The 62,135-nt window shown below is 50.8% G+C and overlaps 1 protein-coding gene across 1 annotated transcript; it reads right to left on the reverse strand.

The window, feature by feature from the left end:
• Positions 1 to 31,868: 31,868 nt before the first annotated feature.
• On the reverse strand, positions 31,869 to 60,684 carry MTHFS (methenyltetrahydrofolate synthetase). Its single transcript, XM_054169216.1, has 3 exons — positions 60,541 to 60,684; positions 55,264 to 55,528; positions 31,869 to 32,242 (listed from the first exon to the last, which is right to left on the reverse strand). The coding sequence occupies exons 1-3, from the start codon at positions 60,682 to 60,684 to the stop codon at positions 32,019 to 32,021; spliced, it is 633 nt and encodes a 210-aa protein (XP_054025191.1). The 3' UTR covers positions 31,869 to 32,018.
• Between the last annotated feature and the right edge of the window lie 1,451 nt (positions 60,685 to 62,135).

Genomic DNA, 62,135 nt, shown 5'->3' on the forward strand with positions numbered 1-62,135 from the left:
AGCTTTATGCTCTGGCAGTTAATGCTTGGGCTCCCAGGCATCTGCATTTCCTGCACTGTCCTCATCTTCAAGCCTCAAACTGTTTCCAGAATTCAGAGGCAATGGATTGGGGTTGGTCTCTTCTCCCAGGCAACCAGCACCAGAACAAGAAGACACAGGTTCAAGTTGCACCAGGGGAGGTTTAGGCTGGATGTCAGGAAGAGGTTCTTCCCAGAAAGAGAGATTGGCCTTTGGAATGTGCTGCCCAGGGGGGTGGTGGAGTCACCATCCCTGGAGGTGTTTAGAAAGAGACTGGATGGGGAGCTTGGTGCCATGGTTTAGTTGATTAGATGGTGTTGGGTGATAGGTTGGACTGGATGATCTCAAAGGACTTTTCCAACCTGGTTAATTCTATCCTATCCTATCCTATCCTATCCTATCCTATCCTATCCTATCCTATCCTATCCTATCCTATCCTATCCTATCCTATCCTATCCTATCCTATCCCAGCCTATTCTATTCTATTCTATTCTATTCTATTCTATTCTATTCTATTCTATTCTATTCTATTCTATTCTATTCTACTCTACTCTATTCTATTCTATTCTATTCTATTCTCTGCTATTCTATTCTATTCTATTCTACTACAGCACAGGAGGTTCTACCTCAGCATGAGGAGGAACTTCCTCACTGTGAGGGTCACAGAGCACTGGAGCAGGCTGCCCAGGGAGGTTGTGGAGCCTCCTTCTCTGGAGACTTTCAAGCCTCATCTGGATGTGCTCCTGTGCGACCTGTGCTGGATTCTATGCTCCTGCTCTGGCAGGGGGGGTTGGACTTGATGATCTCTGGAGGTCCCTTCCAACCCCTAATATCCTGTGAATCCTGTGAAATGTCTCCTCAGCTCCAGCTCGTGTCAGGGCCCAGGGCTGAGCTGGAGCCAAGCTCTGCACTGGAAGCTTTCACTGATCCATGTTTATGGCGCAGCCGTCACATAAATACAGCACCAAGTTCTCCTTATGGCCGTCGGGGGACTTGGTAGCCAGTCTAACAGCCCTGTTATTTTGATGTTAAATAGAGCAGTAAGAGGAGAGCAGAAACAAAGACTCAAGACCCAAAGAAAACAAGGTGCCCCCACCATCAAGAGGAACTCTGAGCCTGATTCCTTCCCTCCACGCACCGGCGCGACACCAGCCGCCCCTCACCCCTCCCATCAGCAAGGGCCAAGAGCCAAAATCAATAGCAGGAAGGGAAGGATCAATGCAACCAGAAATGGCAAGTTTGGGTTTAAAAGATTTTGGCAGAAGGGCTTTGAAAAATGATGCCATCTGTGGTATTTCTCTCCATCGACAGCACGGGCTGTGGATAATGCCAGCCCCACATCGATAACAGCTGCTGCTGCTGCTGCTGCTGCTGTCTGAGCAGCTCAATCAATCCTGCCCAGCAGGCCCCGGGGTACCAAAGTAAGCTCACAAACCCTGCCTGCCAGCTGCAGCCCACCCACCCTCGCCCTGAGTCTGGCAGCCCTCACCCACAGTGCCTGACGAGGGCACTGCTCAAGGTGCAGGGCACCAAGGTGCTGGGCAGAACGGGTCAGGGTCTGGGGGGGTCCTGCAATGATGCTGAGAGACATCAGTTACCTTTTTTTTGCAGCTTGTCAGTCTTGAACACACCCAGCAGCTTCCTGCTGGCTCCTGTGCCATGGCAAACCCCGAGTGCCATTGTGAGGATGGTCACCTAGAGACCCTGGCACATCGTAGAATCACAGAATTGTCAGGGTTGGAAGGGAGCTCAAGGCTCAGCCAGTTCCAACCCCCCTGCCATGGGCAGGGACACCTCACACTGCAGCAGGTTGCTCACAGCCACATCCAGCCTGGCTGCAAAACCCTCCAGGCAGGAGGCTTCCACCACCTCCCTAGGCAACCTGTGCCAGGCTCTCACCACCCTCATGGGGAAGAACTTCTTCCTCACATCCAATCTGAATCTACCCACTTTTAGTTTTGCTCCCCCCCCTCCCCAGTCCTATCACTCCCTGACACCCTCAAAAGTCCCTCCCCAGCTTTCCTGTAGCCCCCTTCAGATACTGGAAGGCCACCATAAGGTCTCCTTGGAGCCTTCTCTCCTCCAGACTGAACAGCCCCAACTCCCCCAGTCTGTCCTGGGTGCAGGCTGAGCTGTCACTGTGCTCTGGGGATGCAGATGGAGCTGGGCAGGTGCATTTGGGTTTGTCTCTGAAACATCTGCAGACCTGGACAGAGGGATTTCCCTTTGCCATCCATCTTTAGCCAGCTTGTGAGCATTTATTGCCTTTTCTCCCCATGCAGACAAAGCAAAACTCTCCCTTTGGAGTTGTAGGCTTCCAGCAGTTGTTTTAATTAGAAGGTTCTCTCTAGACAAGGACATTTCCTTCATGCTTCTCCTGAACAGAATGGAAAACTCAGAGCAAAAAAAGAATTACTGACAGTTATCCATGGCAACAAATGGAGCCCAAAACAAAGAGAAACCTACCTGACCCAGAGCACAAGGGCCTGACCACTGCTGCTCAGCAGCAGCAGCAGCAATGGACCCATGCAGCAAGCAGCCCAAGGTTCAGCAGCTCATTGCCTGTCTCTGGTAGCAGCATCTCTGCAGTACAGGCAATGAATGACCTTAACAGTTGTGTCACAGGGGTTTGGAGCACAGCCCTGGGAGGAGAGGCTGAGGGAGCTGGGGCTGCTTAGCCTGCAGAAGAGGAGGCTCAGGGGAGACCTTAGTGCTGTCCACAACTCCCTGAAGGGAGGTTGTAGTCAGGTGGGGGTTGATCCCTTCTCCCAGGCAACCAGCACCAGAACAAGAGGACACAGTCTCAAGCTGTGCCAGGGAAGGTTTAGGCTGGATATTAGGAAGAAGTTCTTCCCAGAAAGAGAGATTGGCCTTTGGAATGTGCTGCCCAGGGAGGTGGTGGAGTCACCATCACTGGAGGTGTTTAGGAAGAGACTGGATGAGGCACTGGGTGCCATGGTTTAGTTGATTAGATGGTGCCTGATAGGTGCTGGGTGATAGGTTAGACTTGATGATCTCAAAGGTCTTTTCCAACCTGGTTAATTATATTCTTTTCTATTCTATTCTATTCTATTCTATTCTATTCTATTCTATTCTATTCTATTCTATCCTATCCTATCCTATCCTATCCTATCCTATCCTATCCTATCCTATTCCATTCCATTCCATTCCATTCCATTCCGTTCTAAACATCATTTTGGGGCTTGTAGGAGTTTGGGAAAGGGAGCAACAATATAAAGGGGGGAAGGAGAATGATGTGAACTCAGTTAAATAAAGTTTCATTTGTCAGAGAAGTGTTGAGGCAAAAAAAAGCTGATGCATTCCAGGCTGTTGTGGAGGGTATTACAGAAGCAATCTATTTTTGTTCTGCTATTATGCCGTGGAGAATTCATCTCCCTGCAACAGTGGAAGCGATAAAGGTGTGGGGGGGGGAGTAGGGAGGGTGGGGAAGAATTGTCCCTTTTGCTGTAAATCAACTCCAGCACTTTAGGGTGGCTTGTATTTGATTTCCTTGCAGCTGGGGAGGCAAACCTGCATCTCCCCAAAGGAAGCCCATGGTGGGAGCCAAGGTGCTCTTGAAGACGGAGTGCAAAACTCGACGACCTGGGACAAGAGAAGGAGTGGCAAAAACAATCAGCCTGAGCTGGCATCAGAACTGCAAAGTAAATCAAAGGCTGGAGGTTGGAGAAGTTCAAAAGGCTTTCAGAGAGATAAAAATCTCTTGTCACTGAGCTGCTTAGTTGGAGTCTTGGGTGCTTTTTTTCCCCCTTTTTTCTCTTTTTTTTCTGACATACAAAGAAATATTTCCCGGGAGCTGCTACAAATTCAGTGTCATTGTTTGGAGCAAGAGAAGGTCAGAATTGGAGAGGAGGACTGAACCTCCTGACACTGGAGGGTACAAAGCCTCTGATGACAGCCAAGATGAGAGCATCTGATGGATCCTGTGTCAGAGGCGCAGCTGTGTGCTCTGAGATGCATCTCCTTGTGCTTATGCCTCGTAAGAACTTCTTGAGACAATACAAAGCAAACCAAGTGGTTTACATCCAGCCCATCTGGGCAGTTATAGCCAAATCCAACCTGGAATGGAATGGAATGGAATGGAATGGAATGGAATGGAATGGAATGGAATGGAATGGAATGGAATGCCCACCTCCCTGGGCAGCCTGTTCCAGTGCTCTGTGACCCTCACAGTGAAGAAGTTCCTCCTCGTGCTGAGGTAGAACCTCCTGTGCTGTAGTAGAATAGAATAGAATAGAATGGAATGGAATGGAATGGAATGGAATGGAATGGAATGGAATGGAATGGACAGGACCAGGTTGGAAAAGACCTTCGAGATCATCGAGTCGAACCTATCAGCACCAGAACAAGAGGACACAGTCTCAAGCTGTGCCAGGGGAAGTTTGGGCAGGTGGTGAGGAGAAAGTTCTTCCCAGAGAGAGTTGTTAGCCTTTGGGATGTGCTGCCCAGAGAGGTGATGGAGTCGCCGACCCTGGAGATGTTCAGGATGGGATTGGATGTGGCACTTGGTGCCATGGTTTAGTAATCATGAGGTGTTGGGTAACAGGTTGGACTTGATGATCTCTGAGGTCTTTTCCCACCTTATTGATTCTATGATACTATGATCACCCAACACCATCTAATCAACTAAACCATGGCACCCAGTGCCTCTTTCAGTTTCTTCCTAAACACTTCCAGTGATGCTAACTCCACCACCTTCCTGGGCAGCACATCCCAATGGCCAATCTCTCTTGCTGGGAAGAACTTCTTCCTCACCTCCAGTCTAAACCTCCCCTGGCACAGCTTGAGACTGTGTCCTCTTGTTCTGGTGCTGGTTGCCTGAGAGAAGAGACCAACCCCCACCTAGCTACAACCTCCCTTCAGGGAGTTGGGGAGAGCAAGAAGGTCTCTCCTGAGCCTCCCCTTCTTCAGGCTAAGCAACCCCAGCTCCCTCAGCCTCTCCTCCCAGGGCTGTGCTCCAAACCCCTCCCCAGCCTTGTTGCCCAACTCCTGCTCCACCATTTCCATGTGTTTGCTTACAAACATTCTGTGGGCTGAGAGGAGGCATCTCTGAGCATTTGAATCTAACTGCAGACAGGTGGGTGAGGTAGGGTCAGCATTCTGTCAATGCCAAAGTTAATGGCAATAAAGCTCCAGACACCACAGTGCTATGGAACTGGATGAGGCTTTTTGACTGCTGTCATGACAATTGATAGTTCTATTCAGTCACTTGAAATTTTATTGATTCTTGGTTTTGGGGTTGTTGTTTTTTTCCCAAGCACTCCACCTTAAACTTGTTTTTCATTTGGAGGAATCAATACTATGGATCCTTTGACACCAGGCATGCAGCATTCTGCCACACTTTGGATTTCATGATGGAAGGAGATGGGATTTTTAGGTTTGGGGTTTTCCCTCAGCTCCCTTCCTCCAGCATGCAAACAAAACTGAAGAATCTCAGTGACTCAGACAAGTCCAAGCTTGGGGGAAACTTCCTGCCTTGAGTCTCTGCACTGCTGTCTGCTGTGGAGATCTCTCCTCCTGGAGCCCTGCTTGCTGGTGGAAGGCAGAGTTCTGAATGTGAGTTGAGCTTCATCCAGCAGCCCTGGCAAGTGGAATTGTTTTGGTTTGGGTTTGGTTTTTTTCCCCTCCTTCTCTCTGTTTTGCTCTCTTGTATTTTTGTTCTCAATTCTGCTTTCCTGGGCACAGGTAGAAAATCTTATTCTGCAATTTCATCACCAGAATGAACACAGCTCAGGTTTTACATGGGCTGGAGCTCCAGGTGCCACTGCTGATGTGCTCTGGTCAGTGTACACAAGGACTTATAATCATCTGAGGTGTTACCAGGGAGAGGTTTCCTCAGAGTTGCCTGGTGAGATGGGTGAGACTGGGGGTGGGTGGGGAGCATGGCCCCCTGGGAACACCACTTTGTTGACTGTGGGGACCAATCTACACCCCCCCCCCCCCCCCCCTCCAAAACCACACTTTGAAGCCCACACTCAGCAGCCCTGGGCTGGCCTTTTAACACCCACACAGCCACTGAGGGCAGGATCCAGAAGATGAGCTCAGATGGCCTGGCAGCAGCAGTGTCTGGATAAGATGTGAGCAGCAGCAGAAGGTGCTGCCCTTCATCACCAGCCATCAGTGGTTCTGCTGATCCCCTACACTCTTCCCTTCTGACAGAGGAGGGACAACCATCCAGTTCCTGACTTTCAGCTCATGGCTCTGCTGATCCCCTACACTCTTCCCTTCTGACAGAGAAGGGACAACCATCCAGTTCCTCATGTTCAGCTCATGTCTCCACACTGTGCTTTGCCTAGTAAATGTGTGCTTTTCAAAGCCTGATTTGTGCTTGAGTGGTGCTCACTGCCTTCTGCTGTCAGGAAAGCTCTAAGGAACAGCAAGAGCAAGGTCAAAGCCCTTCTCAATCTGAAGATGACTCTTCTGGTCAGCTGAGGTCCTCAGAATCATAGAATCATAGAATAGAATCAACAAGGTTGGAAAAGACTTCAAAGATCACCGAGTCCAACCTGTCACCCAACACCTCATGACTACCAAACCATGGCACCAAGTGCCACGTCCAATACCCTCTTGAACACCTCCAGGGATGGTGACTCCACCACCTCCCTGGGCAGCACCTTCCAATGGCAAACAACTCTCTCTGTGAAGAACTTTCTCCTCACCTCCAGTCTAAACTTCCCCTGGCACAGCTTGAGACTGTGTCCTCTTGTTCTGGTGCTGGTTGCCTGGGAGAAGAGACCAACCCCCTCCTGGCTACAACCTCCCTTCAGGTAGTTGCAGAGAGCAATAAGGTCTCCCCTGAGCCTCCTCTTCTCCAGGCACTGTGCACCTCCTGCACTGTGGACTCAACCACCTTGCAGACAGCTAAATAATTCAGCAGTGGCTGTTGTGAATCCCTGGCTTTTGACGAGCACAGGAATCTGTCACAAGAACAGCCACTCTCACCTTTTTCAATCATTCAGGCTGGGTACACACAGCTGTAGTGAATGATCTGAAGTTTTAAGTGGGAAATGGAGTATTTGTCCCTCTTTTTCAGGGGGAGGAAAAAAAAAAAAAAGCTAAAAAAGCAAGAAGAGAGGCAAGGGAGTGATAAGAATGTAAAAGCACAGCAAGAGGGGTGAGTGGACTACATCTTTCCTGTAAGTATCTCCCTGACCCAAAGGATTTGTGACTACAGCTCTGTAATTCTGAGGGAAATGAATTCAATTCCAAGGGAAGCAGGAGAGGAGAAGAGCAGCCTGCTGTCAGGATCACACAGGTGCAACAGGTATCAAAAGCCACGAGCCAGCATCCACAGCTTATTGCAACCCAGAATGCTATTAGCAGTCCTGGCACAGCAGAGAACGGGAGGGGAGATAAAGAAAGCAAAGAAATGAGGATTGATGTTCTCTTCCTGTATCTGTTATCTTCCAGAGAGCAGCAGCAGAATACAAATCACCCCTCCCCACGTGCAGGAGGCTGGGATCCCTCGAGGCTCTTGTTTTATGGATGAAATAAATTCAGCCATCGGGGAATGAAAGGCTCTGGAAGTATAAAGAAAACTCAGTGCTTGCTTTGTTGTTTTTTTTGCTTCCCCTCTTTCCTCCAGTCAAGAGCTCTCAGAACAGGGAGAGGGATGAAGGGAAACACCAGTGGTGGCTCGGCTAAGCATGGCCACAATTTTCCCCTTACCAGAAGCAAAGCTCCAATAGGTTTCTTCCACTCCTTCCCGGAGATGACAGTGGCACAGAAGGCTGGAAAAAACATTGACATCACAGAATGACAGAAACATTCAGGTTGGAAAAGACCCTCAGGATCACCAAGTCCAACTGACAACCCTGCTCTACAAAGTTCACCCCTAAACCATATCCCCAAGCACCGCATCCAAACCACCTTTAAACACATCCTCCCTGGGCAGCCTGTTCCAATGCCTGAAATGAGCTGGCTAGGGAAAAACTACATGGGAAAAGTGGTGAAACCTCATATTGTTCAGGTTTCAGCAGAGACTCACAGTCTGTTTCTTTCCACTTGGCAGTTCTCTACCTGAAACCCATGTGTTGATATGCACTGTGGACCACATCAGCAGCCTGCATCTTCCTGAGAACACAGAAACAAAGCCAGCAGCAGGCTGGAGAAGCAATCCCAGCTCACCACCAACCACCTCCTGCTCTGTGCTGGTGGCATTGCAAAGTTATTCAGAATCATAGAATCACAGAATTGTCAGGGTTGGAAGGCACCTCAAGGATCAGCCAGTTCCAACCCCCCTGCCATGGGCAGGGACACCTCACACTACAGCAGGTTGCTCACAGCCACATCCAGCCTGGCTTAAAAACCTCCAGGCATGAGGCTTTCACCACCACCCTGGACAACCTGTGCCAGGCTCTCACCACCCTCATGGGGAACAACTTCTTCCTAACATCCAATCTGAATCTACCCATTTCTGGTTTTGTTCCATTCCACCTAGTCCTATCATTCCCTAACACCCTAAAAAGTCCCTCCCCAGCTTTCTTGTAGCCCCCTTCAGATACTGGAAGGCTTTAAAAACCTCCAGGAATGAGACTTTCACCACCTCCCTGGGCAACCTGTGCCAGTCTCTCACCACCCTCATGGAGCACACCCACATGGAGCTCCCACACTGGAGCACACCTTGGACAGCAAGAGAGATTTCACAGCTCTCTAGACTCAGCACAGTAGCAGGAGCTGAAACTGGACTGAGAAGCTACCTCAGAGACACCCTTTGTCATACCTCCTGTAGATGAACACATTTAATGGACAACTTTTCAGGCCCCCTTGCTAGAAGATACAGATTTACAAGCTGGAGTCAGGAAATTGATGCCTGTAATAACATCACTCATCAGCCCCGTGCCGTTCCATTTCCATCACAGCAGATATTCCACAGCAATTGGGACCCTTGGAGTTTCCAAATACAGTGTGCCCAGAAGGTGATTTCTCTGTGAAATCAAATCTCTCTCTAAACCAAAGGGCTCTTCTCAGATTGGTGATGAAATTCTTAATTATGCAGCATCAAGCACGGCAGCAGTGGGGAGAAGCAAATTCACTCCCAAATTATGCACATACATCAAGGCCAGCCTCTGTTTCCCAGACAAATGCCCAATCAATCCCATCTATTTTGCCATCTCCAGCAGGCTCTGCACCAGGCTATTTTATAGCCACACATTTTAATGTCTTTCCTCAACAGTCACTCAGCTCAGAGATTATCCAGGCTCGGGGGAGGGAGCTGAACTAACCCAAATAAAGTAAAGCAGAGTCAGAGAAAACTGGTGGAAAACACAGAAGCATCACAGAATGGCTCAGGTTGGAAGGGACCTCAGAGATCATCTCCTCCAACCTCTCCACCATGGGCAGGGACACCTCTCAACTAGGCTCAAGGCCTCATTCAACCTGGCCTTCAACAACCCCAGGCAGGAGGCAGCCACAGCCTTCCTGGGCAGCCTATTCCAGAGTCTCACCACCCTCCTACTGAAGAGCTTCTTCCTCAGCTCTAGTCTAACCCTGCTCTCCCTCAGCTTCAAACCATTCCCCCTTGTCCTGTCTCTAGACACCCTCATGAGAAGTCCCTCTGCAGCCTTCCTGGAGCATCCCTTCAGGTATTGGAGTCTTCTTTTCTCCAGGCTGAGCAACCCCAGCTCCCTCAGCCTGTCCTCATAGCAGAGGTGCTCCAGCCCTTGGATCATCTTTGTGACCCTCTTCTGGACTCACTCCACCAGCTCTGTGTCCTCCTTATGCTGGGGACACCAGAACTGGATGCAGGATTTGACACAAATAAGGACAAGTCCTTTGTAAAGCAGGAGGCAAGGGGCTCCTTGAGGTCTTATCTTCTCCAGGCTGAACACCCCCAGCTCCCTCAGCCTGTCCTCATAGCAGAGGTGCTTCAGCCCTTGGATCATCTTTGTGGCCTCCTCTGGACTCACTCCACTGACTCTGTGTCCTTCTTATGCTGGGGACACCAGAACTGGAGGCAGCATTGGAGGTGAGGGTCTCAGCAGAGCAAACACAACTATTGTATTGATATATCAAGCCTGGATATATCACCACTGGAGTGATGATGTAGAAAAAGGTCAATGATGGGAATGCAAGTGTTTTATTTTTGGTGTATCACAGGCCATTTGCAGCTGGATAATCCTCCCCACACATAATTAAAAGTTGTTGGTGTCAGTTTTGTGAGTTAGGAGATCCAGGGGAAAAGGAAAGTTGATTTTGTTTCAGCCTCTGCTAGGACTTTGCTGCTTGGTCCAGGTGATGGATTAAGACAGAGCTGAGCTGCAATTTGCAGCCCTGTCCCCTGGGCAGCCTTTCTGGAGACAGGAGAGCAGCATTGAACAAGCCTAATCCTGCTCACGTGGCACAAGGTAACCTGCTTGCAAAGAACAGGGGCAGGGCCACAGACAAGGGTTTGAATGAAGCCACTCGGTGAGAGAAGGATTTATTGCTCAGTTCAAGTGAAAGCTGCAGGCAGTGCCCAGCTGTGTGAGGAGGACAGACCAAAGGCAGCAGAATTGGATTGAAGTGACCATCACAGAGCTCTTCCTGTGCTGTGCTGGGCACACAGAGGAGGAGCAGAGAATGGTTAGAAGAAATTCTCTACATTCAATAACCAACCTTTTTTTCCCCCCTGTACATTCAATGATCAGCCTTACAGAGATTTGATTTCCTGTTACCTCCTTCTGAGTTAAATTAGAGGCAGCACACAGGGGGAAGATTGGGCTCCCTCATTCCTTCATGCCTCCAAACCCAGCTGGAATGCTGGGTGGGGGGAGGCTCCTATTTCTTCCCTCCCCCCCTTTTACTTAAAGGAAAATGTGCTTAATAGTAGTTTTAAGGTTGAGAACCAATGAGTATTTAAAGAGGAAACCTATTCCTCCTGGGTCACTATGAAAAGCTGTTTCATTACTGCCTGCAAGCAGCTTGTCACCCACTCCTTACTACACCACTGGACCTAATTGAATCTTTTTGCATCTATTTTTAATGAGCAGCTCATTTGTTTAATGTGATGGCAACATAACCAGGAGTTTGTTCTCTGCTTGGGACATATTGGTTCTAATGTGATGATATTTAATTACTCTCTCTCTCTCTCTCTCAAAGAATCACAAAACCCCCAAGCTGCCCAGTTCAAAACTGCAGTGAATTATTCCCTGTTGGCTGGACTGAAGAGCCTGCAGCCCCTTCACCTGGGTGGTGGCCCTGAGGGGACTGAGTCTTTCATCTCAGGTTGCTTTGTCAGCATCAAGCACTGGATGCCTGCATGGAAACCAGCCCAATCACAACACCTACGAAGGAGGCTTTCCAGGAAGGGAATTAAAAGCTTCCTATTATCCCTACAACAGCTCAGTGCAGCAAGAGTGAGCCACAGGGATGAGGCCATAAACAGGCTGTTGGGACAGCAGCACACAGCAGCAGTGCACAGCTGTCTGCACCCTTGGGACAGCAGCACACAGCAGCAGTGCACAGCTGTCTGCACCCTTGGGACAGCAGCACACAGCAGCAGTGCACAGCTGTCTGCACCCTTGGGACAGCAGCACACAGCAGCAGTGCACAGCTGTCTGCACCCTTGGGACAGCAGCACACAGCAGCAGTGCACAGCTGTCGGCACTGCTGGGACAGCAGCACACAGCAGCAGTGCACAGCTGTCGGCACTGCTGGGACAGCAGCAGCAATGCACATCTGTCTGCGGCACACTGTTGGGACAGCAGCAGCACACAGCAGCAGTGCACATCTGTTTGCACACCAACAGCATCAGCTATCTTCCTGGCAGCTCTGTCATCCCACTTCTGCCTCCTCCAGTGCCCAGGGATGGCTTTAAGACGTCACCAACTCTTGCCAAGGGCTGCCTGCGCCAGTTCCTATGCCCCGGGCCCGTGACTCGAGGCGCTGTCCCTGGCACATGTCACCACTCAGCACGGTCCCCTCTGCTCTGGCAGCTGGGTTTTTGCCAACACAATTACTTTTCCCTCCATCAATAGCAGCTGCAGCCAATCCATCCTGCTTGCCACACTGTGCTTGCACCAAACCTACAGAGCACATGAGGAGAAGGCAGAGAGCATGAGGAGAAGGCAGAGAGCATGAGTGGGACACTACCTTGGGCTGGCAGTGAACTATCCCCCACTCAGCTGCCTGAATAACCCCCAGTGAAGAGAAGATCAGACAAAGGAACAATAAAACTGACTGTTCCATCTTGTCCTCAGTGGATGAGAAAGTAATAAAAACCTCATGAAAGATAAATGGTGGAGTTAGCTGAAAATGGATTTAATGAAAGCAAAAGAGGCTGAGTGCTGACTGCAGGCTGCTGCTCTGTGTTTTCTGGAGTTGAGTCCCCATCACCAAGCTGTGTCTCATTAGCCATCAGAAGTTAACACAGGGTTACAGGTTCAGTCAGAATCCAGGCAGCTCTTGCTGCTTTGAAGGAGCACAATGCTGCACTGCCCAAGATTAGCAAGGGTGTCCTTGGCTGGAGCCTTGCATCTTAAAAAGTGCTTTCAAACCCAAGTTTTTCTTGCAGGGTGGGGGGGAAGGGGAATAATTCAAACCACTGCTCCCTTTATTTTTCATTCCACTGAACTTGGTCTCATGTAAGATGATACCAAACTTGCAACAAAAGGAATACAGGTTTACAAAAGGATTTAGCTACCAAACAAGTGGCTTTTGTGAAGATGAAAGATGCTCCAAAATTAGCTGAGGGTTGGGTTTTGGTCTCCTTTTTCCTTTTTAATGCAGTGCATTTTTGTCTTTCAGCTGCTTGAAGCTTCTAGAATGAGCAACCTACTTCTTCTTGTCAATATTCCCCCCCCCCCCAATTAATCCACAAGAATAATCATATTGGGTTTACTTGGGAAAAGTGGGACCAGCCTCGGTGTCAGAGTCAGGCTGGAGGCAGCTACAGTGGGGCTCAGGGTTAGGTACTGTGACAAAGCCCTCTTGTTACACAGTGAGAACCACCAGGCAGCACCCCCAGCCTTGGCTAAATGTGATGTCATAGAATCCTAGAGCGGCTCAAGTTGGAAGGGACCTTGCACATCATCTACTCCAACCTCTCCACCATGGGCAGGGACACCTCTCCACCAGACTCAGCTGCTCAAGGCCTCATCCAGCCTGGCCTTCAACACCCCCAGGTAGGAAGCAGCCACAGCCTTCCTGGGCAGCTTATTCCAGAGTCTCACCACCCTCCTACTGAAGAACTTCTTCCTCAGCTCTAGTCCAGCCCTGCTTGGCCTCATCTTCAAACCATTCCCCCTTGTCCTGTCTCTAGACACCCTCATGAGAAGTCCCTCTGCAGCCTTCCTGGAGGAGTACCTTCAGGTATTGCAAGGCAGCTCTGAGGTCCCCCAAAGTCTTGTCTTCTCCAGGCTGAGCCACCCCAGCTCCCTCAGCCTGTCCTCACAGCAGAGGTGCTCCAGCCCTTGGATCATCTTTGTGACCCTCTTCTGGACTCACTCCACCAGCTCTGTGTCCTCCTTATGCTGGGGACACCAGAACTGGATGCAGGATTTGGCACAAATGAGGACAAGTCCTTTGTAAAGCAGGAGGCACCATCCAAGCGCAGCCTCGGGCTGCCAACACCACCTTGCTGGTGACTCAGCACCGAAACTGAGCCTCTCCCAGCCCTGACCAGATAGCTCAGACTCCTGTGACTCATTCCCAAACAACAGCAAGGCTGCCAAAGTGCAAGGGGATGTTGTGACAAAGATACACGCAGCAGTGTTCAGGGTGACACTGACACCCCCACTCCCTATAGGAAAGGGCAGCAGTTTCTGCTTGCCACTCCTGACCCGGGCTGAAAGCAGTCCTGGCACTGAGCAGGTCTCTGTCTCTGCAGGGTGTGGGCTAGACAGGGCTGCTGCAACGGTCAGCCAGGGGCTAATTAGCTGTAATGAGTTAATGAGGAATAGTAATTGCCTAATGACCTAATAAGTAATTAAAAGTGCTGGAACCCCTGTCAGCTACCTGGCTGCAATGGGAGGCTATGGACACAGATCTCTGTACACTGGCAGCAACGTCCTTGGTCTTTTTGGCTGTACAAATAAGCAAACAGATAACTTGCACACACTTTCCCTCAGAAATGAATGGAATTTTCCACACGTGGTCAAGGAGCAGCCCTGTCCCCAGGGTTTACTCCCATGCACGTCCCCAGGACTCCTTCATAGTACAGGCTCCTGCTCCAGTCTGCTCGCAGCTCCAAATCTCCTCTGCCAGGCTCTGCTGCCACAAAGCAGCTGCTAGTGCTAAGTGACTTTCTGCTCCAGTGGGCTCCTCATGAGCAACACGGATCTTTCTTTCCTTAGCAACTGAGAACGCAGGGTCTGCCTTCAGCCGGCCGAGCAACGGCACCGACAGCGGGGGCCCGGCGGCAGCAGCTCCAGGCTGCTGCAGGGAGCAGGAACAGTCAATCACCTCCACAAAGTGACTGTCTTCGAGTAAATCCTCAGGCGCTGTGGAGTGAAACCATCCTGTTCCCAGCTGCTCTGGAGTCAAAGTGGCAAATGATTCCTTGAGGAAACTCAGCTGGCCTCCAGCTTCCCGAGGGAAGGTGCTGCTTGGTAACTCCATCAGAGAATCACAGAATTGCTAGGGTTGCAAGGGACCTCAAGGCTCAGCCAGTTCCAACCCCCCTGCCATGGGCAGGGACACCTCACACTACAGCAGGTTGCTCACAGCCACATCCAGCCTGACTGCAAACACCTCCAGGGATGAGGCTTCCACCACCTCCCTGGGCAACCTGTGGCACTCTCTCACCACCCTCATGGGGAAGAACTTCTTCCTAACACCCAATCTGAATCTACCCATTTCTAGTTTTTGTTCCATCCCCCCCAGTCCTATCACTCCCTGACACCCTAAAAAGTCCCTCCCCAGCTTTCTTGTAGTCCCCTTCAGATACTGGAAGGCCACCATAAGGTCTCCTCAGAGCCTTCTCTTCTCCAGACTGAACAGCCCCAGCTCCCTCAGTCTGTCCTCATAGCAGAGCAGCTCCAACCCTCTGCTCATCCCCGTGGCCCTGCTCTGGGCACATTCCAGCACCTCCAGAACTGGACACAGTGCTCCAGGTGGGGTCTCACCAGAGCAGAGTAGAAGGGGAGAATCACCTCCCTTGACCTGCTGGCTGTGCTTCTCTTGATGCAGCCCAGGATGTGAATGGCTTTCTGGGCTGCAAGTACTCACTGGTGGCTCCTGTTGAACTTCTCATCCACCAGCACCCCCAAGTCCAAAAGCACAGCCCAAAGCAGGGGATGCAGCCCTGGCCCAGCCGGTGCTCTGAGAGGTGCATTCCCCCAGTGCCTGCCGCCTGTCCCACGCTCTGACACATCAGCACTTACAAACCACACACTGCTTTTGCTGGGCATATCTTGCTGTGGTGGCTTCACCTCCCAGCCAAGAGCTCAGTCTCATTGCAAAGCTGAAGCAGAGAAGGTCCCAGAAAACAGCTCCAGCAATGCATCCCATGCAGGGAAGGTGACCCTTGTCCTGTGACAGTCATGCAGTGCTGTGAAGGGCTACAGCCACATCCCAGCTGATCAACAGCTGTGGACAACTTGGTCACAAGCCTCCTACAGCCTTGTGATGGTTTTCTTGACATGTTTAACCCTAAAAATACAGAGGGAGGAAGCAGGAGACTTGCAAGGCAGCCAGTTGGGTTCCCTCTTCTCCATCTCCTACCAGCACTGCGGATTTTGCTCCCTGGTGCATGAGGAGCAAAGGCAAATGGCAGGCAAATAAACACAGGAGCTTTTCAGGCCCTGATGAGTAGGGCACAGCTCTCCCCAGAGAACAATCTCCCAGAAATCGACACATAACATGGGAAGACAAAGGAGAATGAAAAGGCCTCTCAGATTTAATAGCCTCCATGAATCACACTGCCTTCCCCCTGCATGGACTGTCACTCTTCCCATTAAGGAGGCACTGTCACCACTAATCCAACTGAAGATTTATAGACATGGAGATTTACAGACTTACTGTTCTCATCTGCCACCTTCTTTTCTCTTCCCTCTCCCTCCCCCCACATGTATCTCTGTAGGCCCCCAAAAGGTGGGCTTCTATCCCAAACCTGCATCCCAAACTGTAGACCCATGATGGGAAGGCAGGTTTTGGAATTGGAGGCCAAAATTAAAACTAATAATGCTGATAAGGGCAGCAAAGGTGGAGAGAGGAGGTAACAATGACATGGACCTGATGGAGCAGGTCCAGAGGAGGGCCACAAAAATGCTCTGGGGGTTGGAGCACTTCTGCTATGAGGACAGGCTGAGGGAGCTGGGGGTGTTCAGCCTGGAGAAGTGAAGGCTCCAGGGAGACTTAACAGTGGCCTTCCAGTACCTGAAGGGGGCTACAAGAAGGCTGCAGAGGGACAGTTTGCAAAGGCCTGCAGCGATAAGACAAAGGGCAATGGCTTCAAACTAGAGCAGAGTAGATTTAGATTGGATGTTAGGAAGAAATTCTGCACCAAGGGGGTGCTGGAACACTGCAACAGGTTGCCCAGGGAGGTTGTTGAGGCCCCATCCCTGGAGGTATTCAAGGTGAGGCTCAGCAGGGCTCTGGACAACCTGATCTGGTTGAGGATGTCCCTGCTGAGTGCAGAGGGGCTCGGGCTGGGTGACCTTTGGAGGTCCCTCCCAATCCTCCGTGAGGGTCCTTTCCAACCCTCACTCTGTGATGGACAGAAGATGAGCAGGAGGAAACAAGAGAGGCATAATCCAGGGTTTCATTTACTTCTCACAAATTATCATTCTTTAAAAAAGAGGAAATACTTAGGTTACTTTTCCTCTTTGCTTATTTTTTACTCAAGAGTGGGGAAAAAAAACCAACCAACAACCCAGCTCTTGCATCCTCCAGTGCATATCCACAGATCCAACTTTTGCAGCCAGGAAGGCCACTTTCCCAGGCTCACAATAAGGAATACACTCAGGTGGGAGAATATTGGCATTGCCAAGGCTCTGCAAACAGCTAGAGGAGTTTTAGTATAAATGAGCCTCAAGCTACCTGCTTTGCATATCTTGATCTGCTCCCAGTGCAGCTGCACAGTTTGTTCTGATAGGAATTGAATACCCATATGTGGATTAACACCTCCAGCACAAAAGGATTTGAATGTGTTTGTGCTGCTTCAGGCCAGGCTGTTTGCCTCTGCAGCTTGACACTGGGTAGAACTGCAGGTTCTGACGTGACTCAGAGAGCAAAGTGCTGTTCAGAAGCTTCCAATCCATTCTGACTCTGGGATGTGTGAGTACAGCAAACATCTACTTATCCTCACTCCATGTATCACACTGGCAGCAGGTAGAGGTTCAGGCAACCCTACAAAAGCAGCAATGGACAGAATTCCTTAGGTGCTGGCCTTTGCTATCTCTCTTCCTGCCAAGTGCTTCCTGGTGTATTTGTATGGCTGTAAGGAGAGGCAGGGCACATCTGGGTTTTGTCACTGTGTTGAAGAAAGCTGCTGTATTTGGTGAGCTACCAAAGAAAATCATGGAATCAGAGAATGGCTCAGGTTGGAAGGGACCTCAGAGATCATCTGCTCCAACCTCCCCACCATGGGCACCTCTCAGCTAGACTCAGCTGCTCAAGGACTCATCCAACCTGGCCTTCAACACCCCCAGGCAGGAGGCAGCCACAGCCTCCCTGGGCAGCCTATTCCAGAGTCTCACCACCCTCCTGCTGAAGAACTTCTTCCTCAGCTCCAGTCTAACCCTGCTCTCCCTCAGCTTCAAACCATTCCCCCTTGTCCTGTCTCTAGACATCCTCATGAAAAGTCCCTCTGCAGCCTTCCTGGAGGATCCCTTCAGCTATTGGAAAGCAGCTCCAAGGTCCCCCTGGAGTATTCTCCAGACTGAACAATGCCAGCTCCCTCAGCCTGTCCTCACAGCAGAGGTGTTCCAGCCCTTGGATCGTCTTCATGGCCTCTTGGACTCACTCCAACAGCTCTGTGTCCTTCTTGTGATGGTGACAGCAGAACTGGAGGCAGGATTTGAGGTTGGGTCTCAGCAGAGCAGAGCCAAGGGGCAGAATCCCCTCTCTTGCCCTGCTGGCCACACTCCTCTGGCTGCAGCCCAGCACACAGCTGCCTGCTGGGCTCTGTTACAAATGGTTGTGGTGTAAATCAGTGGAAGCCTGCAGACACTATCCATGTCTGTTAAAAACAAGGCTCTCTTCCCACATGCAGATTTGCTTAAAGAATAGTGAACTGAATGTGTGATGCATTCCAATGAGCTTCCTCTCAATCACAGCTCTAACCCTGGGCTCTGGTCATACTGGAAGCTGTGTCTGTGCTGATCCTTTACAACATGCTCATGTGATGGCTGTCAAAGCAATTGTCAGCACAAATTTCACTTCCTATATGCATTTCCCAGCTCCAGACAAGGAGAACCTTCAGCAGTGGATGAATTTTGCTGTGCTCATGGGGAAAGGCAGAGCAGTGCTAGGACTCCTTTTAAATCTAACCTACTTGAGCTCTTCAGCACGTAGGGTTATGACCCATGAATTCAAGAGCTGGCTTCCTGAGCTCTCATGTGTTACACAGGAAGGAAACCACCAAGCCAGAGCTGTTAGAGGCTCCTCCTTGAGCAAACAGTTTCCTAAACAAGTGCCCTGGGCTCACTGCCTTTGATAATCCCTCGGCTGACTGTCATTAACATGTGTGTATTTTTCTCCCAGCAGCTTTGTTCTCTTGTAAAGCAGTTTCTCTACCGAGTCTGTTATGCACAGCAGCCTTTGCATGGCACAACAGCTGTTTGAGAAAGGAAATCCAACAGGGCAGAGCTGTCCATGCTGGGATTTTAGTGTGCTTACCCTGCTCTTGTCCTGACTTTAAGGTGAAGAAATGAACAGAGGTCATTTACTGCAGCAACAGCACTGCAGAGACCTTGCAAAGCAGTAGGGTGCTCAGCTACAGCCCAATTCTTCCTCCCTGGGAAGGGCATTACTGCACTTGGAGCACCTAGGGCTTGTTTCTGTTGTCCCATGGTGGAGAAAATGGGAAAACAGCACAGGGCTTCCTCAGCCTTTCAGAACCCTGCCCTGGAAGAGGGGCTGCCTGCAGTAGCCTCCTCCTCTATCTGAAGACAGCTGTTTGAAAGTGAATGAGCTGGCAGTTAGGACATCTTGCCAAACTCCTGGATCTTGCAGATCCATAAGGAAAGGAGATATTTTACCTGGAAGCACAGAAGTAGCTACTCCAAAGACTCTTTCCAGGCCTGCATGACCTGCTACAATCAGAGGAGCTTCTCATTGTCCACCCCCTTGTGCCAGTATGGCAGCTGGACACTGCTGGTGTTCACCACTGAACAGTTGCCACTTATTGAATCACAGAATGTCAGGGGTTGGAAAGGACCTCTGGAGACTGTTGAGTCCAGACTCCCTGCCAGAGCAGGATCACTTAGGGGAGGCCACATCTTCCTGTCCAGCTGGGTTTGGAAGTCTCCAGAGAAGGAGATTCCACAACCTCTCTGGCCAGTCTGCTCCAGGGCTCCAGCACCCTCACAGCAAAGAAGCTTTTACATCATGTTGAGGTGGAACTTCCTTGTGTTCCAGTGTGTAGTTGTTGTACCCTGTCCTATCAGTGGGCACCACTGAAAAGAGCCTGGTCCCTTCTTGATATTTACAAACAGACAAACACTGACAAGATCCCCTCTCATCCTTCTCCCCAGGCTCAACAGCCCCAGGTCTCTCAGCCTTTCCTCATCAGACAGATGTTCCAGTCCCTTCAGCATCACAGTATCACAGTATCACAGTATCACAGTATAACTAAGGTTGGAAGAGACCCCAAGGATCATCAAGTCCAACCTGTCCCAACAGACCTCATGACTAGACCATGGCACCAAGTGCCACGTCCAATCTCCCCTTGAACACCTCCAGGGACGGCGACTCCACCACCTTCCTGGGCAGCACATTCCAGTGACGAATGACTCGCTCAGTGAAGAACTTTTTCCTCACCTCGAGTCTAAACCTCCCCTGGCACAGCTTGAGACTGTGTCCTCTTGTTCTGGTGCTGGTTGCCTGGGAGAAGAGACCAACCCCTTCCTGTCTACAACCACCCTTCAGGTAGTTGTAGAAGGCAATGAGGTCACCTCTGATCCTTCTCTTCTCCAGGCTAAGCAACCCCAGCTCCCTCAGCCTCTCCTCACAGGGCTGTGCTCAAGGCCTCTCCCCAGCCTTGTTGCCCTTCTCTGGACACGTTCAAGTGTCTCGATGTCCTTCTTGAACTGAGGGGCCCAGAACTGGACACATCCTCACAGCCCTCTGTGTCACTTGGATCACAGCAGCAGAAAACCCTGGGGCAGTGGCAAACAGCTTCTCTCCTTCCCCAACTCCCTTGCTCCAAATGCCCCAAATCTCTGGTCAGGGCTGGAGACCCAGGAGGGAGGGAGGCACAGGGGAGGCAGCAGCCTCCATGGCCAGGCAAGGGGTGAGCAGTTGTTTAAGACAGCCACAAAGCAAGCAGGAGCCTGGTAGTGCCACTGCACAGCCTCCTGGCAGCAGCTGCCGTGCTGACAGGGAGCAACACAGCATCAGATAGGGGCAGAGCCTAAACAGCATATTTTTTTGACACACACACACACACACACACAGAGCCCCCCTGCTTTGGGCAGTGATTGAGATATCAGAGGAGGGCCTTGACAGTTTAATATTGAAACAATTTGCTTGGTGTTTAGACCAACACGTTAATGATCTGCGTGTCACAACAGTCATCAAGTGGGGTGGAAATCTGCTTGCAATTAGCCACTTCTCCTGTCACAGCCTACAGCAGATCAGGCCCATGGCTTCTAATTTTAGCCACATGTTTGCTTTAAAATCTAATTCACATTCTGTCTTCCCCCCCAGAATCCTCAAATCCCTGCGTTCCCCGTGGCGCTCTCTATACAGTCTTCCAGCTGACAGGAGATGAGCTTCTGACAGCCCCAAGAGCAGATGTGGTCCTTTCCCTCCTCCCCAGCCATTTCAGCTCCTCATTCCCCATTGCAGTTTCCCTCCCTGTCCCAAGGGAAAACCATTTCATTTCCGGGAGCCGAGCAAGACACCCACTGTACCCCTCGTGACTTCTGCCCACGCACCACAGAGTACCCCACAAACGCTGGAGGAGGACACTGTTAGTCCAAAACTTCAGGGAAAACAGAAACAAAGCCATGAAACAAGACCAAGTGCAGGGTCCTGCATCTGGGTCAAGGCAATCCCAGGCACAAATCCAGGCTGGGCAGGGACTGGCTGGAAAGCAGCCCTGAGGAGAGAGACTTGGGGGTGCTGGGGGAGGAGAAGCTCATCAGGAGCTCTCAGTGTGCACTTGCAGCCCGGAAAGCCAATGAGATCCTGGGCTGCATCAAGAGAAGTGTGGCCAGCAGGGCAAGGGAGGGGATTCTCCCCCTCTGCTCAGCTCTGCTGAGACCCCACCTGGAGTACTGCCTCCAGTTCTGCAGCCCCTATTCCAAGAGGGATCTGGAGGTGCTGGAAGGTGTCCAGAGAAGGGCCACGAGGATGAGCAGAGGGCTGCAGCACCTCTCCTGTGATGACAGACTGACAAAGTTGGGGCTGTTCAGTCTGGAGAAGAGAAGGCTCCGAGGTGACCTTGTTGTGGCCTTCCAGGATCTGAAGGGGGCTACAAGAAGGCTGGGGAGGGACTGCTCAGGATCTCAGGCAGTGATAGGACTAGGGAGAATGGAATGAAGCTGGAGGTGGGGAGATTCAGGCTGGAGGTGAGGAGGAAGTTCTTCACCATGAGAGCAGTGAAGCCCTGGAATGGGTTGTCCAGGGAGGTGGTTGAGGCCCCATCCCTGGAGGTGTTTAAGCCCAGGCTGGATGAGGCTCTGGCCAGCCTGATCTAGTGTGGGGTGTCCCTGCCCATGGCAGGGGGGTTGGAACTAGATGATCCCTGTGGTCCCTTCCAACCCTGACTGATACTATGCTACCATGAAATGACACATCCAGGCTGTGCCTGACCTGTTCAATGGTGAAAAATCAGCCTGGGTGCTCCTGCTGCTCTGTGGCACTACCTCAGAACCTTGCACTAAACCACCCTGCTCCTGCCCCTTTAATCTCCCTCTGCATTGTGCTGGTGCTAACCCAAGCCAGGTGCCTGCTGTGCTGGAGGCTGTGCTTGCAGTGCCAAGAGCACTGTCCTAAAGAGCCTGAAACCTCACTTTAACCGCGGTACAAACGGTGTAAAACAAAATGTTCACAGCACTCTCCAGCGGGCTGGGGAATGTCTTCAGGAGTTTGTATTACACTGAAAAATGGAGCAGGGCTCTTTTTCCTCCCTTCAAATAAAATGCAAGAAAGGAAGGAAGGAGAAAAAAAGGCAAAACGATCCCCTCAGCACCACCAGCAGCTTTTACCAGCAGCAACCTGCATCGTTGTTTTTTTACAACAGCAGAGAGGTTTTTGACTGATTTCCCCCTGCACATCAACCCTCAGCTCTGCTGTGCTGGAGACCTGAGTAACAACAGCCACAGCCACAGGCTGCCTGCACCTCTTCAACACCTTTATTAATGATGCACAGCCCAGCCCCTGCTGCTCGCTGGTGCTTAGCACCAGATTTATGGCTAACTTCCAGGCTCGCTCCCACTCCTCTGAATCCGTTGCAGCGGCAGAGTTCCTACCTCAGCCTCTGGTGTTGGGGTCGCAGCAGCGCCCGGGAGCATTACAGCAGATGATGTCTACCGAGTCCTGCCAGTTCAGCCGGCCAAAAGGCTCAGGGAATCCAGGCTCTCCCAGCTAACAAGCTGTGAAGTTGCTTCTTGAGCCTCTGCAAAGTGCTTACCAGGGTCGTAAAAGAGTAGCTTGCATCTGGCCACCGACTCTTGCAAGGTGTCCCCAGGAGGGCGGCTGCAAAAGTGCTCAGGTCTGAGCTAAGCCCTTTCACCTCCCACCCAGGCATGGAAATGCAGCTCCTGGATCTGCTTTCCCCTTTTCCCACCGTGATTTGATTGTCTCTGTACCTCCCCAGATTCCCACCTCAGCTCCTGCTTCCTAATAAATGTACCTGCTCTTCTCTTGCTGTGGTTTTTCTTCTTGCCCCCAGACTGGATTAACAGGCTGGTGGGCTCCAACAGTGACCTTCCCAGGGGGCTGCAGACCTCCCCCACACCAGAAATGAGGCAGAACCTCAAAGACCGAAGAGCTAAGCCTGTCCCCTGCAGCTGCCAGTGCCTCTGCACGGTCTGATCCTAGTACAGCCCTTAAAGAGGTGAAATAGAGCTGTTTCCTTCTCTCTTGGCAGCCCTGCCTGACACACCACCACGGACACAGAGCTGCACAAGCCTCAGGGGCCTCCCAGAGAAGGGATTCCCACCACCCTCTGAAGGCTGGAGGCAGTGAGCTGCCCTCAGAGGACAGCCCTGCTGAAGCAAAGCCCTGGCAGCTGGCAAGAGCCTTGCTCTTCACTGTCAGTGCACCTGAAGCATGGGTCCACAGCTGGCTGGCACGACTTGAAGACCATTTGCTCTATAAGATGAGATTTCTGGAGTGATTCCTCCAACCAGCTTGGGCAGGGATGCCCTCTGCCTCCCCTACCTTCGTTATGCCACATGCTACTTCACACCAGCCAAAGTAGATACATGAGACCACCTCAACCCTGCCTTGTCCCACCTGGGTCAGTCTCAGGCAGTCCTGGGCTCGGCTCTGCCCTACCTTGGGATGCAGGATGGCAGTAACAGAAGAGCAGCCAGGGACAATCCTGATGCAAGGCATTTACTCCCAACAGCAGTGAAGGCCTTGCACAGTTCATCTGGGGTTACATTTTCCAGCTGAGTAGAGAATAAATCATAGAATCATAGAATGGTTTGGGTTGGAAGCACCTCCAAAGGTCATCCAGTCCAACCCCCTGCACTGAGCAGGGATATCCTCCACCAGAGCAGGTTGCTCAGAACCTTGTCCAGCCTGACCTTGAATACATCCAAGGATGGGGCCTCAGCTACTCCCCTGGGCAACCTGTTGCAGTGTTCCAGCACCCTCATGGTGCAGAACTTGTTCCTAGCATCCAGTCTAAATCTGCTCTGCTCTCATTTCAAACCACTGCTCCTTGTCCTATCACTGCAGGCCTTTGCAAACTGTCCCTCTGCAGCCTTCTTGTAGCCCCCCTTGGGTACTTGAAGGCCTGAAATGTCATAGACCTTTTAAAGCAGCCTAATAGCAAGCACCCCATGAAGCTAAACTACTCAATGGTCACTCAGCCTTCCCAGCCATCTGTTTTAGCCTTTCTAAAGGAATTTCTTCACTAGTCATTTTTGTTAGGCAATTGCACAAGGTCCTCACAAAAGGGCTACAGAAAAGCATTCAGCTTCATTGGAGCTTTGCAGTCCTTTTCCACGAGGGTCATTATGGACTCACCACCCCTAATAATGAAATGTCAATACTTCTGCTGAGGATATTCAAACTTTACAGTTCTGCCCTTTCAGGCACAACCCTTCCCTGGTGTTCCACTCCACTCTTCTTCTGTGGTTCTCCCCCACCAGCAAGCCACACTTGCAGAAATGAAGGGATGTCTCCTCTTTCCTCCCCCAGAATTCCTGCCTGTGCTCCACTAAACCACAAAACACAATCTGCTGATCAAGGCAATTCTAAAGCTGTCAACATACTTTGTCCCCTAACTGTATAACCAAATAATCTCAAGAAGTCTTCCCTTGGAGCTGCTAAGCCATTTAATGTCTTACTCTGCTGACAGACAAGCTGGCATTTGCTCCAAGCACTGATCCAGTCGTTTTCAGAGAGAGCAGAAAACTAAGCAGCAGATTTACACTCTAGCAAAATAAAATCAGAGGTCTCATCTGCCTGATGCATGACTACAGCAGCTTTCATCTGCTGATTGTCAGCTGGTTTGCCTGAAGGTGGAGAAGGGATTGTTTAGGATGTGACAAGGGTACCCTCAGGCTCTGATCAAACACTGTGTTGCAGGCTGTACAGAAAACCAGAGAATGGCTCAGGTTGGAAGGGACCTCAGAGATCATCTCCTCCAACCTCCCCACCATGGGCAGGGACACCTCTCCACTAGACTCAGCTGCTCAAGGACTCATCCAACCTGGCCTTCAACACCTCCAGGCAGGAGGCAGCCACAACCTCCCTGGGCAGCCTATTCCAGAGTCTCACCACCCTCCTACTGAAGAACTTCTTCCTCAGCTCCAGTCTGACCCTGCTCTCCCTCAGCTTCAAACCATTCCCCCTTGTCCTGTCTCTAGACACCCTCAGGAAAAGTCCCTCTGCAGCCTTCCTGGAGGATCCCTTCAGCTATTGGAAGGCAGCTCCAAGGTGCCTCTGGAGCCTTCTCTTCTCCGGGCTGAACAACCCCAGCTCCCTCAGCCTGTCCTCATAGCAGAGGTGCTCCAGCCCTAGGATCATCTTTGTGGCCCTCCTCTGGACTCCCTCCACCAGCCCTGTGTCCTTCTTATGCTGGGGACACCAGAACTGGAGGCAGGATTGGAGGTGGGATCTCAGCAGAGGAGAGCAAAGGGGCAGAATCATACCACACAGCTTGGGGTCCTGGGCAAACTTGCTGAGGGTGCACAGGGAGCCAGTGCCCATGTTGCTGACAAAGATGCAGGGGATAGAGACACTGCTGACTCTGGGGCAGTTTCAATCTAAGCCAGACAGGTAGGTGCAGTAAAAGTTAAAGGAGACACAAGGAAAAGAGAAGTGCTGGATGCATGCATGTGGGCTAACAACCATGGATGCTCCAGCAGCCGTGCCTGGCTGGCTGCTCAGCTCGGCCGCTGGCTGGCTCTGTGGTAAGGAAGCAGCAGCAGACCTGAGGGGTTCAGAAAGGCAGAAATGCAAGGATAAGCCCAGCTGCAAGGCCACTCCATCCAGACATCCTGGCATCATCAGACAGGCAGCTAGAGCATCGCTGGCTGCCTCAGCCCTTAGCAAAGAGATAGTAGATAATGCCTCCCCCTCGGCCAAGCCATGAGTCACTGGCTGAGAGGAGAGCTCTGCTCTCTTGAGTGCCATTTTCACATCTGATCAGAGATCAGCTGGCTGGCTACAAAGAGCAGCTCCAGGGCACAAATGCTGAAGTGGTGTTTCATGCAGGGGGGCAAGGAAGTCAGGTTTCACCCATGCATTTCAAACTGCATGGGTGCCTGCCTCTTATCACCGAGGGCCACACTCATCCCCACTTTCCAGCTGAGGCTTAGCCAGGCTGGTTTGAGCTGAAATGACATATGTGGGTGTGAGAGTGATGGAAAATTCACACCATCCCAGTGTCCCCTTATTCTACCTCTTCATCACCTCTGATCTTTTATCTCCCTCTGCTAGGACTTCACCTGTACCCTATGAAAACACTCCCAGATGTCAGCTCCTCAGGCTGCAAAGCAAATGGCCCTCAGGACACGAGGCACTGGCAGATCTGGACTACATCCAGAGTCTTCTGAGACTGCTGGGAACACTGGGCCAAAGCAGTGACTGCATTTCCTATGCATGGTGCTTTCCATGGGAGTTTTGAACCATGAATAATGCCAGCTTCCAAAGGCTTGTCCTACATTTCAACCTTGGCATTTTTAACCCCTGAATAATGCCAGCTTCCAAAGGCTTGTCCTACATTTCAACCTTGGCATTTTTAACCCCTGAATAATCACAGAATCAGAGAATTACTGAGGCTGGAAAAGACCTCTGAGATCATCCAGTCCAGCCTATGACCTAGCACCACCACATCAGCTAAACCATGCCACCAAGTGCCACATCCAGTCTTTTCTTAAAGACCTTCAGTGATGGAGACTCCATCACCTCCCTGGGCAGCCCATCCCAGTGCCTAATCAGCCTTTCTGTGAGGAAGTGCTTCCTAACATCCAACCTAAACCTCCCCTGGCACAGCTTCATGCCATGCCTGGGAGAAGAGCCTGACCCCCACCTGACTACAGCTTCCTTTTAGGTCGTTGGTCTGTGGTGAGAGGTTGGACTCGATGATCTTTGAGGTCTCTTCCAACCTGAGTGATCCTGTGATACTGAGAGTGATAAGGTCCCCTCTAAGTCTCCTCTTCTCCAGGCTGAACACCCCCAGCCCCCTCAGCCTCTCCTCACAGGACATGATGCCAGCCTCCCAAGATTTGTCCTGGGTTTGAACCTTGCTCAGAGTCTTCCCCTCGCTTAGCCGTGAACATGATTTTAACAAAGCCATTTCCACCTCTCAGTTAATTTGTTTCTGAGCCCTTTCTCTCTCAGAGTGTGTAATTAAACTGAAGGAGCCTGGAAAAGCCCCTTACAGTAAATAATTCACAAGTTCCTCCCTGGGGACATTTCTTAATTATAACTCCACTGGTCAGATCTCACTGAATGCTCCCAGATAGCATTCCCTGCCGAGCTCCTGCAAGACAATTAACTCCTCCCTTCGGTAAAGGGTACTGGGGTTGGTTTTTTTTCCCCCCTTAGCCTCTCCATTCCCTGTGCAGGGGAGGGAGGTTTGTTTACAAACAAAGCGAGAGGCTGCCGGATGCTTTGTCAGGAGAGCAGCCAGAGGGGCAGCCACGGCGGCAGGCAGGGGCACAGCCGCTCGGGGAGGGAGGATTCTGGGCTGCAGCACTTTCTGTAACCCCTGCTCTGACAATTCAGCGTGGAGAGAGCCACCAGACAGCTCCCACTTCTCTCGTCCTTGGCAGCCTGCCTTGCTCCCCAAGTGCCATTTCATGCACGGCAAAAGTGAGTAATTCTGAAGCAGCACCAAGCCTGTGCTGCAGAGGCTCTGCTGGGAGCCGCTCAGCTGACAGGGATCCCGGGCTGGGGGGCAAAAAGCAAAGCCCTAACTGACAGCAGCAGGCTTGGGGGTGTCAAATGGCAGCTGTCATATTTATTTAGCTCTCTCATTCTCAGGACAATAGACAGAAAGATGGTTTTACTGTCCCCACCAGTTGCATGCAGAATGGCAGGGTCCTGCAGCTCCCCCAGCCTGGCCAACCAGCCTGCGATGATCATGGAATGGAACGGAATGGAACGGAACGGAACAGAATAGAATAGAATAGAATAGAATAGAATAGAATAGAATTAACCAGGTTGGAAGAAACCTTTGAGATCATCAAGTCCAACCTATCACCCAGCACCATCTAATCAACTAAACCATGGTACCAAGCTCCCCATCCAGGCTCTTCCTAAACACCTCCAGTGATGGTGACTCCACCACCTCCCTGGGCAGCACATCCCAATGGCCAATCTCTCTTTCTGGAAAGAACTTCTTCCTAACATCCAGCCTAAACCTCCCCTGGCACAGCTTGAGACTGTGTCCTCTTGTTCTGGTGCTGGTTGCCTGGGAGAAGAGACCAACCTCTACCTGGCTACAACCTCCCTTCAGGGAGTTGTAGAGAGCAAGAAGGTCTCCCCTGAGCATCCTCTTCTGCAGGCTAAGCAACCCCAGCTCCCTCAGCCTCTCCTCACAGGGCTTGTATTCCAAACCCCTCCCCAGCTTTGTTGCCCTTCTCTGGACACCTTCCAGCATCTCAACATCTTTCCTAAACTGAGGGGCCCAGAACTGGACACAGGATTCAAGGTGTGGCCTAACCAGTGCTGAGTACAGCCTCTCCTGACCCAGGAGAGGCTGGTAAGCAGCAAAACACCAGCTCCACCTGTTCCCAATGATATACTGCATTAACTAGCTCCCATCCTTTCCCACTGCAGCTGCAGCCAAAAGGGTGTTTTGGAGAGAAAGCAGGAGACAATGACTCCAGGATGTATGGAAATGGCATTGAGGAGACAGGGAGTCTGGGGACTCCTGTTGCCTCAAGCCCTGAAAGCCTTCAAAGCTCACCTGCTTCTCCCATGCCAATTAGTTCCAGCAACTCCAGCAAGCCCCTAAGGGCAAATGTTGGTGCTTAACTGTAGCTGTGCTGGACAGGGGCCTGTATTTTGCATCCAAACTCTTGCTTTTCACTTTTCCCCCATCACACAACAAAACACCTGACCAAATCCTGCCCTCTCTCTCTCTCATTTCTGTACTCTGAAGTCTCTCCATCACATGCTGGCCTTTTTGCACACAGCTGTTCACCTGCTGTCACCTGTAGTGAAATAGATAGGAGTCAAGCTAGCCCTTCTTCTGGTGAATAAATCAAAGCTCAGGCAGAAGATCAAAAGCTAACCCAAAGGGCCATAAAGTGCTCTGGCTTAACTTGTACCTAACTGAGCCAACAACAATAACAACAAAAAACTCCTCTTATACACAGAATGCCTCAGAAAAGCAAAGCCACAAGGCACAGAGGGTTGGGATAAAAAGTTGCCTTTCAATGGCAGCCATTTGATTTATGTGGCACAAGGCAGCCAGATAAAAGCACAGCTCAAAAAAATTAGTGTTCAGCTTTAAACCCAACACTGTGGATTCCCTCTGCTTGAATGCAGCAGCAAGAGGGCATTAGCCTCTGATTATGTTCTGCTATGCTGACATGGTCTCCTAATTTTGTCCCTACAGCAAAGCTGGAGCAGGGTTCATGCAGTCACACCCACCGTCACACTAACCAAAACCATCCAGGATCCCAGAAGAACCTCCATGGTTAAACCTTGGGTCAGGACCCCTGGGCCTGGAGCATGTCCAGAGAAGAGCAAGGAGGCTGGGGAGGGGTTTGGAGAGCATCATAAGAGGAGCAGCTGAAGGAGCTGGGGTTGTTTAGTCTGGAGAAGAGAAGGCTGAGAGGAGATCTCCTTGCTCTCTGCAACTGCATGAAAGGAGGTTTGGGTTGGACTTGGTGATCCTGAGGGTCTTCTCCAACCTGAATGTTCCTGTGATTCTGAGGCTGGGGTGAGGCTGATGTTGGCCTCTTCTCCCACATAACCAGAGACAGAGGAAATAGGTTTGAGTTGTGCCAGGGGGCGTTTGGGTTGGACATGAGAAAAAACTTTACTGAGAGGTGAGGAGTTGGAACAGGCTGCCCAGGGAGGTGGTGGAGTCCCCATCCCTGGAGGTGTTCAAGAAGCTGTAGATGTGGTGCTTCAGGACATGGTTTAGTGGTCATGGTGGTTGGATTATGGTTGGACTCAATGAGCTCAAAAGTCTTTTCCAGCCTTAATGATTCAGTGACACCACTAAGAGCACCCACTGGTGTTGGTGGGGTGGAAGCAGACAGTTTGAACCAGACTGCAGTTACAGCTTCTATCAGATGCAGGATGCAGGTTTCCACTGTGACAGAGACTGGCTGCAGTGTAGCTTTGCTGCTGCCCACAGCAGGCTGTGCCATTTGGCACAGTGCTGAGCCCAGTGTGAGCAGTGAACACCAAGAGCCCTGCAGACAAAGCTGGAAGCAGGTCTGATGCATGCAAACCTGTCCCCTTCGTTTGCTTTGCTGCTCTCCAGATGCCAGCAGAAGTTCAGAACTGAAGAAGGGATTAAAATGCTGCCAGGACACACATCCTGGGAAAATATGGTCCAATTTTCTCATCACATTTCTCCCCCAAAGGTCTTAAATCCTATGAGGCTGTCTCCCTCCTGTAAGACAGTGCAGCTGGCAGCACTGCAGAGCTGAGAGGAGCTGAAGGATGCTCTGCCACAAGCACCAAGCACTGATACTGTCATTTTCTGCCTGCACAACCCCTTGTGAATACATTAACACATCTTACTCTGCATCCTTCATTTGCTGGACTGAAATAGTTTGACAAACAACTGATGGAAGGCCAAGTCAGATCACTGAACAGCCCATCCTGCAGAGTGCTGCCAGCTGTCTTCTTCAGGCTCCAGCTCTTCTGCACACAGTGGTTTGAAGCCCAGCAGGCCAATACTGATGGTATCTTCACCTTAGACAGATGGACCTTTGTTAACAAAGGATGGAGAGGCACCAAGGAGCACAGGCCAGAGAGACCTGAGCTGCTAAGTAAGAGGGTTTAATTAGTATCTGCCTTAGCAAGAAGGGAATAAAACTGAATGCACACATTCTGAGGTGGAAAGGTTCATTCTGAGGTGGAAAGGTCTCAATTCAAGAAGGACCTCAGGGAACTGCTTGAGAGAGTCCAGCAGTAGAGCCACAAAGGTGCTGAAGGCAGTGGAACATCTCCCTGTGAGGACAGGCTGAGGGAGCTGGGGCTCATTAGCTTGGAGCAGAGGAGTCTGAGCCGTGCCCTCGTTGCTGGTGATAAAGATGTGCAGGGCAGTGTGGGGAGGACAGAGCCAGGCTCTGCTCAGGGATGTCCAGTGACAGGACAAGGGGCACTGGGGGCAAGCTGGAGCAGAGGAGGTGCCACAGGAACAGAAGGCAAAACTTTGTCACTGTGAGAGGGTGACATAGCCCTGGAGCAGGCTGCCCAGAAAGGCTGTGGAATTGCTCTCTGGAGACTTTCAAACCCTGCCTGGATGTGTTCCTGTGTGACCTGCCCTGAGTGATCCTGCTCTGGCAGGGGGGTTGGACTGGATGATCTTTCAAGGTCTCTTCCAACCCCTACCATTCTGTGATTCTGGGACCATTCCAATCTTGTCTTCAAAGCAAAGAGCCACATACCAAAGTCATGGACACGAAGCTTTTCAATTAACAGGGTACACCTTTTATTCTGAGACAACTTCAAGGTGCCAAGCAGAGTCACAATTATTGTGCAGACTAAAATCAGCTGAGGCTTTTCCCAGTCACCATTTTTTGCCCAGTTTACTGTTAAGATTTATCTGGCACTTCCATGTTTTGCTCACAGATGGACAGAGAAAGTACTGAGAACTCTTACCCTAACCAGTATCTTGATTCCAGAGTGGACCCAGAACTATCAGCAGCAGACAGTTAAGTTTCAAACTGGAAGAATGAAACTGTTCAGTAGCTTGTTCCTCAATAGAATGATGAGCAGAAATGGCCCTTAGTGTAATGAACAGCCCCACATTCTTGTTCCTATTGATTCTAGAGTAAGAATTTACACCAGGTATTAGAAGCAAATCAATGCAATCCTCACTACTCTTCCCACATCTACATGGGCCAGGGTGGCTTTTTTTCCTGTTCAAATACAAATAGTGTGTTTTATTGCTCCCAAAGTCATAAATGACTATTAAAAAGTCGTGAGTTGATGGATCTTTGGCAGGTCACCCTGTTCAAGATGGGTCTTTGGCAGTTCCCTCTGTTCATGATGGATCATTCTTTGGCAGGTCACTTTCAGCAGCCCTCATAAAGGATTTCATCTACTTGGACATCATTTGCTGCCACGGGCACTGATTCACAAATCTGCTCCCTAAAGGCCAAGGCAAGGGTGTAAGGCTTCCCCCTGGGGTGTTTCATGCATCTTTCAAGGTAGGTATCATAATATCCTTTCCCTCTTCCCAGTCTGTTGCCTTTTTTGTCAAACCCAAGGCCTGGCATGAAGATCAGGTCGAGACCTCCTGTAGAAAAAGGAAAGAAGCATTAGTGGTTGCCCTGTGGATTTGCTGCTGGCTCAACTGCATCCAGCTTCAGACAGGAGCAAAAATGCAAGCTTGGTGTTTTGCAAAATGCTTCCCTTCCTTTGATCAGATGAAAAACACTCTGAGTGCTAAGCCTGTACATTTACATTTTCATCTTATCAATTGCATACTAGATCAGCTGCAAAATAATTAGACCTTGAAAAGCTAGAAGGGGGGAAAAATAAAACCCACCCTACATTATAGCAAATGTCTTTTATCATTTTAACCCCCCACACTTCCAACTGCTGATGATTATGGCTCTAAATCCAGGCAGAGACTGAACTCAGGGAAATTAAATGCAGGAGGAATCAGAAAATCAAATGAATGCCAACATCAGGAACAACAATGGGAAAGGGAAATAAAAGGAAAAGAAGACATCTAAGAGAGGCACCACCTTCTGGCCACAGTCTGTTAAGATGTCTCTTCTCCCAGGCAACCAGCACCAGAACAAGAGGACACAGTCTCAAGCTGTGCCAGGGGAGGTTTAGGCTGGAGGTTAGGAAGAAATTCTTCACAGAGAGAGTGATTGCCCATTGGAATGGGCTGCCTGGGGAGGTGGTGGAGTCACCATCACTGGAGGTGTTTAGGAGGAGACTGGATAGGGGGCTTGGTTGCATGGTTTAGTTGATTAGGTGGTGTTGGATGATAGGTTGGACTCGATGATCTTGAAGGTCTCTTCCAACCTGGTCTATTCTATTCTATTCTATTCTATTCTATTCTATTCTATTCTATTCTATTCTATTCTATTCTATTCTATTCTATTCTATCCTCTCCTCCTCTATCCTATTCTATCCTATCCTATCCTATTCTATTCTATTCTATTCTATTCTATTCCATTCCATTCCATTCCATTCCATTCCATTCTATCCTATCCTATCCTATCCTATCCTATCCTATCCTATCCTATCCTATCCTATCCTATCCTATCCTAAGAACCTTCACTCAACCTCCTAAGCCCAAAAGGCCTTGAGCACAATGCAGGCTGGAAATGGGTACTGCCCTTTTAGATCAAGACCAAGACTGGGAGGCTGGGCTCTCTGTCACACCAGGTTCCTTCTCTCCCGAAGGAGCTTCTTCCTGAGCAGCCAGCAATTGTCCCAGCTGCTCCAGAAGCACACACACAGGTGTTCTGCTTGCCTGCCCTGAATATGCCTCCTTCTGGAAGGATGTAAGGGCTCCCCAAGATGCTTTTGAGACTGCACTTGAGTGGGACTCACAACCAGTTCAAACGCTGAACAGGTTGCGCAAGCTGCCGGTCACCTGCCGGTCACAGATGGCAGCGGCTGGCCAGACCCGGACAGCAGACCCCACCAAGCAGCTCCTGAGGGAAAGACAAGACCTGCCAAGGCCTTTGTTCTTGCCTTGCTCATACTCTGTGACTGGATGTGGATTGGCACCGTGCCAGGCAGCCAGACCGTTTCCACTCAGCAGCCTGCTTGTTCCAGGAGCTGATTCACATCACTGCCAGGTAGGCAAAGGCAACCGGCTGCCAGGCTGAGCCCCTGCCAGGCAGGGAGGCAGCTGGGTGCACATTGCCATCACTTCTGCAAGGCTTGTTGGGTCAGTGTGAGAAGGCTTGCAAGGACCTCCAAACAATGAGCCTGGCTGGCCTGCTGCTGCCTGCTGAACTCAGGAACATCCCCTCACCAGCTTCACGAGGCAAAGGAAGTCTTTCCCCACTTGCTGCTGTAGCAGACACACTTGAGGAGAGGAGGGGAAGAGCGGCAGTGGAAGGACAGCACAGAGCAAACCACAGCTGACACCAGCCTGGAAAGAAAGCAAATGCTGAGTCTCAGACCACTGCTGCTTCCTTCTTAGAGCCTTGAGCAGCTTTCTGCAGCTGCCTTCTGCCCCCCCTCCAGGGCTAGGATGTGGCAGGGATCTTTCTGCTTTTCCTATGTCCAAAGCTGCTTTCCCCTGACGTTTTGAACTGTGCTGCTCTCACTATGTCTACCTGAGGAATGATGACCAACACTCAAGATGTGTGGGAGCATGCAGTGGAAAAGCCAGAGCCAAGCAGAGTTTTTCAGTTCCAGGGAATCCCATCTGAGATCCTGGATCAACTCTGAACTCAGCCTACAAGAGCAAGTGAAAGATTCCCCCAAAGACCAGCTCATCTGCACACACTTCCCAGGCTCCTGGAGATCTTCTTCCACTGTTCATTGCTCAGAGAAGAGTCACTGCTGTGAACACTCATCCATCAACACCTGATCACTTAATTAGGACATTGATATAAAACATGCAAGGCAACATAGTGTGAAATGCCTGGAGATCAATCTTGCAAATCCAGCATCACCCGCTTAACAAGCATGGCTTTCTGCAAGAGGTCAGGGGAGGAAGAGCAGGGATTAGCCAAAGGGCAGCCCACAGAGTGTTAGTGGTTGGAACAACAAGGAGTCTGAGTGTTTCACCATGCTGCAGTCAATTTTTGACTCCCAAGACAAATGGCAAACAGAGGGAGAGAGGCATGAGGGCAGACATCCGGCCTCACCCGGCAGGAGATGCCACCTGGCTGGGCTCACCACGTGCGGCGTGTGGGACACACTGCATCACAGCTCAGTGTTCAAGCTACAACACATCTTTGCCAACTGCCAGGACCATAGACTAGGACCCAGAAACCAGCTGCCCATCTCCCTGTTAGCATGGGCATTAATAGATTCTGCAGGTCAAGCCTTCCCCAAGTTGCTCCTGTGCTCACTGCTTACCCTCTCCATGATTTGCCTCACTTTGGCTGCTTGTAGGTACTCAGGTGGCCCAGAAACTAATGTGGGACACACACCAAGGATGCACAGAAACACTCTGCCCTGGGCTGGATTTCATTCAGCTGGTTTTGCTCCACCTGACTCTCATGACAAAGAGCAGGAGACCTTTGCAGCTGCTGGCAGGGAAGAATGCACAGAGGGGGTGAAGGTGCAGAGTCAAAAGCTGTCATATCTCCTGACATTTGTAGCACAGAGAGGAAGAAGACAGGTCAAGGGAAGCACTAAGGAAAGAGGGAACTGGCAGGAAGAGAGCAGAGAAGAAAGATGCTTTCTGTGTAGTTGAACTGCTAGCAGCAGGCACACTTGAGTGAATTTAGATGTACTGAAGCACTGTGTTTCCTTCCGAGCTCTCTGGAGAAACAGACACTGGTTTAATGAGTCAGCTCCTCTCTAATAATGGAATTTTTTTTAATGCTGAACAACTCCAACTAACTTTTGCAAATCTCAGGATGAAAAAACCCATGCTGCAAATGCTGCAATTGTTACCCTTCTATTTTCCTTCTGCTGCAGCACTGCCTCTCCTCTGACTCAGAACACGCTGCCTGACATCCACCCAACTCGCACTGCACAAGGCCGAAGGAAAATGCCAAGCAAGACTCTGAGCTGTGTCATTACACAGCTACACTGCAAGGAGCCCGAGGGCAGCTCAGGCAGCATTAGCCTCAAACCCTGCCCCAGGATCCAGAATGATTGGCAGAGAGCTCCGTGGAGGAAACACTTCCCTGCCACAACTTGGGGAGCACCAAACCCTCCTGCGGTGCCTGCGGCACTGCGGGGGGGAAGAGATGTCACAGGATGAGAGGTGACACACAGATGAGCCCAAGATTGCAGGCACAATAGATTACTGTCAGCAGGGAGAGCACATCAACAGGATGGCATGTGAGAGTAAGAACAGCTTAACCCTCTTGGAATGGGGCCTTGGTGTTCCAGGCTCTTCCAGCCCTGCAGGACCTCCAGTTGCCACTCAGGATCACAGAGGTTAGGGGTTGGAAGGGACCTCTGGAGGATGCCTTGCAGATTTCCTCTGCCTTCATGTCCTACTCTGCTTGGTCCCACAGACTGCTGGGTGGCATGCTGCCCTTGTCTCTCACAAGGCAAAGCAGGGAGCTCAGCATCAAACCCCACATCACACCTTAGTGCCCTGCAAAATGTCTGACATTCACCACCTACTTCTGTCCTCCTGCTTGTAATGTTCCCTGTCCCCCACATTTCTGCAGCTGTTAACTTGTGGTTCTTGGATGCCCAAGGGTCACAGAATCCTACAATGACTCAGGTTGGAAGGGACCTCAGAGATCATCTCCTCCAACCTCCCCATCATGGGCAGGGACACCTCTCCACTAGACTCAGCTGCTCAAGGCCTCATCCAACCTGGCCTCCAACACCCCCAGGCAGGAGGCAGCCACAGCCTCCCTGGGCAGCCTATTCCAGAGTCTCACCACCCTCCTACTGAAGAACTTCTTCCTCAGCTCCAGTCTAACCCTGCTCTGCCTCAGCTTCAAACCATTCCCCCTTGTCCTGTCTCTGGACACCCTCATGAAAAGTCCCTCTGCAGCCTTCCTGGAGGATCCCTTCAGCTATTGCAAGGCAGCTCCAAGGTCCTCCTGGAGTATTCTCCAGGCTGAACAATCTCAGCTCCCTCAGCCTGTCTTCATAGCAGAGGTGCTCCAGCCCTTGGATCATCTTTGTGGTCTCCTCCAGACTCAATTCAACAGCTCTGTGTCCTACTTATGCTGGGGACACCAGAACTGGAGGCAGGATTGGAGGTGGGATCTCAGCAGAGCAGAGTCAAGGGGCAGAATCCCCTCTCTTGACATGCCAGGAGCCCAGGAAAGCACACTCACAGCCTAGGGTTTTGTTACAGGCAATCCATGCTGCTCCTGGAATGCTTGCTTGTGGCCTGCACATTTCTAAGGGCTGTAAACACTGTCTGAGGCAACAATGAATTGCTCCAGCTTCCATACAGAGGACAGAAGTGCTTCCTATATGCTTTAGTTAAGCTACTGGATATCCCAGTGAGGTTAGCAGTTATGGTGACAGTCACCTAAGACTTCTTGTATCTGTGACATGAGCTCTTGTGGCCACAGCTCCTTCAACTGTGTAGCCCCATGCACAAAACATGCCCTGACTTCTCTCAGTGTGGGCACATGGCCCTGATGGCATGGCCACCCAGGTGTCACTGACCCTGCTGAATACAGCAGAGCCAGAGAACAAATTGATTTACAGGCTCACCGGTGGTCAGTGCTGCAGAACTGTTGGCATGCTGCCTGGCACTGCCAGTCCAAGTGAGACCCATGCCTGCTCCAGGGGACATCACTCCCACAGTCAGTAAAGGCAGAAGAGTGCAAGTCTGGCTCCTTCCAGCCCAGCACAGCTGGGTTTGCTCCTGCAGACACAGCCATAGGCTCTTCTGCCAGATGCTGGAGCACACACCACAGATCCTCATCCAGAACACTGCTGTGCTGCTCTGCCACACAGCCTCCTGTGACTAAAAGAGCTCTGGTCTGGAGAAAACACAAAGTCTCAGCATTGCCTTAGGGCCACAGAGAGGCATCACCTGAGACCAAAACAGAGGAGACAGGCCAAGTTCTGTGTAGTGTGGACAGGGCCAGCCTGTGCCACTTGGCCCTGTGTAACTCAGCCCTGCAGACACAGTCCTGGCTTCAGAGCCCCGTGGGGCTGCACAGAGGCAGCCTGGCTGCACTGCCTTGTAGACATCTGTGGTGGGTTCAGGCTATACCTTTAAAAATTTACCTGCAGAGTTCAAGCAGAAAAGCAGAAAAATGTAACTAAATCACTACTGGGTGTAAAAAGGAAAACAAAAGATTATTCTAAACAAATGCATTGGGTAAATGGTATGGAATAGAATAGAATAGAATAGAATAGAATAGAATAGAATAGAATAGAATAGAATAGAATAGAATAGAATAGCTTGGAAAGGACCCAACACCATCTAATTAACTAACCCATGGCACCAAGTGCCTCATCCAGGCTCTTTTTAAGCACCTCCAGGGATGGTGACTCCACCACCTCCCTGGGCAGCACATTCCAATGGGCAATCACTCTCTCTGTGAAGAATTTCTTCCTAACACCCAGCCTAAACCTCCCCTGGCACAGCTTGAGACTGTGTCTTCTTGTTCTGGTGCTGGGTGCCTGGGAGAAGAGACCAACCCCTACCTGGCTACAACCTCCCTTCAGGTAGTTGTAGACAGCAATAAGGTCTGCCCTGAGCCTCCTCTTCTCCAGGCTAAGCAATCCAAGCTCCCTCAGCCTCTCCTCACAGGGCTGTGCTCCAGACCCCTCCCCAGCCTCCTTGCCCTTCTCTGGACATGTTCAAGTGTCTCAATGTCCTTCTTAAATTGAGGGGCCCAGAACTGGACACAGGACTCAAGGTGTGACCTAACCAGTGTACAGAGTACAGGGGCACAATGACTTCCCTGCTCCTGCTGGCCACACTGTTCCTGATGAAATTTCTAGCTTGTAAATACAGCTCCATTTGCTTCTAACTGACCTAGTCTGGCTGAAGTTAATGCTGGGGGGAAACTTCAAGCCACCACAACATGTCTGCAGACACCCCTGTCACAGAGCAGTGAAATGGCTTGGCCAAGGCCTCAGGAAGCCTTTGGCAAGGCAAGGGCCAGGAGGGAGGTGTGCAGGCTGTGCCCCCCCTGCCTCCTGCAGCAGACCCCAGGGGCAGCATCCCCTCACTGCTGCTCTGAACAGCAATGCAGGCTTCCCATTCCTCCAGGCAGCTGTGGTGGATCTCAGGTTGGCAAGTGCATTTCTCATTACCTTTCACGATGGTATCAGGTTTGATTTGTTCCCTAGGGAAGGATTTTCTCCTTGCACCTCATTACCTCTCTGCTCCTTAATCTGCTGCTCCTAGTCGAAATGCCAGCCGCCGCTCCCAGGACTCTTCCTGACAATGGTTAATTATAGAAGGCTCCATCACGCTGCACAGGCACAGGTCACAAAAAGACTGCTGGGGCCTTGTCCTGCCCTCAGGAGCAGTCAGCAGGGTCCCTTTCCTCCCAGGTTTGAAGGGGCTCCACCAGTGCCCTGCCACCCGCCATGCGGGGTCACTCACCTCCTCCTGCACAGCCAGCCAGCCCTCATGGGAGGTGACACTGAGATACTGTCACCCCACCTTCTCAGCCCTCGCTGCCACTTGCTTTGTGCTCACAGCAAAGTGCCTGGGACCCATCAAAGTGGGAGCTGGGACTCTTTTGATCCTCATCTCCAAAGCTCTTAAAAGAGGATGAGGCAGAGGCCAGCCGGCGGCAGCTCCTCTGTCCCTGCTCACAGCTCAGACACCTTCTGAGCTCAAGCCTACAAGAGGTCAGCCTGCAAGCCCACAAGCAATCAGCTCTGCTTGCTCCTTGTGTTGCTCCTCACAGCAGCAGCTGTGCAGTCTGAGCTTCTCCCTGAAGCACAGAATTTGTGCCCTGCTTACTCCATCAGCACAAGGCTGGCTTGATGCTCCCAGCCTGGCACCTTGGGCAAGAAGGAGCTTCTCAGCAGTTGTTTTTTTCCCATGCACAGCTCGCTCTGCAGTGGCAGGCAGGGATTTCCCCTGCTTTGTTTGGATGTAAATCATAGAGCAGAGTCATAAAATGTTTTGACTAGGAAGGGACCTTTATGAAATGGCTACAGAAGGTGTAGGAGCAGAAGAACCAGGACAAGCACAACATCCTGTTGAAAGGAGAGGCACATTTCTGGTGTTATGCACCCCATAAACAGTGTCAGCTCAGCTGCACACCACCTCTGCAGAGCTGACAGGTGATTGAAAGCTGTTCAGTTACAAGGAATGGAAGCTTGCTTTGGTCCTTTTCTGATCTAGCAAGGGATGGAGAAAAGAAACACAACCTTTGCAGGAAAACCTTGCTTTGCAGAATGGGAAGGGTGCAGGAACCATCTCCCTGTGGATCTGCTGCCCCAGCACAAAGGACAGAATTAATCACTTGGTTTTGATACTTCTTGATTTTGGTAGGTTAAGTGTCAGCTTTGGTGACATGCAGGGTATGAGCCAGTCAGTTAGACTAGCTTGGAAAGTCCTAATGAGTGACAGAGTCGTTACTGTAACTTTAATTAGCACCAGCACAGTTAGGAGGCCTCTTGGGTAGGTGTTAGCTCCTCAGCGCACACTCTTTAGGGCACAGAGCATCATCTTGTTCTCTGTTTACACAGCACCTAACACTGTGGCCTGGGTTAATCACCAGGCCTTGGGGATCCCAAATGCAGAGAAGGAAATGTTTCAATTATGCTGCAGCCAAGCCAATCCCTTCTCCTCCAGGCCTACTGCAAAGCCTTCTCCTCAGACGGCCCTGGGCACCCATCACAGCACTGCTGAGGCTGCTGTCAGCTTGGTGCCTCTTCCTGGGGAAAGTTTCCTGCCCTTTGGGGAAAACCTGCCTTGGGTTTCCCAGGAGCATCTCTGTGTTACACACTACCCTTGGTATAAGGCCAAAAGGGGATCTGCCAGGTCTGCTCACTACAGCCCTAACCCAGACCCTACCCAGGTGCACAGCTCGTGGAAGGGCTGGGACTGCTGCTCCCAGAGGAAACCAGCTCCTTATCCCAACCAAGCCCTGAAGAGACCAGACACTTTTATATCCCCAAGCAAATGAGCAAAGAGACAAAAGAATGCACTCCCCTTTGCTGCCACTGGTAAGCATTTGGGAAAAGGCACTCATCCTCTCAAAGCAAGGCTGCTGACTGACCTGCCACCAGCACAGAGGATGGCAGCCACAGTCACACTGCTGAACCTGATCCCAGGCACTGCTGCAATGCAAATGCAATCCCTGAGACTGAAAGGAAGCCCTTGCCCCACAATTGCTCACACCATACAGCCTTTGACAACCAGCATCAGAAGCTCAGCATGAATCCTCAATCTCCTTGGAAACCTCAGTTGCAACACTGAGGATCAGATCCTCAGGTACTGCCATCAGCACTGCTCCACTGACTCCCCTCTTCACTGGCCTTGGCAGCTACATGAAAAACACCCTGAGTTACTGACAGGAATTTGAGGAAAATCAATTCCTTTCTCTTGTAGATATTTGCTGTGGGTTGGTCACAAACAGCTCCCCTCCAGTGCTTGCTCTGTCGTCGCCTCGTGATCCCACACAGCTCCCTAACAGCACTGAAAGTTGTGGGTTACATTGCAGGGAAAAAACCCAGCAGCCAGGAGCTCTTCCTCCAGGTGTTTCCCCCTGTGGGAACACCTTGAATTGTGTGCCACCACAGCACTTCAAGGAGGCACTCTGTGCCAACTACTCGTGGACGTCTCCTGCTTGAGAAGGAGAGCCAGAGACATGCTGCCCTTTCTCACCCAGCCAGGCACAGGAACCAAAACTCAAGGTATCACATCCAAATCCCACAGGCTCCATCCGTGCTCTCCTGCTACAGGGCACACCATGAGGGAATCACAGAATGTTAGGAGCTGCAATGGACCTCCAGAGAGCATCCAGGGCAGGATGACCCAGGGCAGGACACACAAGAACACATCCAGCTGGGTCTTGGAAGTCATCAGAGAAGGAGACTCCACAACCTCTCTGAGCAGCCTTCTCCAGGGCTCCATGACCCTCACCATACTGCAAGTGTCTCCTCATGTTGAGGTGGACCCTCCTGTGTTCCAGCTTGTATCTGTGTTCCTTGTCCTGTCCCTGGGCACCACTGAAAAGAGCCTGGCACCTTCATCCTGACACCCACCCCTCAGATATTGATAGACATTGATCAGATCCCCTCTCAGCCTTCTCCTGTCCAGACTAAACAGCCCCAGGGCTCTCAGTCTCCCTTCACAGCAGAGATGTTCCAGTCCCCCAGTCACCCTCATAGCCTCTGTTGGACTCTCTCCAGCAGATCCTTGTCTCTCTTGAATTGGGGAGCCCAGACCTGGACACAGTATTGCAGGTATGGTGTCAGCAGGGCAGAGCAGAGGGGCAGGAGACCCTCCCTGGACCTGCTGGGCACACTTTTCATACTGCAGCCCAGGAAACCATGCTTTTAACAGCAGGGGCAATTACTTGGGTTTATTTTTATCCCTCTCTGTGCACAGGAATTGCAGGCACCTGCAAGTTTTTGCATCCTTTGGTCTTCTAAGAGACATTTTAGCCCCTTCCAAGCACACCCATCACCTACCAATCTCATTTTTGCATACACCCAAATGCCAAGCAGCCTGTCTCCTCTGCAATCCACACACCCCAGGTAATTGGTCCACTAGCAGGACTGAGCCAGCTCCTGTTATTGCTTCAATAAAACATTTGGCAGAAAATAGAACCATCAGCAGAATCTCCAACCAAGCACCGAGCAGCTCAGCGTTTATCTGTCTGCTCATCCATGTCAGTGCTTTGTGTCAGCATGAAACATTGGGCTCCACACTTCACACTTGCCCTGCTGAACTACAGCAGAGTGAAATATTTATGCTGCTCCCTGAGAAGCTACAGGATAGCCATCAGTCACAGAGGGTTAAAACAATGGTGTGGCAGCCACTCACCCCTTATTAAGCCTGCAAAATGCACTAAGGCAGCTGCCTGAGCTGCTCCTGTGCTGCTCAGCTAGGACCAGGCAAGCACTCTCCCATTTGGAATTCACTTAAATCTTAGCAACCTGGTGCCAATGCATTGGAAAGGTTGAGTGCACTGCACAGCATCAGCTGCAACAGAATCACAGAATGGGTTGGGTTGGGAGGGACCTCCAAAGGTCACCCAGCCCACCCCCCCTGCACTGAGCAGGGACATCCTCCACTGGAGCAGGTTGCTCAGAGCCTTGTCCAGCCTGACCCCGAGTATCTCCAGGATGGGGCCTCAACTACCTCCCTGGCCAACCTGTTGCAGTGTTCCACCACCTTCATGGTGCAGAACTTGTTCCTAGCATCCAATCTAAATCTGCTCTGCTCTCCTTTCAAACCATTGCTCCTTGTCCTGTCCCTGCAGGCCTTTGCAAGCAGTCTCTCTGCAGCCTTCTTGTAGCCCCCTTCAGGTACTGGAAGACTGCTTTTAGGTCTTCCTGGGGCCTTCTCTTCTGCAGGTGGAACAACCCCAGCTCCCTCAGCCTGTCCTTGTACCAGAGGTGCTCCAGCCCCTTGATCATTTTTGTGGCCCTCCTCTGGACCTGCTCCATCAGGTCTATGTCTTTGTGTTGAGGGCCCCAGAGCCTGACACCACACTGCAGGTGAAGTCTTCCCAGCCCTGCACAAATAAACCTATCCTGCTCCATAAATGAATATCCTTCCAGGTGTCATTAGGGATGCTACTGTCTAAGGCTAAGACTTGTGTTCCAGTCTAGCTGCTTTCACAACCTGGGAGGGCTATGTGAGGCTCTAACCATCACACTCACGTCCCCTGAGGTTTAACTTACAGTCACCTGAGGTCTCGTGTCTCATTCTCAGACTCTGCCAAATGTCCACCCAAAAGAACACCTCAACAAGTACTTTTGTATTTCACTATTACTCAGCAAGCCTGCAGAAGCCCCTTGAGAACCCCAGAATCACTCAGTGCCACCCACAGAAGTTCCTGGTTTTGCAAATTCAGAGTAAAAGATAGAACTGCTTGGAAATGCTTCAGCTGCCAGCCCGCGACAAATGACTTCTCTGCTCCTGATGTTCAGATGTGTGAGCAGAGTTGGGAACAGCCTGATTGGGACTACATGGGCAAGGGAAAACATCTGGCTTAAAGGCTTGCAGCTGGGTTTTCCCTGGAATTTTGAAGCACCAAAACACTCTGAAATAAGATGTACCAAGGAGAGGACAAATGGCATTAGAGCCACTTTACAGCACATCAATGCACGGTGTGCCGTCAGCAAAGGCTGACTGCAGATCTGCTCCTTCAGAGAAACAAGGCCCTGGGGCTTGAACTGTGTGTGCTGGGATGGTCACAGCACTGCTGCAGCCTAAAATCCAAGGAGCTTGGGGTAGCTTTATGTGTTCTCACATTCAATTCTGCCAGATTTGAAGAGCTGCACTTCCTGCACTGTTTAGCTGAGCACTTCCTCAAATCCTTCCACTCAGCATAGGTGTGTACTGCTTCATTTCCTCACTCTTGGCCCTCTTTTGCATGCTGCTGCCTGTGGATTTTTGCAGCAACCTATGACAAAATGAACCATTTGGGGGTGGGGGGTTTTTGGGGGGTCAATACATCATGCATCACTATCAACATTTCCAGTGCCCTTTGGCTCATGCAGCAGAGAGCCTACTGTGAAACATGCAGAAATGTACATGGCTAAGAGCTCAGCTTCCTTGGCAGTGCCTAAACCTGGCTCCTGACACCGTTTGTTGGGAACATGGGCAAGCCTGCAGGCAGGGTTCAGTGAACACAAAGAGTTGTGGTGGTTCTTGTGCTGGTCTGGAGGTGATGGCACCTCCACCCTCAGCACCACAACAGCTGAGCACTCCTGCTGCTTCCAGCACAAGATTTTCTTCCATCTCTTCAAGCTTGCCCAGCTTAACCTCCTCCTGACTGCCCCTGGAATCCTCCACCTGCCCCACTCCAATCCCTGATTGCTTTGGACACCTTGGGCTAGAGCCTTTGTTCTCCTCTGGCTGTGAGTGCAATGCCTGGATGAGATTTTAATTGTAGGAAAACAGCCTAAATGGCACCAAAGCTCCCCAGTAAGAGCATGGGATGCTGACACCTGCTGGCACAGGCCTTCATGTCACTCCTGCACAGCAACCTGCCACCCACTTACACCCCACAAGCTGACTCCCATCTCACACACACACACACCCCCCAGACAGCAGAAGCAGGAACCAAAACCCCTTATGATGTCAAACATGAAGACCAAGAGCTGTCCTTAAACCGTGGAACAGCAACATGAGTCTCCTGCTCCCTGAAAGCCAGCAGCTCTTGGCCAGGTCCTGGCAGTGTATTTTGAGTCTCAACAAAGACAGAGGGCATTAACTGTGCCAGGAAGACAAATCCTTCGTAGCTGGAAAAGTGCTGACCTCATTTAATTGCCAACTAAGCTGGCAGAAAACCAATCCTAGGAAAAGGAAAGAAAGGAGCAGGGGGAGGGGGGTGAAAAGTAGTAATTTCCTGGCACATTCATGAGCTGAACCTGCTCAGCAGTGAGTACTGGAGATGGCACTGGAGCTGGGAGGATGAGGGGAGCACAGAGCTGGAAGCCACACAAAGGCAGCAGGACCGTCCCTTCTGGCACCAGTGGCTGTCAGCAGCGCTCAGCTGTGTCACCGAACTACCTTCAGTCTACACACCACACACCTGGGCAGCAGGGAAAAGCTTCCTCTCCTGTCCCCCAGCTGCTGTGCACAAAGGCACCGAGACAAGCTTGGTGCTGGGCTCTTCCTTTCCAGAAGCAAAACTGAAGGGGAGACCAAACCATCTGTTTGGATTAACTTCCACAGCCAGACACAGGCGAGCTCCTATCTCCCGTGTCTGAACCTGCTGCACAGCCTCATGGCACGCTCCAGACATGAACCTGAGCTCTTATTTGTTTTTGAAAGACTCCTGTTTCTAGGAAACAGGATGAGGAACATGCCAGTGGCACTGCTCACACTCGAAATTAGCCCTCTGAAACAAAGCACTCGAGAGCTCCTTGCAGTGAAATCGAAAGCCCTTGCCTGAGTTGCTTTCACTTCCCTTTAAACTCCAATTGATTACAGCAGAAGGAATCTTTTCTGTTGTTTTGCTGAGTGCAAGGGGAATGTTTTCTGCAAGCAGGCAAACATGGATGTGACACTGAACATGATTGCAAGGCAAAGAGCTGGCTTCAAGCCTTAGTGAACTTTATGAAAGCCAAAAAGCTGTAGCGGTGCTCTGGGAGCTCCCAGCCCTCCAGGGTCCCTGCAGGGTACCCTGGCACCAGTGGTATTAAGATGAAGCCACAGAGTGCTTACAGGTTAGTCTGTACCAAGGAAACTGAGGACATAATGACACCAAAGGGCATCACCAAAGGTCAGTTTTTGCATTTCAGGGCATTCTTGCAGAAGCCTGTCAAAGGAGGAGCCTCTTTGTAGTCGTTGCTGCAGCTGCAGCTGCTTCTGAACAGGGGCACTGGTGGAAGCTCAGCTGGAAGTGTCTGCACGCAGCTAGCAAACTGGGTGCTGATTGCTGTTAAGCTGTTTCAGAGGGCTGTGGAAGCTGGTGCAGACATCAAGGGGAAAGGCAGACCCCAGCTCCAGGGGAGAGCAATCCCAGTGGCAGTGCTGCAGTCCCACATCCTTCACCTGGAGGCAGGGACGCAGAACCCCCCCCGAGGGAGGCAGTGGCCATCACAGCCTGCTCCAGCTCCTCAAACATTTTATTTCCAAACAAGTATTCTCCTAGCTCTACCTGTTGTGGAACAAGCTAGAGAGAAGGATGCTCAATTCTTTTATGGATCTTTAATACTGGCACAGGCCTTTTTGTAATCATTATGGGACACCTGTCTGAGGAATGTCTTTACCTGGGCATGACATTTTCCCTCAGGCATCTTTTCTCCCATACAAAATCAGAGACTGCAAAGGCTGAGAGAGCAATGGCTGGAGCTCTTACAGCTCCAGAACAGCTTCTGTATGGCAATAAGCAAATGGGCAGAGTTTGAGGGAAGAAGACACTACAGACACAATACAGCTTCAACTAAACAGCTAATAATGAGAAGAAAAGTCAACCAAACATCCTTCTGCACTTCCCATCACAGCAGAATGAGGTGTCACCTGAAGTGAGAGCAGCCAATGTAGAATTAATACAAGGAGCAGAGGATTTCACCCATGGTAGGGCTACAATGGAATATTAACATCACCAGGAACATAATAGTTCCCATTACAGCTAACTAACCAGTGCAGCTCACAGCTGTCAGAAGGCAGCAGAGCCAAGAGCTTAAGGCAAATAAAATTAGCTGCTGCCCACAGGTAAAGGGAAAGCAGAGCTTTTGTTTGTAAGGGGCTAAGCTGGGGGCTGCAGCTGCAGAGGGAGGAAGAAATGCCCCAATTTCCATTCATAGATTCATAGAATGTATCAGGTTGGAAGGGACCTTGAAGATTATCTTAGTTCCAACCCCCTCCTATGGGCAGGGTCACCTCCCACTGGATCAGGGTGCTCAAGGCCTCATCCAACCTGCCCTTGATCACCGCCAGAGGGGACATTAATGACCTCCCTGGCAAACCTGTTCAGCTGTCTCCCCATCCTCATTGTAAGGACTGTCCTCATCTTTATTGCTACACAGATAGCAGCACCCTGTGAGATTTCCTGATTTGCAAAACACATGGGGCTGGACTGCATGTCCAGAGCTCTGATCCTGTCTCTTGCACAAGACATGATGCTGGACTGCATGTCCAATGATCTGATCCTGTCCCTTGCACAAGACATGATGCTGGATTGCATGTCCAGAGCTCTGATCCTGTCTCTTGCACAAGACATGATGCTGGACTGCATGTCCAATGATCTGATCCTGTCCCTTGCACAAGACATGATGCTGGACTGCATGTCCAGAGCTCTGATCCTGTCCCTTGCACAACACATGGTGTTGGATTGCATGTCCAGAGCTCTGATCCTGTCCCTTGCACAACACATGGTGTTGGATTGCATGTCCAGTGCTCTGATCCTGTCCCTTGCACAACACATGGTGTTGGATTGCATGTCCAGTGCTCTGATCCTGTCCCTTGCACAACACATGGTGCTGGACTGCATGTCCAGAGCTCTGATCCTGTCCCTTGCACAACACATGGTGCTGGACTGCATGTCCAGAGCTCTGATCCTGTCCCTTGCACAACACATGGTGCTGGACTGCATGTCCAGAGCTCTGATCCTGTCTCCTGCACAACACATGGTGCTGGACTGCATGTCCAGGGCCCTGATCCTGTGTGAGGGGAAGCAAGCATCCTCTCTCCACAAGAAGCCTCAGCACCAGAACGCTAACGCCTCGCTTGCACTGAATTTGCTCTCCTTATGCATCTCAGACTACCATGCCTCATTGTCTCCAAGCAGAACTTCATTCCCAACTTTAAATCATTTCATTAAAAAATAAATTACATTAAGAGCTGAGCCTCCATTTTCAATTTTGCTTCCTGCATGCTCTCAGGTTTTCTTTCACATGACCAGCACAAAAAGATTTCAAATGATCATCCATCCCTTGACATATTTTGTACTGTTAAGTTTTAATCAAGGCTCCCAGAGGAGAGGAAAATCTAATAGTGCCTTCAATCACTTTACAATCTTGTTTGGTGTTATGTTGTTGCTGCTGGTTTGGGGTTTTTTTCCTCTCTTCCTGAGCAGTAATATTTAACATCTCTGCTCCTCACGTGCTCGTATTTCATTCATTCCAGATCCATTTCAATCTGCATAGATCTCATTTAAACACTCCCCCATTCCCCCCTGCCTGTCATTTAGCACACATCACCTTCAGACTGATTAGCATCATTCTGCCTGCTCCCATGGGGCCTCCATGTGCAGCTACACAACAGCTGATGGAGCTCGAGCAGCAGATCAGACCTCTCCTGGGCTCCAAGCCACAGCAGGGCCCCCTCACACCCCCCTAACCCCTAATGTGCCTCACATTTCAAAGCCCTCCCATTTCTGGTGCCTCTTTTTGGTTGAGGGAGGGGGCAGGCCATCATCTTTTTATTCACATCCCATTTTATTTCACAGCAGTAAGTCAAACCTATTCCTCTTAAGAGTGCCTTGCCACCACTCCAGTCGTGCTTCCAAAGAACTGTGCTGAGATCTGGAGTAACTCAGAATGCTGATGGCAGCACAAGGCCAGCAGTCCCAGCTGCAAACACAGCCTCTTGGAATGTAAAGAGCAGGAGTTTAAAGACAGGTGAAAAAAAGCTTCTGCAGGGTACATCCCAGTAGCAAGGTTTAAAAATCACAGACTCCTGGAACGGCTCAGGTTGGAAGGGACCTCAGAGATCATCTCCTCCGACCTCCTCACCATGGGCAGGGACACCTCTCAACTACACTCAGCTGCTCAAGGCCTTATCCAACCTGGCCTTCAACAACCCCAGGCAGGAGGCAGCCACAGCCTCCCTGGGCAGCCTATTCTAGGGTCTCACCACCCTCCTACTGAAGAACTTCTTCCTCAGCTCCAGTCTAACCCTGCTCTGCCTCAGCTTCAAACCATTCCCCCTTGTCCTGTCTCTAGACACCCTCATGAGAAGTCCCTCTGCAGCCTTCCTGGAGGATCCCTTCAGGTACTGGAAGGCAGCTCTAAGGTGCCCCTGGAATCTTCTCTTCTCTAGGCTGAACTATCCCAGTTCCCCCAGCCTGTCCTCACAGCAGAGGTGTTCCAGCCCTTGGATCATCTTTGTGGCCTCCTCTGGACTCCCTCCAGCAGCGCTGTGTCCTTCTCATGCTGGGGACACCAGAGCTGGAGGCAGGATTGGAGGTGAGGTCTCAGCAGAGCAGAGTCAAGGGGCAGCCTCCTCTCTCTTGACTCTCAAAGGTGATCTTTCCAACACCCCCTGCAGCAAGCAGGGACATCTTTAAGCAGAGAGAGAGGCTCCTGGGAGCAGAGCTGCTGTATGCTTTAGCAGGCAAGTGGCAGATGGTTTGGCATCCCCACTGCAGACAAGATGCTGGATTTCCACGGGTGACATTTTTCATCTTGGGTAGTTATGCCAGGGTGGGCAGAAGGGGAGGTATGTTCTTTTATTTCAGGCAAGATGGTTGCTCAGCACAAAGCCAGCAGCACAGAACGATGAAGAAAGCTCTGTTGCTCCATTCTTTAAGGCAGGAACTTACACTCTTGCTTGTAGAGCTCTGTGTCAGCAGCGTGGCTTCAGCCCCCTTCAAACCCATCTGAGCTGGGCTCATGCAATGTGGTAGGTGTTTGAAATCCTGCCATTGGCACAGGCTTAGGAAAGTTGTGTCAGGGTGAGTGCTGGGCCTCTCTGAAGATGACATCCATCCTCTCTGGACTGCTGCTGGAGTCACAGCAGCATGGGTGGCCCCACAGCTCTCTCCAGGAGCCACTGTCAGTTGCCAGGGCACATTCATAGGCTCATAAAACAGTTTAGGTTGGAAGGGACCTTAAAGATCATCCAGTTCCACCCCACTACCATGGGCAGGGACAACTTCCACTAGAGCAGGTTGCTCAAGGCCATCATCCAGCCTGGCCTTGAACACCTCCAGAAAGGGGGCATCCACAACCTCCACCTTAGCTACTCATGCCCACCCTACACAGGTTGCACTGATACAGCTGCACAGTAAACTGGATCCATTCATCTGGGATAAAAACATCCCAGCCACAACAGGCTAGAAGAGAGGAGGAAAATACCCTTCATGCAGAGCTATCCCAGCTTGCCCTGGAGAGGCAGGAATATGCTGACACCGTGAGGAGGGAAGACTCCCTCTGCTGCAGACAGAGGACACGTAAGCTGCAGGCTCAGCTCCTCCTGCCCTGCTCCTGGCTGCCAGGACTCCAAAGGACTTTCATTTTGGTGGCTACTCCTAGTCCCAGTGGCTGGGGCAAGACTGGGAACTGAAACATGGAAGGAAATGGAGACTGAAGTTCCACTAAGAATTTTGGTTTGGCCACCCGTTTATGCAACCCCTCAGCACCAGCTTCCTGCCAGCCCTTCAGCTGCAGCAGTCCAAATGCCTGTGGTGGCCTCCTCTGGGAGAAGAGCCTTTTATTGCTGTTGCATTACTTCTAACCAAAACTGGTTCCCAGTGTAGCTCCCAGGGTGGCTGCAGGGGCATCTGTGCTGGCACACCAGAGGAAGAGCAGGGAGCGAGAGGAGGAGAGAGGGCAGTGGCTTACTGAGTCAGGCACTGCCCAAAAGATGCCATCACAAACAGAGTCTTTTGTGCTGTTCAGTACAGAAAGTGCTGCTGAGGAGAGAAGGAGTTTGCTAAGCCAGTGAAAAAGAGAAAGAAGCCAGCACAGTGGGGAAGGAAATGAGTAAATTGAGATGGGGAATCTTGTACATGGGGAAGGAAACAAGTAAGAGAAGACATAGCACAGGATCTCCTCCCCTTTGGCAGGGGCAAGCTATTTATGTTGGCCCAGCTGCCCTGAAATGACAGCCTGAGAGCAGCAGCAATGAGGAATGGGGTGAGGGAAGGACACCTGGAGAGGGCAGAGAGCAGAAGGGTGGAAAGAGGCATTGTGGTGGTAGAGGAATTAAAGCTTAGAAAAGGGTGCCCAGCCCAAGTCTGGGAACTGAGCATTTTGGAGGCACCAGAGAAGAAACTGTGACGTTTGGGAAAACACCCAGGAGCCTGTGCTCACTGGGCACAGCTCTTCTGCAGAACTCAGAGCCAGGAGCCCCAACCTCTGCTGCTTCTCTCCCCATCGCCAAATCCCCACAGGCATCTTCCAGTGGCTGAACGCTGCAGTGACGAGGAGCCCACACAGAAATGATCTCTGTCTCCATACCATGGCAAGAGAGGCCTGCAGCTGGCACAGAGAGAAAGCAAATGACTGAGCACCTACTTGGTAGTGGTGCTGGCTAAAAGCAAGCAGCTTTGAAAGAGCCCAGACCATTGCACCTGGGTTCATCTTGGAATGGTGAATGACATTTGTACACGAGCCTGGTCCTTGCATTTCTGAGGAGAGCACCTCACCATCCCTCAGGGTAAGCAGATTCAGATCCAGGATATCTGCTAACCCATTTTTCATCCAAACTAAAACATCTTGGACCCAAACTCCTCTCCCCCTCACCCAGCTGAATGTTTTAAAAGTAGTCTCTCACAAGCCTCATCCCTGGAGGTTTTTCAGGCCAGGCTGGATGTGGCTGTGAGCAGCCTGCTGTAGTGTGAGGTGTCCTTGCCCACAGCAGGGGAGTTGGAACTGGCTGATCCTTGGGGTCCCTTCCAACCCTAATAATTCTATGATTCTGTAATTTATCACACACCTTTAGCTGCTAGTCAGAAGTTCAGGTCAGTGATGAACACTTAAGCCTACTACCTGCTCATGATTAAGGGTTCCCTCAGTTCAAAGCTGGCCACCTGGCCCCCTTCAAAGAAGCCACCTCCATGAATTTTACCATCTGGAGACACTCAACAGGGATAATCTCTTTTCAGAGGAATCCCTTCAGGTTTTCACCCAGAATTCTCAGGACAAGCTTAAGTCATAATAAATAACAGCACATAATAAATAACCTTGCATGTCCAGCCCTCTGAATCACCCCACCTCCCTAAACCACACCGAAATTAGAGCTGCTGGGGAAGTGTCCTTTACAGTTCTGGAGGAGTAGTGTCAACAAAACAGTCAGAGAGCAGGGTTTTATCTGATCTGCTCCCTCCAGTGTTGTGCAAGGTATCTACTTTCCTGTAAACAATGACTCCAACGTGCCTGAACTTTCATCAAAATATGACCTTGGGCAAAACCTGACACCAGGGCACATTTTGATGGGCAGGGATCCAAATGGGAGCTGCCACCTATTAGCACAATGTACCACTGGCTTGGTCCACAAGTTGTCTAAACCTTTCAGTAGATATAGGTGGAAATGAACCAAGTTACAGAAGCCAGAGAATGGCTCAGGTTGGAAGGGACCTCAGAGATCATCTCCTCCAACCTCCCCACCATGGGCAGGGACACCTCTCCACTAGACTCAGCTGCTCAAGGCCTCATCCAACCTGGCCTTCAACATCCCCAGGCAGGAGGCAGCCACAGCCTCCCTGGGCAGCCTATTCCAGAGTTTCACCACCCTCCTACTGGAGAACTTCTTCCTCAGCTCCAGTCTGACCCTGCTCTGCCTCAGCTTCAAACCATTCCCCCATGTCCTGTCTCTAGACACCCTCATGCACCAGGGGAAGTTTAGGCTGGAGGTGAGGAGAAAGTTCTTCCCAGAGAGAGTTGGTAGCCACTGGAATGTGCTGCCCAGGGAGGTGGTGGAAGCCACCATCCCTGGAGGTGTTCAAGAGGGGACTGGATGTGGCATTTGGTGCCATGGTTTGGTAGTCATGAGGTGCAGGGTGATAGGTTGGACTTGATGATCTTTGAGGTCTTTTCCAACCTTATTGATTCTATGACTTGTCCCTCTGCAGCCTTCCTGGAGGATCCCTTCAGGCACTGGAAGGCAGCTCTAAGGTGCCCCTGGAGTCTTCTCAGTCCTACTCCAAATGAAACATCTGAACTTCTTTCACCTTTTCCCCTCCTATTACTGTGGCCATTTAGCTTAAAGAAAGCCACTTTTCACATGACAACTGCTGTCACCCATGCACAGCAGAGCAGATGACATATTTTCTACCACCAAAAGTGCCATGAACCCTTTGTTTATGCCAGGAGGTGTGATGTGGTGCCCTGCCAAGATGAACATGGCTACACCCTGCTCAAGCAGCGAAGGGCCCCTCTCCACAAGCTCAACACTGCCTCTGAGTGCCACCACAGAGTGGCAAACTGAAGGCAAAGCTCGTACCTCGTCTTCTACTTGAGCTATTCTGCACAACACCCATGCCTGCAGTTTTAAGGACAGTGAGAATTTAAGCTTTTTGTAATGCAAAATGAATCCACTCAGAAGTGACATAACTTATTTATGTACCTGCAGGGTGTTTCTTGGAAATTACACAGCAACTTCTGCCAGCACTGGGCACATTACTGCTGGAACACCGTGTTAGCTCCTTCTAACAACAGAAATGCCTCAGATCACCACACTATTTGATAACATCACAGAGATAAACGTTTCAGCCATGCATAATTCCAGCAATGGAGGATGGGTGTAGTAGCAAGGCAATTTGCATTCCTGCAAGGGCACTGAAGTGCAAAGAATCAAGAGAGTCACAGAATGGCAGGGGTTGGAAGGGACCTCCAGAGAGCATCCAGTCCGTCCCCTGCCCTGCCAGGGCAGGGTTGGGGTTGCTTAGCCTGGAGAAGAGGAGGCTTAGGGGAGACCTTAGAGCTGTCTACAACTACCTGAAGGGAGGCTGTAGCCAGGTGGGGGTTGGTCTCTTCTGCCAGGCAACAAGCACCAGAACAAGAGGACACAGTCTCAAGCTGCACCAGGGGAAGTTTAGGCTGGGTGTTAGGAAGAAGTTCTTCCCAGCAAGAGAGATTGGCCATTGGAATGTGCTGCCCAGGGAGATGGTGGAGTCACCATCACTGGAGGTGTTTAGGAAGAGACTGGATGGGGTGCTTGGTTTAGTTGATTAGATGGTGTTGGGTGCTAGTTTGGACTCGATGATCTCAAAGGTCTTTTCTAACCTGTTCTATTCTATTCTATTCTATTCTATTCTATTCTATTCTATTCTATTCTATTCTATTCTATTCTATTCTATTCTATTCTATCCTATCCTATCCTATCCTATCCTATCCAGTTCTGTTCTGTTCTGTTCTGTTCTGTTCTGTTCATTCAGAAGCTGGTGAGCCTGAGGTATGGAAACTGTCTGCTGGGTGAATTCTCACCTAGAGAATATGCTCCCAGGCTGAGGTTTTGAGCATGAGCTCAACCTGAGTTTTCCATTAATACCAATAAGCATCCCTGCAGATGCTATGGGAAGACACTGCTGCATTTACAGCAAGAATGCAAATGATGAATGCAGACACAGGAAATTTGTTTGAAAAGTTGGGGAGGTTGGGGAATTTTAGGTTAAGAAAGAGAAGAGGTTGGGGCCAAAACCCACATGCCATTAGGAACTTCATGCTTAAGAAGAACCCAGTGCCTGAGACAGCATTATTAGATCAGAATAAAAATGTGAGAGAATACTGAGGGAACAGACTTTGCAATATTCATCCAGGCCTACAAGAAAGTCCTTTGATTTTCAGTCTAAGGTCTCAGTCCAGAGAGCTGTTCTGCATGGGCAGGCTTCACATCAGCACTATGATTCATCTATGCCATACAATCTGAAGGATCTAAGAACTCAGAAAATTCCCCTGTCAGCCTACAAACATCACCTGAAAAGTTCCCTACCCTTTCAGGCAGTGCAAACTAAAGTTCTCAGAGTGCACCCTACAACTGTGAATGCCCACAGCTTCCAGCCACCCCCAGCAAGCCTGTCCCCTTCAACAGGCTCTGTGCTACGCTTGCCAAGACTGCACTGAAGATGTCCATGAACGGGACCAAGAAGTTGGTTTTCCTGGAGGGTTGAGTCTTCTTCAGCTGGATTAGCTGTGCAGCCTTGCTCCTGCCCTGCTGGCATACCCCAGAGGTGGCAAAGGGTAAAGAAAAGCAGGCAAGAAGAGGGGGGAGCACTTGCTCACATTGACTTCAGCACCTCTCCAGCATTCAGACCCAAGTGTAACATTTCACTCTTGCTATTGGATTATTTCCTACTGGCCTGCAAGTTACTCCTGCTCAGGAGCCCCACAATGTAGGAAGAAAACACTCACCACCAGCAAGAGCCTCCTCTCTTGCACTGTCATCATCACTAGGCTGAAGAATATTCCAGGATGTCAAAGCAAGGGATGAAATATCTTCAGCTGACAGCAGCTTCAGCATGTCCATGTGATTGCTCTGAGGCTTGTAGCGTGGGATAAAACACTCTTTACCTTGCTTAAAAATATCCTGGATGATTTCTCCTGTCTGGATCTCATCTGGCATGCTCAGGAAGATTGCAATTCTTCTGGATTCTTTGTACTTGGGATGGCCAAGCACCTACATGGGAAATGGATGCAACTAGTTGATGAAATCATTGTGGTAAGGTGGGGAAAGTATCAGTTGAAGAGGGTAGAGACACAAACCACTATGCAGCATAAAGATAATAAATGGGTTTTGTTCCCTGCACCACCACTTCTAACATCAGCAAAAGCAAAACAGGCACCCAGTGAACACTGCAACAGAGGTTTGGGCCAGCAGAATACCCCCAAATTTGGAGGCAATCTCCTGACCCTTTAAATATTTGGGGCTGTTCAGTCTAGAGAAGACTCCAGGGAGACCTTATTGTGGCCTTTCAATACTTAAAGAGGGCTTGTAAGAAAGATGGAGACAGATTCTTTAGTGGAGCCTGCTGCAATGGGACAAGGGGTGACGGTTTTAAACTAAAAGAGGGGAGATTCAGAGGAGACCTAAAAAGAAATTGTTTATATTGAGGGTGATGAAACACTGGCACAGGCTGCACAGGCAGAGTGGTAGATTCCCCATCCCTGGCAACATTCAACAGGTTGGAGAGGGCTCTGAGCAACCTGGTTTAGCTGTGGATGTCAACTGACTGCAGGAGGGTTGGACTAGATGACCTTTAAAGTTCCCCTCCAACCCAAACTGTTCTCTGATTCTATGACTTGTGCCATATCATAGTGCAGACATCTTCAAATGCTCAGCATCACTGGAGACAGGTACATCAGGTGAGAACTGCCAGCTCATGCATGACAGGAGGCTTTTGCAGTCCATTCCTTCCATGCTTTTTACAGGCTGCATCTCCCATCCAGGCCTGGGCAGAATGAGCAGCAACTCAAAAGCCACTCAGCATCAGAACAGATGACTGCACAGCACAGCCTTCCAAGACCAGGTCCCTCTTGCTTTCCTTAACCTGAAATGCCTTCCCTACAGCAAGTTTAGCTATGTGACTTCAAACACCCCCAGCTTCTAGCAGGTGATCTTACTGGTGAGTATTTTTCAGAGGCTGAGGGAAAGGTGGCCTTGCCATTTGTTGATTCTCATGAGGCTCTCTGTGCTAGGCTTATAGAAGACTCAACAGAGGGAGGAAAATAAATCCATATGGTGAAAAAGAGTCAGCAGATACACACCTCACTGTGTCTCTGCCTCATTCCAGGTTGAATCCCACATGAAATTTTGAGAGCAAGTTTTCCAAAGCTTGGTTTCTCCTCCTCCAGTACCTTAACATTTGTTGTTACTTACACCTGGCCAAAACAAACACCAACGTGTCCTGTCCCAGTGCAAAGTGATTCATTCTTCTTCCCCCACTTGCAAAAACCTGTCCAAAATATCAGACAGTTGAGAAACTGCTTATCTGTGGAACAGAGGGCACAAATCCTCTGCTCTGTGTTTGCATAACTGGAAGCCAATGTGCTCTCCTGAGCTTCAGCCTTTGCCCTGGCCCTGTTCTGAGAGATAAATGCCCCTACCCGACTCCAGATAAGGTTCTCATTCCCTTAGTTTTTTTCACCCTTTGTTTCTAGCACAGCAGTTAAAGGCCCATGTGAAATATTCAGAGGATGGATATGTTTTTTGGAAGGAAAAAACCAAAATTAAACAAAACAAGCACTCTGGGCCAAATTATGGTCATGTGCTGCTTTGCCACAGAAGCATCTTCACGATTCCAAACCCTATTTTATTTGTCTCTGTAATTTGCTCACCCTTCACATGGGTTTTTCCAAGTAAGTGATTAACAGGCAGTCACAGAATCACAGAAGAGCCCACACTGCAAGGGACCTCAGAGATCATCTACTCCAACCTCCCCACCATGGGCAGGGACACCTCTCAGCTAGACTCAGCTGCTCAAGGCCTCATCCAACCTGGACTTCAACACCCCCAGGCAGGAGGCAGCCACAGCCTCCCTGGACAGCCTATTCCAGAGTCTCACCACCCTCCTACTGAAGAGCTTCTACCTCAGCTCCAGTCTAACCCTGCCCTTCCTCAGCTTCAAACCATTCCCCCTTGTCCTGTCTCTAGACACCGTCATGAGAAGTCCCTCTGCAGCCTTCCTGGAGGAGCATCTTCAGGTACTGGAAGGCAGCTCTAAGGTGCCCTTGGTGTCTTCTCCAGGCTGAACACCCCCAGCTCCCTCAGCCTGTCCTCACAGCAGAGGTGCTCCAGCCCTTGGATCACCTTTGTGCCCTCCTCTGGACTCCCTCCACCCAGCTGTGTGTCCTACTTATGCTGGGGACACCAGAACTGGAGGCAGGATTGGAGGTGGGGTCTCAGCAGAGCACAGCAAAGGGGCAGAATCCCCTCTCTAAGCTCTTGACCAGCAGAATGTCCATGGTAGCTTTTGTTGGAAAGAACAGACTTAGTCAAAGTGCAGACTCCTTCAAGTACCTGCGACTGATGTCACTGAGGGCCTCCAGAGATGAATGTTATCATGGCTTTGGAGAAGAGGGAAACAGAGCCACAGAACTCTCCCCTTGCAGAGTGGTGCTGTGTGCTGTGGGCCCCACAGGTCCAACCTGCTCCACTGTGTCCAAGTCACACATTGATGTAGAACAAAAATGAGGTGGAAGATGCAAACCCACATGCCAGCAGGAAGACACCATCTGGGGTTTCTGAACTGTGAAGACGGAGCTGCTACGACTCAGAGCCATTTCTAAGAAGACTGCAAACATTTCCACGCTTCACAAACATTACCTGCCCTTTGCTCACTGCCTGATGGCAATTTCTGCAGAACCAGAGCAAGCAGACAGCAGGACTTTAATCATCCCCACTGAAAGAGAATAATCACCCAGCAGCTAATTAAACAGGAGCAGCTTGGTCAGCCTGTAAAGCTATTTCACTCTGAATTTAAGGATCATTCTGAGCCGGGATTTTGTGACTGGGGATATTGTTCAGGTGTTATAAAATAACCTGCTCACTTTCATTAGCTGCAAGCACTGATCCAGGTTATAAAGCTGCCTTATGTTAGCCCAGCTACTCTCTCAAGAATTTCTTCTTGTCTGCTGTGTCACCCTCCTGCAAGGAAACCGCTTGCAGTCACTTGTGCGATGCCACCGGCTCGAGCGCGCTCAGGAGTGTCGACTTGTGACAGATAGTGAAGATGGCAAGATAACAGCCATTTCTGGGGCACATTTCCTGATGCCTTCTTAATAAGCAAAGCAAAAAGCTCTGTCTTTTAGTGTGCTCTCTTAGCAGAAATGCATCCTCTGGGGCTGGGTTCATCAGCTGCAGTTAGGCAAAGGCAGAGGAGCTCCTGAAAATGGGGTCCTATGCGGGCTAGGTGCTCATATAATTGGCAGAGGACTGCGCCTGTGAAGAGGATGCACGGCAGGATAGTCTAAACATCGAGAGATTGAAGTTGGGTATGTGATTACTGAAACACAGCATCATGATGACAGGACATTATTACTTTTTTTAAGCAATCCCAGTGGGAAAAAAAATGTTATGAGAGGTCCAGTGAAACTTCTTATGACCTACAGTTTCTCATGAAGTGGCTACACCTGAGTGTGAAGTGAAGACTATAAAACTACATGATGGTCTTCAGAGGTTCCTTCCAACCCCTATCATTCTATGATCCTCTGGCAGGATAGTAAGAATACAGATGTAGAACATCAAGAAGTAACAATACAGATGTAGAACATCTAGAAGTAGGAAGAAGTTCTTCACCATGAGGGTGGTGAGACACTGGAACAGGCTGTACAGGAAGGGGTGGAAGCCTCATGCCTGGAGGTTTTTGCAGCCAGGCTGGATGTGGCTGTGAGCAACCTGCTGTAGTGTGAGGTGTCCCTGCCCATGGCAGGGGGGGTGGAACTGGATTATCCTTGAGGTCCTTTCCAACCCTAACAATTCTATGATTCTATAATAAGTACCTGCTGGTGTCGCAACAAATAAAGGACTCTTCTCTAGTACATGTAGTCACTGCAAATTAAAACTTTATTGTGCTTATTAAAATGATCAAAGGCACCTATATAAAATTGTTGCCACCCAAAGACAAAAAGGCCATTTCCAAAGTACCTGCCAGCACCACACTGTGCTAGGACACCAGTTAAGTGAATGGAATGGAATGGAATGGAATGGAATGGAATGGAATAGAATAGAATAGAATAGAATAGAATAGAATAGAATAGAATAGAATAGAATAGAATAGAATAGAATAGAAGTAGAATTAACCAGGTTGGAAGAGACCTGTGAGATCATCGAGTCCAACCTATCACCCAGCACCATCTAATCAACTAAACCATGGCACTAAGTGTCTCATCCAGTCTCTTCCTAAACACCTCCAGTGATGGTGACTCCACCACCTCCCTGGGCACCACATTCCAATGGCCAATCTCTCTTGCTGGGAAGAACTTCTTCCTAACACCCAGCCTAAACCTCCCCTGGCACAGCTTGAGACTGTGTCCTCTTGTTCTGGCGCTGGTTGCCTGGGAGAAGAGACCAACCCCCACCTGGCTACAACCTCCCTTCAGGTAGTTGAAGACAGCAATAAGGTCTGCCCTGAGCCTCCTCTTCTCCAGGCTAAGCACCCCCAGCTCCCTCAGCCTAAATTGCAGGGGAGAAATAACCACCGAAAGCTACAGAAGAGCCACGACAGCCTGTTAGCAAGAGGCCAAAGCAAGGCAGCTGCTAATTTAGTCTGTGTATTGCTAGGCGCTGCCCGTAAAGCTAGCCCCATGTAACACGTGCAACGGTGAACACCCTCCAGCACCCCACCAGCACCCCACCAGCACCCCGCTGCTCTGGGGTTTCCGACAGGGTTTGCCTTCAGTTTCACACCCACCCCATCGCATGCCTTAACGTGCTGATGGCTGCACGCCCCGCCGCCACCAGCCGTGAGGAGGAGGCAGGCAGCGCCGAGGCGGAGCTCGCCCCCGTCGCTCGGCGCAGTGGCCCGGCACGGCCGAGGAGCCGGCAGGTCCCCTGAGTCTCCGGTCCCCATGCCGGGCCTGGAAAATCCCCGGCGGGCTTCCCCGCGCCCCGTCGGGAGCGGGCTCGGCTGCTCGGCCCTCCCCGCCGCCCCCGGGGCCGCTCTTCCTGGCGTGGCCGCGGCCCGCACGCACCTTACGAGTGAGCAGGAGGGACTGGCGCCGCTTCTCCGCCGCGCACAGCGCCCGCAGCCGCTGCCGCAGCTCGCCGCGCAGCGCCTGCTTAGCGGCCCGCAGCGCCGCCGCCGCCATCTCCTCGTCCTTCCCCGGCGGCTCCATGCGCCCAATGCGCCGGGCCGCAGCGCCGGCCCTGCCCTGACGGGCCCCGGGGGCGGCGGAGGCGGCGGCGCGGCCAGGCAGGGCTCCCGGGGGCGGCCCGCGGCCGGCCGCGGGGTCACTGCTGCGAGGTCCAGACCGCCGCCGTCTGCAGGCATCGCTGCCCCGCAGGGTGCTGGAGGGGCAGCCTGGGACAGGCCCGGCAAGGCCTAGCTTGTTTGGGTTTTTTTTTTTTGGGGGGGTGGGGGTGGTATAGATCCCGAAGAACTTCCCCTTTGTTCACTTGGCTGTGGAAAGGGAAATTACATCCCGGCGGGAGACTTTGTTGCTTCCTACGGAAGAGTTTCGTCTCCCTGCAGCGTCTGCCGGTGGGGCTGGAGGGAACAGCAGCACTGCTCCCGTGGCACCAGGGTGCCGTTGGCATTGCTGCTCCTGCAGGGAAGCTGTGCTGGCTGGCACGGCCGTGGCCAGAGGCAAACGCTGGGGGCTTCATTTTGGTACATTTCAAAGACCCAGCCTACAATCTAAGTGCAGAAAGGGATGCTTCTATAGGATAATAGTTGTTTTCACAGACCTATTCAACGTGGCCTTTGGTGACATCTCAGTTTGGCTACTCTGCACATAGGTGAAGTTACCAGCTGGCTCACTCTGCAGCTCTTTGACCTCTTTTGCTCTGGAAGCATCATTCTGTCATCCTGCATGCTGCCTGACAGCTGTAAGGATCACTTCCAACAGCAGTGCCCCAAAACCTGAGAGTAACACTGATAGATAACTTGATGGTACATCTCATCACTGCTTTCCTTGCTCTTAAATGCAGAGCAAATTGGAGGTTGTGGTGATCTGGTGAAGATGATCTGGAACCTCACTGGGCTGTTAATAGAATCTTAGAATCAATAAGGTTGGAAAAGACCTCAGAGATCATCAAGTCCAAACTATTACCTAGTACCTCACACCTCCTGACTAACTAAACCATGGTCCAGACAGGCTTCTGTATCAGGAACAGTGTGGCCAGCAGGAGCAGGGAGGTCATTCTGCCCTGTACTCAGCACTGGTTAGGCCACACCTTGAGTCCTGTGTCCAGTTCTGGGCCCCTCAGTTTAGGAAAGAAGTTGAGTTGCTGGAAGGTGTCCAGGGAAGGGCAACAAAGCTGGGGAGGGGTCTGTAGCACAGCCTTGTGAGGAGAGGCTGAGGGAGCTGGGGTTGCTTTTAGTGATACTGTGGTACTGTGATACTGTGCTTAGCCTGGAGAAGAGGAGGCTCAGGGCAGACCTTCTTGCTGTCTACAACTACCTGGAGAGAGGTTATAGCCAGGTGGAGGCTGGTCTCTTCTCCCAGGCAACCAGCACCCGAACAAGAGGACACAGTCTCAAGCTGTGCCAGGGGAGGTTTAGGCTGGAGGTTAGGAAGAAGTTCTTCCCAGAGAGATTGGCCATTGGAATGTGCTGCCCAGGGAG

The sequence above is a fragment of the Dryobates pubescens genome, chromosome 17 (genome assembly GCF_014839835.1).
Source record: "Dryobates pubescens isolate bDryPub1 chromosome 17, bDryPub1.pri, whole genome shotgun sequence".
Lineage (NCBI taxonomy): Eukaryota > Metazoa > Chordata > Aves > Piciformes > Picidae > Dryobates > Dryobates pubescens.

Bases quoted from the DNA above. Each gene is read 5' to 3' on its own strand.
- MTHFS (XM_054169216.1), bottom strand. From the start codon at position 60,684: ATGGAGCCGCCGGGGAAGGACGAGGAGATGGCGGCGGCGGCGCTGCGG. The intron at 55,529-60,540 runs GTGCGTGCGGGC...TTTCCCATGTAG, and splicing joins CCCTCCTGCTCACTCGTAAG to GTGCTTGGCCATCCCAAGTA. The intron at 32,243-55,263 runs GTGAGTGTTTTC...CTTTTTCTACAG, and splicing joins AGAGGAGGCTCTTGCTGGTG to GAGGTCTCGACCTGATCTTC.